Source organism: Carex rostrata, chromosome 14, assembly GCF_964058835.1.
Source record: "Carex rostrata chromosome 14, lpCarRost1.2, whole genome shotgun sequence".
NCBI classification, from domain to species: domain Eukaryota; kingdom Viridiplantae; phylum Streptophyta; class Magnoliopsida; order Poales; family Cyperaceae; genus Carex; species Carex rostrata.
The window spans coordinates 4,116,117-4,169,722 of NC_135931.1; the positions used below are offsets into that span (position 1 = coordinate 4,116,117).

At 31.6% G+C, this 53,606-nt stretch overlaps 3 protein-coding genes across 3 annotated transcripts; all 3 read right to left on the reverse strand.

Moving 5' to 3' along the window:
- Nucleotides 1–1,411: 1,411 nt before the first annotated feature.
- On the reverse strand, nucleotides 1,412–2,639 carry LOC144565314 (uncharacterized). Its single transcript, XM_078315036.1, has 2 exons — nucleotides 1,941–2,639; nucleotides 1,412–1,459 (listed from the first exon to the last, which is right to left on the reverse strand). Exons 1-2 carry the CDS (start codon nucleotides 2,578–2,580, stop codon nucleotides 1,449–1,451), a joined length of 651 nt encoding a protein of 216 aa, XP_078171162.1. The 5' UTR covers nucleotides 2,581–2,639; the 3' UTR covers nucleotides 1,412–1,448.
- Nucleotides 2,640–16,513: 13,874 nt separating this feature from the next.
- Nucleotides 16,514–19,793, reverse strand: LOC144565176 (uncharacterized). Its single transcript, XM_078314849.1, has 5 exons — nucleotides 19,017–19,793; nucleotides 18,253–18,367; nucleotides 17,534–17,886; nucleotides 16,662–16,692; nucleotides 16,514–16,592 (listed from the first exon to the last, which is right to left on the reverse strand). The coding sequence occupies exon 1, from the start codon at nucleotides 19,715–19,717 to the stop codon at nucleotides 19,070–19,072; it is 648 nt and encodes a 215-aa protein (XP_078170975.1). The 5' UTR covers nucleotides 19,718–19,793; the 3' UTR covers nucleotides 16,514–16,592; nucleotides 16,662–16,692; nucleotides 17,534–17,886; nucleotides 18,253–18,367; nucleotides 19,017–19,069.
- A 25,498-nt stretch (nucleotides 19,794–45,291) lies between these two features.
- On the reverse strand, nucleotides 45,292–49,427 carry LOC144565175 (Haloacid dehalogenase-like hydrolase (HAD) superfamily protein). Its single transcript, XM_078314848.1, has 6 exons — nucleotides 49,070–49,427; nucleotides 48,425–48,531; nucleotides 47,455–47,563; nucleotides 46,904–47,065; nucleotides 46,198–46,371; nucleotides 45,292–45,480 (listed from the first exon to the last, which is right to left on the reverse strand). The coding sequence occupies exons 1-6, from the start codon at nucleotides 49,349–49,351 to the stop codon at nucleotides 45,451–45,453; spliced, it is 864 nt and encodes a 287-aa protein (XP_078170974.1). The 5' UTR covers nucleotides 49,352–49,427; the 3' UTR covers nucleotides 45,292–45,450.
- Between the last annotated feature and the right edge of the window lie 4,179 nt (nucleotides 49,428–53,606).

A 53,606-nucleotide genomic window follows, 5' to 3' on the forward strand; every position in this document is an offset into this window, starting at 1 on the left:
AGTGATATGTGTTATAGATTTATATTTTGTTTATAAAGTTTAAACAGTTAATTTAAATTGTTAAATATGATTTCTGATAAAAAAAAAGTAATTGTTAACCAAAAAATTTCATCTTAAATTTATTTACTATTTGTTTAAAGGGCCGGAGTATAAAATCTAAATATTTGAACCGTATACAGTAGTGATATTATACCTATCTAACAATATAATTAAAAAAATATGAAAATTTGAGTTTGAAGTATATTTTCATATAAAAATTAATTTGTACTATATGACATATTTGGACCATATAAAGCAGTGATATTCTATCTATTGAAAATATATATATATATATATATATATATATATATATATATATATATATATATAATTTGAGTTTGAACTTTGAAGTATATTTTCATATGAAAATCATATTGAACGGTTCGATTAACCGCTTAGACTTTGAAAACAAAAATATGAATCCATATATAGCACATACCGATTTGTAATATGCTTCCCCATAATTAACCTCACTCAAAATTTTGTACCGTCATGCAAACTAAATATGAAACTATAAGTATCGATTACAACTTTTAATTTGTACTGTATGACTGTTATTTGTTGAACAAATAAAGCACGTGATTTTATGTCAATTTACTTTAGGCATAGTACAACTTTGATATGTCAAAATCATACCGTATACAAATAAGATATTTAAAGAAATCCAATGATTAACTAACTGTATATGATCAAAAGTAAAGTATAGAATGCAAAATTGATTAGCACCATATAGAATGCAAACAGAACACTTGGCTTTCTTTTGTAAAACAAGTGGAGATTTTAATTAAATCCCTTCTACTAATTATTAAGCGTCGAAATGATGACTAGAAGACATCGTCTACAGATCCTTCAAAATGGGTGCAAAAAATCTATCAAATTAATCTTCTAATATGAATTGCACCCGTTTAAACTATCTTTCTCAGATTATGTAGACAAAATTGGATAAAGAAATAAAAGCATGAAATCAAAATTGAGGTTGTGTCTCTCAAGAATTTCACAACACATGCAAGAAGGTATACGTACTTAATTAGTTTTGGTGTGAAATTATATGTACAAATTAATTAATTCATGCATGTCACTGGATTTTAAGAATGGGCATTTAGTCTAGCGACAAAGACACATATCTTTTATGTGAAAGATAATCGATTTGAAACCCACATAGTGTTGAACATTTTTCTGTAATATAAACAAAAATTTGAAGGAAACTGATAGACTAAACCTTCAACCTTTCATTTAATATATGTATGTGTATATATCACTAGATCTTGAACTGACCTCAAGGAAATTAATTAAACAGAAGTCCCAGTGTGTAAATACTTTTCTTATCTTAATATATTGTCAGCAGGCTTCTTGCCATCTGACCTTAAAAAAAAAACAGAAGTCCCAAATCATATATATTTCTAGCCAGGCTAGCTACTTCCTGTCCGGTCTAATTAAAGACATTTATCCAGTCCAATGATTAACTCTCTATATATATGCTCCCAAAATTAAGTAACTAACAAAAATAAAGTATCCAAATTAATGTAGATTGAGGAATTAATCTCAATAATTAGCACCAAAAAGATGCAAATAGAACACTTAGCTTTCTTTGTAAAACAAGTGGATATTATTAATTAAAGAGCAAAAAATCCATCAAATTAATCTTCTAATATGAATTGCACCCGTTTAAACTATCTTTCTCAGATTATGTAGACAAAATTGGATAAAGAAAATAAAAGCATGAAATCAAAATTAAGGTTGTGTCCCTCAAGAATTTCACAAGACATGCAAGAGGGTACTTGGTTAATTTTGGTGTGAAATTATATGTACAATTTAATTTCATGTTCCTAGATCTTGAACTGACCTCAAGGAAATTAACACAAGTTACATATCATATTTAGCCATGGATAGCTAGCTAATACTTCCTCTTGCTGGTGACCTAAAGACCTTCATCGGCGGCAACCGAGCCGGGCTAAGTTTTAACTTGTTCTTCTTGCTTTTCTCCTTGATGGTCTCAAGCCGAGGTGACCATGGCCTATCTCTGGAACCGACCAGCTGCGCGTAGTGCTTCTTCAGCTCTGGGGTGCTACATATCACCTCCTTTTCCCCGCAATTAACACTTGTCCTCTCGGTGTCTCGTGCCGTGATAAGATTTATGATGAACTCAGGTTGCACCTTAATAACCGCCCTTCCATCGGCGCCACCATTTATGTACACAAAAGCGCTGTTTTGACCCGACCCAGAAAACACCGGCCTTCTCGGGCTAGGGGAGAGAGAAGCGAAACAGGCAGCAGTTAGCGTGCTGTCCTGACAGGGTAGGCGATCAACCGGCAGAACAAAATAAGTATTGCCGGGAAGGAGTTGATCTTCTAGAGAGAGGATTGGTAGTGGCCGGCCAATGAAGAAAGAGTCGGCGTGGCAAATGACGCAATCCGGGAAGCTGAACATGATTTCTCCGGCAGGACGCTGAGCCGGTAGCAGCTGCATGGTGCCGCCCCAGAAGATGAGCTTGGCCGGGCCCGGCCTGGGGGGAAGAAAGCACTGGGAGGCTCCATTACCCATAGCTAAATTAGGTATCTGGAAGAAAAACCGGAGGAAGAGAGGGTAGTTAGGTTTGATTTTTGGATGATGGGTTTGGATGGTTTTGCTATATATAGGATGTACAGGGGGCTTTGACTTTGAATAGTCAACCCAAACAATTGAGATTTCAATGCTATTGGGTCGGATCCAAGAGGCATCGGAAAAAGGTTTGTAATTTCTAATAATGTATATTTAAAATAGAGGTTATCATTAATAGATATGTGTATGTGCCCATGCTTACATACACACATATATATAGGTTGGCTAAGATCAAAATGGTAGTTTCTAAAGTTTGGTGCTACCAATTCGTTTTTTAATTTTTAAAGTTCAAAATATCGATCCGAACCATTCAAGTTAATCTCTATATTAAAATGTGCCTGGAGACCAAATTTTACATTTTTCTGAATTTTTTTACTATTTATTAAGCCACTTTGAAAATCACCGATCTAACGGCGGCTTAACAAAACAGTAAAATCAGAAGCCACCGTTGGATCAGCGATTTTCAAAGTGACTTAATAAATAGTAAAAAAATTTAGAAAAATGTAAAATTTGATCTCCAAGCACATTTTAATATAGAGACCAACTTGAACGGTTTGGATCGACGTTTTAAACTTTGAAAATTGAAAAACGAATTGATAGCACCAAAGTTCAGGAACTACCACTTTGATCTTAGTCAACCTCTCTCTCTCTCTCTCTCTCTCTATATATATATAGAGTAAGGCTTGGGTGCTATGGATAGCATAGAGAGCTACGGCTCAATATTTGAGTTTTCAAAATTCTAACGGTCGATTCGAACCGTTCATCTTGTTCTCCATATTAATATGTGTTTGGAGACCAAATTTTACATTTTTTGAAAATTTTTTACTATTTTTTTAGATAGTTAGAAAATCAAATATCTGAATGGTGCAGAATTTTTTAGATCAAGTGATTTTCTACCTAGCTAAAAAAATAGTAAAAAAATTTTAAAAAAAATGTAAAATTTGGTCTCCAAACACATATTAATATGGAGAACAAGATGAACGGTTCAGATCGACCGTTAGAATTTTAAAAACTCGAATATTGAGCTGTAGCACCGTAGCCCTCTATGCTATCAATAGCACCCAAGCCCTACTACACACACACACACACACACACACACACACATATTTACATATACATATATCTATACATATTTATATCAAATTCGACTTCTACTATGGACTGCGAGCAGGGGCCAGGCACCCCCCATCAAACTATGAAGGTTGAAACCATATATACATGCATCAATCATTTATACACAGTTGTTTACAGATGGATACCGATTAGCATCCATCAAAAAATTTCGACCCCCCTCCCAATTCAAATCCTGGTTCCGCCCCTAGCTATGGATTTATATTTATATTTTTAAAGTTTAAACAGTTAATCCAAACAATAAAATATGATCTCTATATGAAAATATACTTGTAGACCAAATTATATATTTTTTCAAACTTTTTACTATTTGTTTAAATGAGTATAAATCATTTTTTTAATGATTCAAAATTTTCAAAGTAAGTGATTTTTTATATATCTAAAATTATAACAAAAGTATTAAAAAAATGTAAAATTTGATCAGTAAGTACATTTTCATATTGTGAGTGTTGGTTCGAGAATTCAAATTAACTGTTTAAACTTCAGAATAAGAAAATATAAGTCCATAGCGTGGGTCGTTGTGTAATATACATATTACCATAACCTCTACTTAATATAAAAATAATAATTGTACATATTTTTCACCGCAAATATTTAATATGTAGCGAACATGCACTAAAAATGATACTAATAAGTAATAATTGATCATGTAAAAATAATTCCGATCAAATCTAGCGGGTCAACCGGTCAAGTGTGGTTAACGGGTTTGGTATATTGATCTAATTTGAAATGGATCCAATAGGGTCGGTGGTCAAAGTCGTGGCGTTGGTGTATGTATGTATCTCTGGCGTTGGTGTATGCATGTATCTCTCAACTTTTAATTGGCCACGAGGAGAAAATTCCAAACTAAAACTTTCATTAAATTACAGCACAACAAATCGCCTATTTTCACACTTTTATGTATAATTCTTAAAATAGAATTACGGCGATACAAGTAATGTAAAATGTTAGATATGCATATGATTCGCTGTAGTTGAGATTTCCTTGCTGTAAACCATTCCCACTAGTAGAATTTTTCTTCTTTCATTTTTTTAAAAAATCTTTTAAATGAAAACAACGCAAAAATGTTGACCATGATTTACTTCCACTTGCACTATTTTATATGAGAAGGTTTTGTCATTTTGACTTTCATTGAGTCGGTCTTTAGATTATTAAAAAATCAACAATTCATTGTGTATTTGTTCACATATTTTTTTTTCCATTTTGATTTTGACATCGTCATTAGCTAGACTGCAAATGATATATGTCATTTTTTTTTGTCTCATCATATTTCTATTTTTAAAAATTTTAATAACTCAAAATCTAAATTTTAAAATAAAAATAAAACCATTAGATTTGACCTATTTTATTTTTTCTATGTACTCATAAAAAATTATCACATTTCAATTTTATTTAAATGTGAATAAATACGTTGAAAATCAACATTTAGAAATTATCCACATTAGTGTGTTTTTTACAAGCTCTTTATGACAACCAAAATAAAATTGAAATGTTATAATTTTTTACACATGCATAGATAAAATGATATATATCATATCCAGCGATTTTATTTTGACTTTTAAGTTTTGAATTTTGAGTTATTAATGTTTTTAAAAATAGAGACATGGTGGAGGTATTTGAACCCTCCTCATATTTTGAGTTATTAATGTTTTTGGAATTTTTTTAGATTTATTGAAAATCGTTGTTTTTTATGGTCCAAACAGTCAATTCAAACCGTCCAACATGATCTCTATAATAAAATGTACTTGGAGATCATATTTTACATTTTTTTTAATTTAGAAAATTTTTGTTTTTAGACAATTCTGGACCACTGAAAAACAACACTTTTGTAAAATACATAATAAATAGTAAAAATAATCCAAAAAAATGTAAAATTTGATCTCCGAATTATTGTAAGAAGTTGTAACTTAGAAATGTTGTAAGTATAATCCCTCCTCATACACACACCCACACTTATGCACACATACACATATACAAATATGTATACGTGTGTGTGGTTGGTTTATTGTGTTTCATGAAGTAAATGACATATTTTACTTTGCACTCGCATTTTATGATTTAAATATTCAAACAGTCAATCCAAACTGTTTAACATGATCTCCATATTAAATTGTTCTGGGAGAACAAATTTTACATTTTTTGGAATTTCTTTTTATAATTTGGAAAATAGCTATTTTCGATGGTCCAGATTCTCTAAAAACAACAATTTTAAAAAATTCTAAAATAATAGTAAAAAGTTTTTAAAAAAATGTAAAATTTTGTCTTTAAGCACATTTTACTATGGAGATCATGTTGAACGGTTTGGATCAAACTTTTGGACTTCAGAAAGTTAGATACAATCGAACGTGAAAACACGTCCTTTACTTCATAAAGCACGATAGTCCAACTCTCTCTTTATATATATATATATAGGCTGTGGTTAATTTGCTGCCGGCAGCATTTCTACCGGCTGTGCTGCCGCCTTTTTTTATTTTGTGATGTCCAAACAACAAATCCAGACTATTATATGTTTAATCTATATTATAATCTACTTGGAGACCAAATTTTACATTTTTTGAAATTTTTTTACTATTTATTAAGCTGGTTTGAAAACCGCCGATTTTAATGCTGCAAAAATTTACTGAAAACAGCGGTTTCAAACAAGCTTAATAAATAGTAAAAAAATTTCAAAAAATGTAAAATTTGGTCTCCAAGTAGATTATAATATAGATTAAACATCTAACGGTTTGGATTTGTTGTTTGGACATCACAAAATAAAAAAAAGGCGGCAACACCTCCGACTAAAATGTTGCCGGTAGCAAATTAGCCGGACCCTATATATATATAGAGTTGGGCTACGGTGAGTTGCGAAGTAAAGTGACTATTTTACTTCACGCTCATATTTTGCGATTTAAAGTTCAAAATGTCGATCCGAACCGCTCAACATGATCTTCATATTGAAATGTGCTTGGAGACCAAATTTTACATTTTTTGGAATTTTTTTACTATTTATTAAGCCACTTTGAAAATCGCCGATTCAGCGGTCCAGAAATTTTTACTGTTCATCCGGATTTTTAGATTTTCAAAGTGGCTTAATAAATAGTAAAAAAATTCCAAAAAATGTAAAATTTAGTTTCCAAGCATATTTTAATATAGATTAAACATCTAATGGTTTGGATCGGCCATTTTAACTTTGAGAATGAAGATATTGCGTGAAGTAAAAACGTGTTTTACTTCGCAACTCACCGTAGCCTTACTCTCTCTCTCTCTATATATATATATATATAAAGAGTAAGGCTTGGGTGCTATAGATAACATAATGTCATTCGTACTATGGTCTCAAAAACCTATCGCATAAACTTCAAATTTTGATTTAAGTAGCTCAGTAAATAGGCTATACGATGAACTTGCTGAATAGCAATTTTTACTATTTTTATAAATTTTTACTATTTTTATAAATTTTTACTATTTTTATAAATTTTTACTATTTTTTTATGATTTAAGAAAGATGGCCAAAATTGATCTAAAATATTGATAATTTTGTTTTATTTTTAAATATTAGAAGTTCATTATATAACTAATTTGAAGAATTATATGATAGATTATTGGGACCGTATCGCCTTTAATTATGTAGCACTCAAACCTTACTAATAAACAAATATATTATTTTTAATATAAAATCAAGAGATTTAGTATTCTCAAATCGCTACGCCCGTATTTCCTTTGGTAATTAAGTCAAATCGGATATTAGTCAAACATCCGCAAAAGATATTAATGTTTTATAGTCCCATAGGCAAGAAAGAGTATTTAAGAATAAGAGGGCTGGATTGGAACAAGTCAATGGTGTATATCCATCCATGACCATGCATGAATAATGAATTCATGACATAGACACTAAGGTCGGCTCTGGAAAAAAAAGAAGAAAAAAAAAAACGTGATTCTCGTAAATGCCCCTAAAATCAGGTAATTAAGAAGTTCAATCAAAACCGTGGAAGACAACTTTCAGTTCACCGACCCCCAGACAAAACAAAATTTCTAAAAAAACAATACTTGTCTTATACTTCATTAGTGTATCAAGTGGCGGAGCTAGTGAAGTCACATAAGTAGAGTAAAGGAAAAATTAGGTGGCTTCAAATTATTACCCAACCCACACGGAGCAGATAATATATCAAGTTGTATAAAAAAAATTAGTTATGGATATTTGATATTTGATATTTGAATGTTGATGCGGATATAAATATATACATAAAATTATTTTAAATTTTAGTTATTTTTATTTAAATAATATATATATATACACACTAGAGTAAAGCTAGAGTGTGATGTGCTCACCAAGAGGGTTTGGTGAGCACAACTCCAAAAGTATATCGGATCGACTTCAAATATCGAATCCAAACCGTTGAAATCCATGTACTTCATGAGTGATGCATGTACAAGCAAAATTTTGAAAGTTTCGAGTTTATTTGCTACAAGGTCAAGCGGTCAAAGGAATGAACATTTTATAAGTTAATTTATAAGTTGATTCAATTTTTATCATTTCTTTGACCGCTTGACCTTGTAGTAAATAAACTTGAAACTTTTAAAGTTTTGCATGTACATGCATCACTCATAAAGTACATGGATTTTAAAGGTTTGAATTCAGCATTTGAAGTTGATCCAATATATTTTTGAAGTTGTGCTCATCAAACTCTCTTGGTGAGCACATCACACCCTAGCTTTACTCTATACACTATATAGCTAAATATATATTATAAATTTTTTATATTATTCATCATTATAATTAAATAAATATTATGAACTTTAATAAAAAAATTATAAATATGTATATGTATATGTCTAACATCTTATCAGCATCATAATCCAAAAAATAAATATGGATGTACTTTTATTACTATTCGATCTGTTTTCACCCGTGTTCTAAATAACTAGTTATAGCTGAACCCTAAAAGTTATGGCGCTATGGGCGATATATAGCTAGCTATCGGCGTTATAACTAGCTATAGTTAGTTACTTAGTGCAATCATTTTTTTTTCTTAACCGTCCTACTATACCGCTATAATTACTATTTAAATCATTGGTTTTCACCCTTACGCCAGATCGAAATAAACAGTAAGGTCGGCTCAAATTATTGTACTTCATTAGTGAAGTGACATAATTAATAGAGTAAAAGAAAAATTATTGTCTTATACTTCATTAGTGCATCAAGTGGCGGAGCTAGTGAAGTGACATAATAGAGTAAAAGAAAAATTAGGTGGCTTCAAATTATTACCCAACCTACACGGAGCGGATATATTCGATATGTATTCAAATTGTATTGAAAAATTAGATAAAGATATTTGATATTTGAATATTCGTACGGATATAAATATATAAATATTTTTTAATTTTAATTATTTATATTTAAATAGTAGATATATATTTATAGAGTCCGGCTAGTATGATATTGGTGTTAAATAACACTAATTTCAAAACTGATTGAATAGACTTCAAACGACTAATTTAAATCGTTCAAACTGATTTACATTATGTGTAATGTATTTACATGCATTTTTTTTTTTATATTTTCGAGTTATTTTAGTATCAAATCAAGCGGTAAATAATGTTGAAAAATGAATGTATTAAAATTAATTTAAAAAGTCACACATTTGACTGCTTGACTTGATACTAAATAAATTCAAAAAATTATAATTTTTATGTAAAAGCACAACTAATGAAGTAGATCGGTTTGAACGATTTGAATTCACAATTTGAAGTCAATTCGATAGATTTTGAAGTTAGTATTATATGGGTTGAAATGACATTGATGTTATACTAGCGATGCATACTATATCTAAATTTTAATTATTTTGATATTAAATTTTTAATATCAAAACTAGTTTTGATATTTTTTTTATTAATATTTATATGTTTTTTTTAATAAATATCTAATTCGATATGTATATGCATCTATCTAACATCTTATCATCATTCGTATCTAAAAAAAAAGAGAAACAAATACGGATATGGTTTTACCACTATCTGATTCGATATGTATATGCATCTATCTAACATCTTATCATTATCCGTATCTAAAAAAAAAGAGAAACAAATACGGATATGGTTTTACCACTATTTGATTCGATATGTATATGCATTTATCTAACATCTTATCATCATCTGTATCTTAAAAAAAAAAAGAAACAAATACGGATATGGTTTTACCACTATCTGATTCGATATGTATATGCATCTATCTAACATCTTATCATTATCCGTATCTTTAAAAAAAAAGAGAAACAAATACGGATATGATTTTACCACTATCTGATTCGTTTTCAGGCTTTGCCCAAAATATGATTTGATTGGATGAAATAAAATTGAATGAATGAAAATATTTTCTATAGAGCTGTGTAGAGTATTGATTGTTCTTTGCTTTTCTTTTGTTTTGTTGTTGTCATGGAATAACCCAAGTTTATAAATTAATTTCCTTTCATTCGTGATTTTGCACGTGATGAAACTATGAACAAATTAGCTGTGCATGTTACACGTGATATAAATGTTAAGAATATAGAATCAAATGAGCACCTACTTTTATAGTTCATATTGTTTTATTTGGTAACTAGTTGGTTAACAGTTGGTAAAACACTTTCCCTCTCTTAAATTTAATTAGATAATATAACCATGCATTACACGCTTGGAATGATAAGAAAATTTATGTTTCTTGTTTTTTTTAGCATGAGATGAAACTTAAAACCCTTCTAATAGCATGAATTGAATTTTAAATATGTAATTTTTCATGAGTAGGGTTAAAATATATTATTGGTTTTGTACTATAATCATGCTCCATGTCCTTTTCTTCGTTTTTAAAGTTCGAACAATTGAAATTGACCGCTCAACGGGATCTTCATATTAAAATGTGTTTGGCGATTGAAGTCTATCTTTCTTGGAATTTTTTTTATTATATTTTTAGATAGGTACAAAATCATTGTTTTAGATGATCCATAATTTTTTGAAAATAGTGATTTTGTACCTATCTAAAAAAAATAGTAAGAAAAATTAAAAAAAAAAATTTGGTCTCCAAGCACATTTTAATACGAATATCATAGTAAATAGTTCAGATCGACTGTTCGAACCTTAAAAACAAAAATAAAAATGTAAAGTATGATTGGAGTGCATTTTAACTCTACTCATTTTTCATATAAAAATAATATCTTAGTTACTTTTCTTAGTGTTGCTTTTCTATGTTGACTATATACTGAATTTAAAACATGTAATTTTTCATATACAAAAATAATATCTTAGTCACTTTTGTTACTGTTGTTGCTTCTTTTTCTATATTGACTAAAGAAGTAATTAATCTCTAGTGTGTCTTGAAAATAGAATTTGGGTCTTTCTTTATACTATTATTTTGTCAAGAAAATACTTTTAACAGCAATTAGTCAATTACACATTAATTTTGTCAAAGTAAGCCTCCGGTGGCAATTACAGGAGCACTGCAAGGAAATCCATCTAGTTATATTGTGCTCATTTAAATAGTGACACATGAATAGTTCCAGTTCGATTCGGCAGGATTAAATATTCGTGATTCGAGAATAATTCAGAAATGATTTGGTGTCACAAATAAAAAATAAACCTCAAAATAAAAATTAAAAAAAAACTTTTTCGTGTTTTATTCGCGAATAATTCGTTATTCGTATTTTATTCATAAATAAAACATATTATACGTTTCTTTACATTTTATTCTATTCGGTATTTGATTCAAAAATGTTAAAAAAAAAAATGCAAATTATTTGCGAATTTATCACAGAGTTGTATCACTGCGTCGGTTAGGCATTTAGTTCTTGATAATTATTCTAGTAAAAAAATTTCCGAAACTTATTTAAAATATAGAAGTCCGCTTTATAATTCGTACAATTTAAATTGTAAAGTACAGATCTAATCTGATCTTATTAGAAAGTCCAAGGCACAAAAGTACATGCGTTATGTCACATGTTAGAAAAATTATAATTTTTTGTCAACGCAAGTCATATCATCTCAAGTCATTCAAGAAAACTGTAACATTACACGTCTACTTGAATTATTTCAAAGAACCTTCGTTTATTCATAATTTATTAATTTTATATTCAACTTCATGGAGAACATGAAATATTTTTTACGATAACTTATGAAAATGGTAGTTCTAATGTATATCCAACATTTATGCGGAAATTTTTATTAATATCCTAAATTTTTTTTTTACAAATCTACCCTTGATTTTTTTTTTTTTCAAAACTACCTCAACCACCCCCTAGTGGGGCGGTCTACTCTGAGGACCTGACCGCCCCCCAATGAGGCAGTCCACCCTTTATTTTATTTTATTTTAGAGATCTTAATATTTTCATTTAAATAATTTTGTAGAGTTTTAGTTTCCTTGTTTATGGTGTATGTCAAAAAATAAGGCATTTGATATATTGATAAGTGATGTTGTAACTCTTTATAACTTCGACTTAATTTGTCAGTTGGATATTACAGTATAAAGATAACACTAATTAAGGACTTGACCTTGATTCTTAATAATTTATTTTATTCAAATATACACAAGGAAATATGGTTATATTGCCTCAATGATGTCAATTTATTTTATTCAAATATACACAAGGAAATATAGTTTGAATCATAAATATAGCCATAATTCATGCTTTCGATGATTTTTGAATGATAAATATAACCATAATTCATGGAAAACATCAACAAAAAAGTTTAAAACGAGATTGTGAAATATAAGAGAAGACGATTTTGAATTTTGAAAATAAAATAATAATTACTGTGTAAATGACATATATTGAACATCATAGATAATTTCAATGAGATTTGAATAATAAATAAAACCGTAATTTATTAAAATACGCATCATCGATATAACAAAAAAATGAGAGAGCATGGGTGCATCATCGATGTTTTGACAATAACAGTTATGGTCGTTTAGAGAGCATGAGTGCGTCATCAATGTTTTGGCAATGAAACATCGATGCACTTCTGCCGTCGTTAAGCCGGCCATAAAGTATCGGTGTTTTTGCATAAAAGCATCGTTACTTTTCGAAAAAACTTTAAACAGCCATAACTTTGGCTAGGAAAGTTGGATTTGCATGTATGTCCACAATTCGGAAAGGGGGGACGAGACATATCCAGATTTTGTCCCAGGAGAAACCCCTGGGCATTCGAAGCATCATAATTGCAAAAAAACGTTGTTTAGTGCCTCAAAAATTCAATTTAAGTTTTCTATCAACGGTAGACATACAACGATCGGTATTTTGTTTAATCAAAAGCTAAGAGATTATTCAAGAATTATCCATATAATTATTTTAAAATGTATTTACTATTTATTGTGTGTGTTTGCTTATTCAAGCAAATGGTATATGTTGATAATAATCAAATAATTCAATTATTCTCTATCGCTCTCCAATTATTCTCTAAGAAAATAAATGAAGTTGGAGAAAATATATTTTGAGTTTATTAATTATATTAGCTTAAAATTTTCTGCATATCATTATCAGCTATATAATTTGAAAATAATTTTCAGGTTGAGCATGCCAAGTTTATGCCTTGGTGTTTAAAAATTAATTTTTCCTAAATCAATTTAAATTTTGATATATCAAATTAAAAATGGAGCTAAAATACGCAAAACAAAGACCAACTATTATTATTGCATCATTTGGAGACAATCTAATATATAAAACACAAAACACCGATCATGGTTGGATCTTAGAAATTGTTTTATCTCATTTTTTTTAAGAGTCAGACTACGGTGCTATGCATATATAGTGTTGTATTGTACTACGTTCTTTTCAGTTATCGGATTGACTTTGAGATTCGTGCAAGACTTGATTGCTTGATGGGACTAACAGAGACAGAAAACATTTAAAAACTTGCTCTCTGACTCTCCATAAACATCAAAACATGAACTATTTGTCCTAAAAAACCGATTAGATATAATACCAATATTTTTGTTAAACAACCATTTATTTTATACCTTTAATAAATAGTAAAATGAATATTTTATAAATTTAAAAGGAGTATTAATATAAATAACAATAAAATGGATAAATTTTTAAGCTTTTGAAGTTTAGAGTGATTAATACGTAATTTTGAAGTTTAGAGGAGAAATATGTAATTTTGAAGTTTTTGAGGGGTATACGTAAAATTCCCCAGAAAAAGAAAACAGAGAGAGAAAATAGCCTCTAACAAGTATTTTTCAAAAATTAAAAAAAAAATGAAAGAACGAACCTGCTCGTCTACCTTTTAGTAAGTCAAAATGTCAAAAGCATATAAAATTATATATAAATCATTGCAATAAAAAAACAGTGCTAAAATACTTTGTGACAATAAAGAGTTATCAAGTTAACTTACAATTCTACATACATTTATGCAAGTAACTATCATTCAACAATCCCTAGAAAGGGCATTTTTGACTTTTCACATATTGACGTTTCATGAAGTCGTATTCAGCAGATTCAGCTTACTGAAATTTCTACCTATGAAATTTTGGAAGAGATCAAAACTTAAAAAACCTCCAATGTCACATTCGGTAGTAACTAATTAATGATTAATTTAAATGTACATGTTAACAACCTGTTTGGCAATTAATGATTAATTAAATATTCTGAATATATCACAAAAATGTTATTAAATTATAACTCGAGATAATTTAATTAAAATATTACGTAAAAAAAATGAAAACAAAAATTGTAATAATAAAAAATGAATCTCTCGTTAAGATTAATGGCCATAACACTTTTTCATTCTTCTCCGAGTGAGCTTTTGGAACGAAAATTGAGTCTGAATTCATTTTCATTTTCCTAAAGGAATATATGCCATTAAAATATCATTCAGGGACAGAAATAGGTATTGGAAAAATTAATGGGGGCAAAGCGTTCGTATTAATTGAATTTTTTATTTTTATCCTTTTAAATTTTTACAAAAATATAAATGAAATTATATAATACTTATTCATCTAGTCTTTAATAGTGTTTAAATACTCGGTTCAGTTAAAATCAAATTTAAATAGTCAAACCAAAAAAATTTATTCGGTTTTCAAAAGTCTAACTGAACCAACCGACTAACAACCGAACAAAAAAAAAGCCGAAGAAAATTTCAGTTTGTTTGGTTGACCGAAATAAGAGATATTAAATTTTAAAATATCAAAAATACACAAATACATTTAATAATCATAAAAAAAATATATCAATTGAATTGAAATAAGATATTAACCTAAACCAAATATAAAAAAACTGAAATAATTTAAGTAAATATCAAGTAAATTTTGATGAAGTATATATACAACCAATGGAAGTTTTTAAACTTATTAGAGATGAAGAATGATTGGTGCAGCTCACTGATGTATTTTTTTTTCTCCTTTCTATTTTCTGTTTTTCTCATTTCTTTTTGTAAATACTAATAAATACTCATGTGGTTACTACTTAAAATTCACAAATTTTGTATTCAATTGCGGTTAATATAAAATAGAAGCACAATTTCTATTCTTCTTAATTTTTTTTTTAATTTGTTTGATTGAACTAAAATAAGAGATATTAAACTGAACTAAATATAAAAATATTCTAAAGTCAGTCAGAATTACAACCGAACCAAACCATTTAAACAAAAAATAATTGAACTATTTAATTCAAAATTTGTCGGTTTAATCGAACAACAAATATATAAACCGGACCCAATAAATACTCCAACCCGTTTTGACCATTTGAACAAAAAAAACATTAACCATGTACTTAATGTTTCCATGTCTTGACCATTACTCTTTTTTCCGCACCAGGTTTATCTTTTTGTTCGTTGCGTTGATGATTGAACGGTAGCATTTGTCATCGTCAAATTAAAAAAAGCAGCTTAAACGCTATTTGCTAATGTCATATATTATAATTCATAAACAAAGGAGAAACAAAAGAACTCTAGTACATAGATTTGCCTGCTAGGATGTAATGGAAGGCGCTATTTTTTTTTTTACTGGATTTATTTTACTTATTTTATTGTAGCATTTGTTGTTTGACTTTATAAGGTGTTTTCATTTCGGTCAACAATTATTAAGTGTTTATTTTGACTAAAAAAATGTATATTAAGGCGTGATATTCTGTATTGCTATTATCTAGAGTTGTTATCAAGATTGAAAAGATAAACCAACAAATATATATATATAATAAGTAATTTGGGTATTATAATTGAAATATAAGTGCTATAGCCTTTGAAAATCAGAAGAAGGCAGACCCATATATCAAAATCCAATATAAAAAAGTTCGTTTCTATTACAAGGTTGCTATTGTTGTTTATCGCATTGATTGCTTTAATTTGTTAATCATCTATAATTTTAATAATAATCCGTACAATATATATAAATTTAAATTTTATACAAAATCCATATTTTTAAAGGGGACCGGAGGCGGCGATACGCCGGCTTAAACGTACTCGCTGGCAATTCTCTGCAACTTGCAAGCGCTTTTTCTATCAGATCAGTTTGAAGAACAGATTTTGAGCCTAGCATTGCTAGTTTAATGCAGTACTTAGCTCGTTTTTGTTTTTAAATTTACTTGTTTGAACTGTTGTTTTTGTTGGGTATTAAATTGCCTATATTATGTGTTATATATATTGGCTGTTTTATCTTACGCATGTAATGGTGACAATGGATTGCTACCAACAAAGACCTTAATTGTAAGATGGTTTTCTTTAATGAAATCAGTGGGCATGATCCCACTTTATCTAAAAAAAAAAATGATGCAACTAAGTGGTTTAACTATAGTAAATAGTACTGGAAATCATTAACAATGATATTTTTAGTTGTTATGCATTATGGTCAGCTTAGACCTACAGATGCCTACTTGGTACTGGTACAAAGATGCACTTCAGACTCTTTCAAAAGAACACAAAAAAGGGCCCACATGCGCAAATAAAACGCAATTATTTCCACAAATATGTACAAACTGCCTGCCAACACGAAAAATCATTGCAAAGCTTACCAATATATACATGATTTGATGATTTCCATTTCAGAATTTTTCAAGGATGGTAAACTAAAAGACTAGCTCCCATCAGACCATAACCCCAATTCTCTCTGCAACCTACAGAAAGAAATATCATGAAAGATCCTCATAAATATATATCCCAGGTGCTAATACATGCGAAGTATGTGTTTGATCCCGTAATGTAACTCAAATTTTGAGTTTGGATCGAGATCATCCAATCAGAAGTTGCACGAGTATTAAAGGGGCCCTGTGAATTTCCAACTTGGTTTGGATTTGCCTGGGTTCTGATCGGACAGTGATCCAAACTCAAATACTTTGATACTTTAGGTGATCTGAACCTAGTGCATAATGGGGTTTCATTTTTTATTTTTTTGTCATCTTCTTACCTCCTTGCTAAACCGATTTACCTAAATTACAAATCCTGGAACTTCAAACTGTGGAAAAAATAATAATAACTTCAAGCTAGACAACAATCTGATTTTTTTTAATTACCATCTTTTAAAATAAATTAACTAAATAACTACTGTTTTGAAAATTTTCCATATTTATCGGGACCACAGTTTTAAACTAGGGACCCAGCAGGTCGGTGCCGCAATTTAAACTGCGGACCCAAATTAATGCACTTTTAATACCATATTAAATGCACTGCTGGGTCCGCAGTTTAAAACTGCGGTTCTGGTAAATATGGTAATTTTCCAAAACAGTGGTTATTTAGTTTTTTAAAGATGGTAAGTTTAAAAATTTCGGAAACAACAACATGGGTGGTACAAATATAAACTGCTTAAGTAATACTGTAATAGTACCTCCTTGAATGAGTACACATCACTGCCCCAGAGCCATGCATCACACCCAGCATCTCTTGCACCCCATATATCATTCCTTCTATCATCTCCTACATGTACTGCTTCATCTGGGGTTTTAAACAGCACCAACCTGATAATAATGATCTATATTTGCTGCTTTTATGGATAAAAGCAGGATCCTACTTTTTTCGATCCGCTCTATTAAATATAAAACGAACAGACTGGATGACTTGTATAAGGACTAGTAGATTCTGATCAGTTTGTTTCTGATTAGACAAACTGGAATTGGAAAAAGGAGGACCTGCTTATACATAATAACATAAAAGCACTGGAAACCAAAGCTCGTTTAAAACCTGGTAGAAAAAACAAGTTGGCTGGGGTTGGGCAGCTGATTGGAAGGTTTTAGTAAGTACTCTATATTTACTTCTGAATAAGTCAACTATCAAAACTTTCCTTGCGCATCTGAAAATACCTCAAATTAATTATCATGCATCACCTTATTAATTGTAATGCTTACTTTCCAAAGGTAGTTTGTACTTCAGAAATTAATATATGCAATGCAAACATGTAATATTTCCCATTATGCATGGTTACAGATGTTATCTCCTTCCTCTACATATATATAGTCCTTCATTAAATTTTAATCAAACACAAAAAATGTAAAATTACAATAATTATCTGTAGGACAAAGGTAAAACCTGAAAAGAAAAAAAGTGTACCTTAGGCATGATCTGCCCCAAGGCTGCTCATATGCCCATCGGTACCTGCTCAAGATCTCGTCCTCTGAGTAATTAAGATACACCGTACGTATTTCTCTCCTATTGTTCTATAAATCTACAATAAAAACAATTTGGAGAAAAAATAAGCATGGACAAACTAAATCCTAATTAACCATACTTCAATAATACAATTTATTACTAAAAATAGTGATGGAACAAAGCAGTTTTTAGCTGGATTTGATTCTTATGCACAATATATTCATAATTATCTATTTAAGGTATGTACAGAAATTGGTGGGTACATGTGTATTTATTACTAAAAATCAGACTGTATACAACCAGCAGAAAAAATTTCTCTGGTAAATTAATAAAAATATCGATATTTTTAAGATATATCGCTTGTCTTGATAATGGTCAGTATCAATCTTAAATCTCTTTACCAGACAAAATCGCACTAACCATAAGGTTAAAGAAATCCAGTGATTAACTAACTGTATGTGCTCAAAATGACTAGAAGATATCGTCTACAGATCCTTCAAAATGGGTGCAAAAAATCCATCAAATTAATCTTATAATATGAATTGCACCCATTTAAACTATCTTTCTCAGATTATGTAGACAAAATTGGATAAAGAAATAAAAGCATGAAATCAAAATTAAGGTTGTGTCCCTCAAGAATTTCACAACATGTACAAGAAGGTACTTGGTTTTGGTGTGAAATTATATGTACAAATTAATTTCATGTTACTAGATCTTGAACTGACCTCAAGGAAATCAACACAAGTTACATATCATATTTCTAGCTAGCCATGGATAGCTAGCTAATTCTTCCTCTCGGTGATCTAAAGACCTTCATCGGAGGTAACCGAGCCGGGCTAAGTTTTAACTTGTTCTTCTTTCTTCTCTCCTTGATGGTCTCAAGCCGAGGTGACCATGGCCTGTCTCTCGAACCGACCAGCTGCGCGTAGTGCTTCTTCAGCTCTGGGGTGCTACATATCACCTCTTTTTCCCCGCAATTAACACTCGTCCTCTCGGTGTCTTGTTCCGTAATAAGATTTATGATGAACTCGGGTTGCACCTTAATAACCGCCCTTCCATCGGCGCCACCATTTATATACACAAAAGCGCTGTTCTGACCCGACCCAGAAAACACCGGCCTTCTTGGGCTAGCAGATAGAGAAGCGAAATAGGCAGAAGTTAACGTGCTGTCCTGACAGGGTAGGCGATCTACCGGAAGAACAAAATAAGTATTGCCGGGAAGGAGTTGATCTTCTAGAGAGAGGATTGGTAGCGGCCGGCCAATGAAAAAAGAGTCCGCGTGGCATATGACCCAATCCGGAAAGCTGAACATAATTTCTCCGGCAGGACGCTGAGCCGGTAGCAGTTGCATGGTGCCGCCCCAGAAGATGAGCTTGACCGTGCCCAGCGTGGGGGGAAGAAAGCACTGCGAGACCCCATTACCCATAGCTAAATTAGGTATCTGGAAGAAAAACCGGAGGAAGAGAGGGTAGTTAGGTTTGATTTTTGGATGATGAGCTTGGATGGTTTTGCTATATATAGGATATATAGGGGGCTTTGACTTTGAATAGTCAACCCAAACAATTGAGATTTCAATGCTATTGGGTCGGATCCAAGAGGCATCCGAAAAAGGTTAGTAATTTCTAATTATGTATATTTAAGATAGAGGTTATCATTAATAGATATGTGTATGTGCGCATGCTTATATATATAGAGAGAGAGGAGGGTTCAAATACCTCCATTTTTTGTGCCTCTATCGTGTCTCTATTTTTTAAAACTTTAATAACTCAAAATTTAAAACTTAAAAGTCAAAATAAAACCGTTAGATGTGATATATATTATTTTCTCTATGTGCTCATAGAAAATTATCACATTTTAATTTTTCTTTTATGTGAATCAATAAGTTCAAAAACCAACGTCTAGAAATCATCCATATTAATGCAATTTTTACAAGCTCTTGATGACAATCAAAATAAAGTTGAAATGTCATAATTTTTTACACGTGCATAAATAAAATGACGTAGATCATATCCAACAGTTTTATTTTGACTTTTAAGTTTTAAATTTTGAGTTATTAAAGTTTAAAAAAATGGAGGCATCTGAACCCTCCTCATATATATATACACATATCTACATATACATATATGTATACATATTTATACTAAATTTGACTTCTACTGTGGAAGGGGTGGAATTGGGGGGGGGGGGGGGGGGGGGGGGGGGGGGGGGAGGGGGGGCGAGCGGGGGCAGGCCCCCCCCCCACATCAAATTATGAATGTTGAAATCATATATACATGTATCAACCATTTATACACAATTGTTTACAGATGCATACCGATTAACACCTCTAAAAAATTCCCCCCCCCCCCCCCCCCCCCCCCTCTCCAAAAATTCAAATCCTAGTTCTACACCTGACTATAGATTTATATTTTTATTTTTAAAATTTAAACAGTTGATCTGAACAATAAAACATGATCTCTATATGAAAAATATACTTGTAGATCAAATTATATATTTTTTCAAACTTTTTACTATTTGTTTAAATGAGTATAAATCATTTTTTTAATGGTTCAAAATTTTCAAACTAAGTGATTTTTTATATATCTAAAATTATAACAAAAGTATTAAAAAAATGTAAAATTTGATCAGTAGAGTACATTTTCATATTGTGAGTGTTGGTTCGACAATTTAAATTAATTGTTTAAACTCAAATAAAAAAAATATAAGTCCATAGCACGGTTCGCTGTGTAATATGCATATTACCATAACCTCTACTTAATATCAAAATAATAATTATACATATATTTCACCTCAAATATTTAATATGTAGAGAACACTAAAAATGATACTAATAAGTAATAATTGATCATGATAAAATAACTCCTATTAAATCTAGCATCAAATCTAGTGGGTCAACCGGTCAAGTGTGGTTAAAGGGTTTGGTATATTGATCTAATTTGAAATGGATCCAATACGGTCGGTGGTCAAAGTCGTGGCGTTGGTGTATATATGTATGTATCTCTGGCGTTGGTGTATGCATGTATCTCTCAACTTTAATTGCCACGAGGAGAAAATTCCAAACTAAAACTTTCATTAAATTACAGCACAACAAATCGCTAGCTGTAGTCTGAGATTTTCTCGCTGTATAATTAAACCATCCCCACCAGTAGAATTTTTCTTCTTTCATTTTTTTTGGGGGTCTTTTAAATGAAAACAACCGCAAAAATGTTGACCATGATTTACTTCCACTTGCACTATTTTATATGAGAAGGTTTTGTCATTTTGACTTTCATTGAGTTGGTCTTAGATTATTAAAATTCAACAATATTTTTTTTCCATTATGATTTTGACATCGTTATTAGCTAGACTGAAAACAATTTATATATATATATAGGAATATGCTAGCATGCTATGCATAGCATAGAGCCCCTCCATGCAACGTCTTGGATTTCGACTTTTCAAATTTTAACGGTCGATCTGAACCGTTCATCTTGTTCTCCATATTAATATGTGTTTGGGGACCAAATTTTACATTTTTTTGGAATTTATTTATTATTTCTTTAGTTTTATTGAAAATCGCTGTTTTCAGCAATCTGGACCATAAAAAAACAGTGATTTTCAATAAATCTAAAGAAATAGTAAAAAATTCCAAAAAAATGTAAAATTGGTCCCCAAACAAATATTAATATGGAGAACAAGACGAACGATTCAGATTGACCGTTAGGATTTTAAAAAGTCGAAATCCAAGGCGTTGCATGGAGGGGCTCTATGCTATGCATAGCATGCTAACATATTCCATATATATATATATAGAGATGGGCTACGGTGAGTTGCGAAGTAAAGCGACTATTTTACTTCACGCTCATATTTTGCGATTTTAAAGTTCGAAACGTCGATCCGAACCGTTCATCATGTTCTCCATATTGAAATGTACTTGGAGACCAAATTTTATATTTTTTGGAATTTTTTTACTATTTATTAAGCAATTTTGAAAGTCGCTGATCTGATGGTGCAGAAAATTTTACTGTTTTTCACTGTTCATAGCAAAACAGCAATTTTCAAAAATGCTTAATAAATAGTAAAAAAATTCCAAAAAATGTAAAATTTGGTCTCCAAGCACATTTCAATATGGATTAAACATCTAACGGTTCGGATCGGTCGTTTGGACTTTCAAAATAAAAATACGGCGTGAAGTAGAAACGCGTTTTACTTCGCAACTCACCGTAGCCCATCTCATATATATATATATATATATATATATATATATATAGAGTACGGCTAACGCGCTTCCTCTAGCATATGGGCCGAAATGCTTCCGGTGGAAATTTGAAATTTCAAAATCTAAAAAGTCGATCTGAACCGTTCATCTCCTTCTCCATATTAATATCTGCTTGGAGACCAAATTTTACATTTTTCTGAAATTTTTTACTATTTATTAAGCCACTTTGAAAATCGCTGATCCAACGGTGGCTTAACAAAACAGTAAAACCATTGAATCAGCGATTTTCAAAGTGGCTTAATAAATAGTAAAAAAATTCAGAAAAATGTAAAATTTGGTCTCCAAGTAGATATTAATATAGAGAAGAAGATGAACGGTTCAGATCGACTTTTTGGATTTTGAAATTTCAAATTTCCACCGGAAGCATTTCGGCCCATATGCTAGAGGAAGCGCGTTAGCCGTACTCTATATATATATATATATATATATATATATAGAGTAATGCTGGGGTGCTATGGATAGCATAGAGGCCTCTATGCTACGGCTCAATATTCAAGTTTTTAAAATCCAAACGGTCGATCCGAACCGTTCATCTTATTCTCCATATTAATATCTACGTGGAGACCAAATTTTACATTTTTCTGAATTTTTTTACTATTTATTAAGTATTTTACAAAATTGTTGATCCAACGGTGGCTGCACAAAACAGTAAAACCGTTGGATTAGCGATTTTCAAAGTGACTTAATAAATAGTAAAAAAATTCAGAAAATTATAAAATTTGGTCTCCAAGCAGATATTAATATGAAGAATAAGATGAACGGTTCGGATCGACCGTTTGGATTTTGAAAACTTGAATATTGAGCCGTAGCATAGAGGCCTCTATGCTATCCATAGCACCCCAGCATTACTCTATATATATATATATTTGTATTACGTTACATAATTTTAACAATTAAATTTCAAATGATTTAAAAGCAAGAATCCAAAATCGTGCTAACAAAATGGAAGTTTAAACCTTAATTAAGGTTCCTCTAAATAAGTAAGTTAAGTGTGAATCGAAACCGCGTCAAAATTTTGAAGTTCTGAACCTTTATAGGTCCAGTGCGTCTGCATTGGTGGTGAGTGCGGGTGACTGACCCGCACTGGATTCTGTTTTCCTTAAAATTTCTTTCGAAATTTCTGTGAGTGCGGATGGATTGACCCGCACTAGATCCCAGTGCGTCCGCACTCATGAATTTCTGTGTTGATCTCAAATTTCTAAAAATCAATTAAGTGCTGGGTGCGGATGAGCTGACCCGCACTAGGCTCGGACTTTTCCAAATTTTGCTGAAAAATAAAACTAAGTATTGAGTGTGTCCTCACTGATGGTGAGTGCGGATGGAGGACCCGCACCGACACCAGTTCTTTCCTCTGGAAAGTGCTGGAAAGATCAGCTAAGTGCTGAGTGCGTCCGCACTCAGATCCAGTGCGGGTGAGCGATCCGCACTGGATGATTCTGAGGGTTTATTTGCATAATTCTTCTGCTCTCTCTCTCTCTCCCACTTCATTTCTTTCCCATTTTCAAGTGAAATTCTGCCAAGAGAGAAGAAAAAGAAAGAAAGAGTTTTCGTTCCCTCTCAAACTCCCGATTGTTGCGAGAAATCGAAGTTAGAGCCGAGCAAGCGGCCATAGATCTCTCCTAGCTCTCCTATTCGGTATTCCTTTCTCTTCCCGTTTCTCTCTAAAAATCTCGAATTTCTCGATTGCTCGGGTTTTCATTTTAAACTCGAGATTTGTATTTGAATTTCTTGTAGACTAGCTCCTTGAGTTTCTTTGATTGTTTATTTGCCGATTCTTTCCCCGATTTCACCTCGGTTGTGGATTTTTATTTCTAGGGTTTTGTGCCAAAATCAAAATTGGGCATAATCGTGAATTGATTAGTTTAATCCAACTGATTAGACTTGTAATTGGTAGGGTTGCCTCTTGATCTTGTATTGCTAGAACGTTTAACGACTAATTTTAGGTTTTGACCAAATTAGGGTTAACCAATCGGTAAATTGAATATTTACGGGAACCAAAATTGTGAACTAGTAAATGAATTATTACCAAATTGAGATCGTGTAAGGTTTAGAAGACCCAAATGGAAATTGTGAGAAGTTAGAGATTCTTAAGCGAGAAAGAGGAATAGGAAAGTGTACGCCCTAATCTAACTCGAGTGAACATCTCGATCTTGAACCGAGGTTAAACCAAGTTTATGTGTAATATAGGCATAGGCTCGATCGAGCACGACTTTGCGGGACACTTCGAGACGTCTGATCCATAAGTACGCGACACGCTCGCCATGAACAGGTGCGGGATTCTTGGACTTGTTTGATATTTCATTTTCAGAAATTAAACTGTTTATTCGTTTGTCATGTTGAATGCCTGATTGTTGCATCATTGAATTGCAAAAATCATTTGCATAGTCCAATCAAATTAAACTCGAATTATTGTGAATGAAATGTTTTGCATGCTTGTATGGTTGTCATTTGTGTCGATCTATTATGATCTGATTTTGATTGAAAGTCACCACGGACTATGTATGTGAGCAGATTTACGAAGTTGAGCTGTATAGCTGACTTGGATCCGACAAATTTGCAAGGTTGAGCTGTATAGCTGACCTTGAGCCCTGGATCCTTCTAGCGCTTAAGGTGAACGGCCCTCAGTTTTCCTAGTATCGGTTGGGACGAGGGGTGAGTGATTGTAGTGATGTGTGATTTGGAGTCATGGGTGACATGTGTAACGTCTGTGGCTCGGTGGCATTCTCCTACATGTTAATGCATTTGGACAGTCAATTGAATGTTGCGAACATTGGAATGATTCCAAAGATGATTTTCTTTATATGACTTGAACCAGACCTTAGTAAACGGTTAAGCCAAGCGATTACAGATGGGTGTCAGATAAAGGGTCCAGCTCGGTGGAACGTCTGTAGGTGTCAGTAACCCTACAGACGAGGGTTTGATAAAGGGTCCAGCTCGAAAGAACATCTGTAGTTGCTACAAGCCCTAATGAGTCGAGTTAAGCCAAATATGTGTTGTGTTTGAAATTCATCTTCGAAATTCCGTTAATTGTGATTTAGCAGGTTGAATTGTTGTCGACCATTTACATTCTTTTTATTATGAATATGAACTGATTTGAATTGCTATGGTTTGGGTTTCATTTTTGAATATGGAATTTGATTGCAAGTCCAATAATCTAAACTGTGGTAAATTTCGCACTGAGAATTTTATTCTCATCCCCACCATTTGGGTTATTTTACAGGTACGGGTGCGACTGATTCCGGAGAGGCACGCGAGTAGTAGGCCTTAGTAGTTTACCATCACATGACCCTAAATATGTCTTGTTGTATAGTTTTAGGGTAGGCCTCATGGTTGGTATCCGGATGAGATACTTTTGATGTATTATATTTTGACCAGACTGTGTACTCTGATTATATTTATAAACTTGTTTTATATTACTTATTGTCTGAATTGAATTGTAATTGCCTTGTAAGCATACACGGTATTGTATGCTTACGGCGGGGGACTGTTACGACCCGTGGCCGCGAGGTGTGACAATTTGTATATGTATATATATATGTATATGTATGTGTGTGTGTGTGTGTAGGATTTGGCTAATATGCTATGGGTAGCTAAGAGGCCTCCCGTGCTACGGCTCAATATTCGGCTTTTCAAAATCCTAACGGTCGATCCGAACCATTCATCTTGTTATCCATATTAATATGTGTTTGGAGATCAAATTTTACAGTTTTTGGAAATTTTTTACTATTTTTTTAGATTTATTGAATATCGCTGTTTTTTATGGTCCAGATTTGTCTGAAAAACAGCGATTTTCAATAAATCTAAAAAAATAGTAAAAAATTTCCAAAAAATGTAAAATTTGATCTCCAAGCACATATTAATATGGAGAACAAGATGAACGGTTCGGATCGATCGTTAGAATTTTGAAAAGTCGAATATTGAGCCGTAGCACGGGAGGCCTCTTAGCTACCCATAGCACCGTAGCCAAGTCCTATATGTGTGTGTGTGTGTGTGTGTGTGTGTAGAGATGGGCTATGGTGCATTACAATGCATAAGCACCCTTGTGCATTGGATCATAAATCATTGATTCAAAGTCTAAATGACCGATCCAAACCGTTCATCTTGTTCTCCATATTAATATGTGCTTGGAGACCAAATTTTACATTTTTTTAAATTGTTTTACTATTTTTTTAGATTTATTGAAAATCTGCAAATCTGGGTGAACAGTAAAAACAGTAAAAATTTCTGGACCGCTGGATCAGCAATTTTCAAAGTGGCTTAATAAATAGTAAAAAAATTCAAAAAATGTAAAATTTGGTCTCCAAGTACATATTAATATGGAGAACAAGATGAACGGTTTGGATCAGTCATTTGAATTTTGAATTGGTGATTTATGGTCCGATACACAAGGGTGCCTATGCATTGCAATGCACCATAGCCCATCTCTATATTTGTATATGTATATGTATATGTATATGTATATGTATATGTATATGTATATGTATATGTATATGTATATGTATATGTATATGTATATGTATATGTATATGTATATGTATATGTATATGTATATGTATATGTATATGTATATGTATATGTATATGTATATGTATATGTATATGTATATGTATATGTATATGTATATGTATATGTATATGTATATGTATATGTATATGTATATGTATATGTATATGTATATGTATATGTATATGTATATGTATATGTATATGTATATGTATATGTATATGTATATGTATATGTATATGTATATGCTAGCATGCTATGCATAACATAGAGCCCCTCCATGCAACGCCTTGGATTTCGACTTTTCAAAATCCTAACGGTCGATCCGAACCGTTCATCTTGTTTTCCATATTAATATGTGTTTGGGGACCAAATTTTACATTTTTTGGAATTTTTTTACTATTTCTTTAGATTTATTGAAAATCGCTGTTTTCAGCAAATCTGGATCATAAAAAAAAAAGCGATTTTCAATAAATCTAAAGAAATAGTAAAAATTTTCCAAAAAATGTAAAATTTGGTCTCCAAACACATATTAATATGGAGAACAAGATGAACAGTTCGGATCGACCGTTAGGATTTTGAAAAGTCGAAATCCAAGGCGTTGCATGGAGGGACTCTATGCTATGCATAGCATGCTAGCATATTCCGTATAAGTATATGTGTGTGTATATATATATATATATATATATGAGATGGGCTATGGTGCATTGCAATGCATAGGCCATGATGTGCATTGGACCATAAATCACCGATTCAAAGTCCAAATGACCGATCCAAACCGTTCATCTTGTTCTCCATATTAATATGTGCTTGGAGACCAAATTTGCCATTTTTTGGAATTTGTTTACTATTTATTAAGCCACTTTGAAAATCGCTGATCCAACGGTGACTGTTTGGAACAGTAAAATCAGAAGCCACCGTTGGATCAGCGATTTTCAAAGTGGCTTAATAAATAGTAAAAAAATTCCAAAAAATATATAATTTGATCTCCAAGCACATATTAATATGGAGAACAAGATGAACGGTTTGGATCGGTCATTTGAACTTTGAATCGGTGATTTATGATCCAATGCACACCATGGCCTATGCATTGCAATGCACCATAGCCCATCTCATATATATATATATATATATATATATAGGAATATGCTAATATATATGCTATGCGTAGCATGCTAGCAAGTTCCTATATATATATATATATAGAGAGAGAGAGAGAGAGAGAGAGAGACTAACGTGCATTCGTATGCATATGGTCCAAATTTGAAATTTTAAAATTCAAAACGTCGATCCAACGGTGCCTTTTGATTTTACTGTTACCGTTGGATCAACGATTTTCAAAGTGGCTTAATAAATAGTAAAAAAAATTCAAAAAATATAAAATTTGGTCTCTAAATACATATTAATATGGAGAACAATATGAACGGTTTGGATCGGTCATTTGGACTTTGAATCCGGTGACTTATAGTCCAATACACAAAAATACATATGCATTGCAATGTAAGGTAGCCTTACTCTTTCTCTCTATATATATGTGTGTATTAATTTTTGGAAAACCGGCGGACATATCTTTTCATTGTATATTTATGGACAATCTCTGTAGATTTACTTTTATGTCGTATCTAGTTTGGTTGGTCGATCATAATTTATGCTGAAAATTTTCATTTTTAACATTGTATGTATAAAGTACTCAGTATGATTAAATTAACAATAATATATTTCTTAATGAGTAAATAGTTCATTTCCATGGAAAAAATTTCTGCATTAGTACCTGCACACATGACAATGTACAATTACTTCTTGCAACTTTTTCAAGAAAAACATAAACTTGTTTATCTTCATTCAACCATTAAATATTTTCAAAGGTTTATATTTTAAAGAGAAGAGAAAAGCATCAGATTTCATCTTCAAATCTAAACTGGTAAAAAGTATTTGAACAATTGAAATGAAGAAAAACATGTTCATATTTTTTGAAAGAAGAACAGCATATTTTGATTCGTTTTTCTACAAACAAAAGTATAACTAAATCTGACTAAGATTTTCTTCGTGCTAAATATATATTTTTAATATAAATTCAACAAATTTAGTGTTTCTCAAATCGCTACTCCATATTTCTGATTTTTTTTAAATAGAATCAAATTTAATATTTTTAACGAAACAAGCACCATTAATTTGGATTTTACAAAAAAACGACACATATATATAAAACTATTTTATGATCCATATATATATATATATATATAGAGAGAGAGAGAGAGAGAGAGAGAGATGGGCTATGGTGCATTGCAATGCATAGGCCATGGTGTGTATTGGACCATAAATCACCGATTCAAAGTCCAGATGACCGATCCAAACCGTTCATCTTGTTCTCTATATTAATATGTGCTTGGAGACCAAATTTTATATTTTTTGGAATTTGTTTACTATTTATTAAGTCACTTTGAAAATCGCTGATCCAACGGTGGTTTCTGATTTTACTGTTCCAAACAGTCACCGTTGGATCAGCGATTTTCAAAGTGGCTTAATAAATAGTAAAAAAATTTCAAAAAATATAAAATTTGGTGTCCAAGCACATATTAATATGGAGAACAAGATGAACGGTTTGGATCGGTCATCTGGACTTTGAATCGGTGATTTATGGTCTAATGCACACCATGGCCTATGCATTGCAATGCACCATAGCCCATCTCTCTCTCTCTCTCTATATATATATATATATATAATCTGATCATTGATTACCACATAAATCAATAGTAAATAGCTCCATGGATCAGAAATCAATGATACTTGTTCGGTTAAAATATTTAAAAGTGGTTATATTTTAAAAAAAATGCATATTTCCTTTGGTACATTAAGTCAAATGGGATATTAGTCAAACATCCGCAAAAGATATTAATGTTTTATAGTTCCACAGGCAAGAAAGAGTATTTAAGAGGTCTGGATTGGAAGTTAATTGGAACGAGTCAATGGTGTATATCCATCCATGACCATGCATGAATAATGAATTCATGACATAGACACTAAGGTCGGCTCTGGAAAAAAAGAAGAAAAAAAAAAACGTGATTCTCGTAAATGCCCCTAAAATCAGGTAATTAAGAAGTTCAATCAAAATCGTGCAGGACAAATTTCAGTTCACCGACCCCCAGACAAAACAAAATTTCTAAAGAAGCAATACTTGTCTTATACTTCATTAGTGTATCAAGTGGCGGAGCTAGTGAAGTCACATAATTAGAGTAAAGGAAAAATTAGGTAACATCAAATTATTACCCAACCCACACGGAGCGGATAATATATCAAATTGTATAAAAAAAAATTAGATACAAATATTTGATATTTGAATGTTGATGCGTAGGGTTGTACAAAAAGTTCGTAGTTTATGACTCGATTCGAAAAAATTCGTAAAAAGTTCGATTCGAAATACTTCGAAATTAATTCAATCCAAATTTAAACTGGACCTGATTCGTTCGAAATAGGTTCGAGAACTATTCTAGTTCGAAATTGAAAGTAACATGAACCGTTGATTTACGCTGATAACTTATGTTTGTTGATGACTTAAAAGTTAAAACATAAGACCACCCAACCATAAGTCATAACTCGTAAGTCGTAACCCTCGCTCTCAGTTCTAAAACTCTAGACGACTTTCACCTCTCGCTTTCGGCAACTACGATTACTCTTCCTTGTTGTAAAAAAGTTCGTAAAAGATTCAAAATTTAGTTCATAAAAGACTCAATTCAAAATTAATTCAAACCAAACTTAGTTCAAAATTAATTCAAACCAAACTCAAATTGAGGTAAGTTCGATTCGGTTCGATTCAATTGCAGCCCTATTCATGCGGATATAAATATATACATAAAATTATTTAAAATTTTAGTAATTCTTATAGAGTCCGGCTAGTATGATATAGGTGTCATATGACACTAATTTCAAAACTGATTGAATAGACTTCAAACGACTAATCTAAACTGTTCAAACCGATTTACTTTATGTGTGATGTGTTTACATGTAATTTTTTATATTTTCGAGTTATTTCAGTATCAAATCAAGCAGTAAAAAATGTTGAAAAATGAATATATTAAAATTAACTTAAAAACCCACACATTTGACCGCTTGACTTGATACTAAAAAATTCAAAAAATTATAAATTTTGCATGCGAATGCACAACTAATGAAGTAGATCGGTTTGAACAGTTTGGATTCACTATTTGAAGTCAATTCGATAGGTTTTGAAGTTAATGTTATATAAATTGAAATGACACTGATATTATACTAGCAAGACACTATACTATATTTAAATTTTAATATCAAAACTAGTTTTGATATTTTTTATTAATATTTATATATTTTTAATAAATATCTAATTCGATATGTCTAACATCTTATCAGCATCCGTATTTAAAAGAAAAGAAACAAATACGGATATAATTTTTAATAAATATCTGATCTATTTTCACGCTTTGCTCAAAATATGATTTGATTGGATGAAATAAAATTGAATGACTAAACACACATATATATATTATATATATGAGGAGGGTTCAAATGCACCCTATCTTTCAAATCATTTTTCTCCGTTTTCAAAGTCTAAATAGTCAATTCATGCAAACCGTTAGATGCGATCTATATATTAAGATGTGCTTGGAGACCAAATTTTTTATTATTTATTAAGCCACTTTGAAAATCGCTGATTTTACATTTTCTAGACCATTGGATCAACGATTTTCAAAATGGCTTAATAAATAGTAAAAAAATTTCAAAAAATGTAAAATTTGGTCTCCAAGCACATCTTAATATGTAGATCGCATCTAACGGTTCAGATTGACTATTCGGACTTTGAAAACAGAGAAAATGATAGGGTGCATTTGGGTGCACAAAAATTTAGGTGCATTTGAACCCTCCTCTATATATATATATATATATATATATATATATATATATATATATATATATATATATATATATAGAGATAGGCTACGGTGAGTTGCGAAGTAAAATGCGTTTCTACTTCACGCCATATTTTTATTTTGAAAGCCCAAACGACCGATCCGAACCGTTAGATGTTTAATCCATATTGAAATGTGCTTGGAGACCAAATTTTACATTTTTTGAAATTTTTTTACTATTTATTAAGCATTTTTGAAAACTGCTGTTTTGCTGTGAACAGTAAAAAACAGTAAAATTTTGTGAACCCTCAGATCAGCGGCATTCAAAATTGCTTAATAAATAGTAAAAAAATTCCAAAAAATGTAAAATTTGGTCTCCAAGCACATTTCAATATGGAGAACAAGATGAACGGTTCGGATCTACGTTTTGAACTTTAAAATCACAAAATATGAGCGTGAAGTAAAATAGTCGCTTTACTTCGCAACTCACCGCAGCCCAGCTCATATATATATATATATATTTGTTGCTGTTGTCATGGAATAACCCAAGTTTATAAATTAATTTTCTTTCATTCGTGATTTTGCACGTGATGAAACTATGAAGAAATTAGCTGTGCATGTTACACGTGATATAAATGTTAAGAATATAGAATCAAATGAGCACCTACTTTTATAGTTCATATTGTTTTATTTGGTAACTAGTTGGTTAACAGTTGGTAAAACACTTTCCCTCTCTTAAATTTAATTAGATAATATAACCATGCATTACACGCTTGGAATGATTGGAATTTTTTTTTTTTTTTTTTTTTTAGCATGAGATGAAACTTAAAACCCTTCTTATAACATGAATTGAATTTTAAATATGTAATTTTTCATGAGTAGGGTTAAAATACACTTGATTTTGTGCTATAATCATGCTGCACGTCTTTTTCTCCTTTTTCAAAGTTCGAATAATTGCTCCAGATCTGTCACACTCCGGAACAGGGGGTCGCGCAGTTTTGTTTTAACATGCGGTTTTGTTCATGTAGATTTATATATATATATAAATTGTTATGTTTATGTGTGTGGGCCCGCTTCTAGGAGTATGCGGGGGGTGGCAGGGGGGCGGCAGCCCCCTGCGAGCGTTGTCTGAGGTCACGAAATCCTTTAACCGACGGCCCAGATTAGTCAAATTATCATATGATTTGATTTAAAACAAGTTTGGTTCAAATCCGATTTAATTTGGCTAAGTTATACTCAAAACAGCATTTTTCAGAATCCCCATTGCGGCCCGCAATAGGGCTGTTGTGGCCCGCAACAAGTTCCAAAATTTCCAGCCTCTGCAAATTGTCTCTGCCTCCATTCATTGCGGCCCGCAATGAATTTATTGCGGCCCGCAATGACCTGGTTGGCCTCTGCCTCCATTCATTGCGGCCCGCAATGAATTTATTGCGGCCCGCAATGACCTGGTTGGCCTCTGCATCCATTCATTGCGGCCCGCAATGACCTGGTTGGATTTTACTCTGCGAATTTCCCTCTGTCTACTCTCATTGCGGCCCGCAATAGGGTTATTGCGGCCCGCAATAGGGTTATTGCGGCCCGCAATAAGGGTACTGTTTTCCATTCCTATGTCCATTTTCGTGAAATTTCACCCCGTTTTCAAACCCAATCAAATCCCCGTATAATTAAACAATTATTCCCCATTCACTAGCAATTTTAATGACATTTAATATGCAATTTCAACATTTAAGTCATAACAACAATTTAAAACATACCGTTAGGGTTTTATAACATAATACGGTTCGATAATAACCTATACATCAAAATAACCGACTACGGGTTCAACTACACATTCAAAATGGGCATAAAGGGTTTGGCATAACCTATTAGCTCGGCCTAAACTCACGCGTCGAGCCCGAGTCCCACTTCACTCGCGTTTACCTGCACATTTCAATTCAAAGGGAAAAATTCCCCGAGGGGAGGGGGTGAGAAAACCTGTCATCCGTTTTCTCAGTGCGGAATTTAAAGGGCTACTGGATTTGTGAGAAATCCATCACCAGAACTAAATACACTAGCAATAGGGCATCTATTTACTTATTCACCAATAATAATAAATGCACATGTACCGGGAATAGATTCAAACGGATTTCAATTCACAAAAATCAACATCAATCAACGAATTTCCAGAAAGATTTGGTTTCACAGATATAATATATATAAGTCTGGTTATGAGGGACAGATATCAACTATCGATCACCTCCGGCTTAACAGTTCTATTTTCTGGTTTCAAGTCATACAATCTCATCAATTCATCACTTAAAATATACACGGGCATATTCCGCGAATATGCAACAGAATATCACTTTTCTCAAAAAGAAATCACTGACACTTTCACTGAGTCACTGAACCACAGTTCTACCTAAAATTACACTGCACTTCCCTTACCCAACCGGTACTGGGTTCACTAGGGCCATTCTCCAGATGCGCATAAGGGTCCTGGATGAAAGTCTAGTAGCTAGCTAGACTTTCCACTATGATACACTGTTCACTTCACACAATCAATCCAAGTCATACTGTGGTTCCACTCACTTATTCAAAACGACATATCACAATCGATAAACCGTACCAACATGAGAATCATAACAGTTATACAATTCAATTTCACTAATATCACAATTAATGCAATGCGGCAACAAATGCTTTCAATCAGAGATTCAACATGCTATGCACAGTTTATTTAAATCAAGCAATCAACATAAATATAATAATATGCACCGTTATTTAGTTCTACGAATAAACCCAAAAACAGATCCCGTGAACCCCCGCACCTGGTTATGTAGGGCACGTAGAGGGTCCGCGATCTCGCGACTCGGTAAGCTCGTCAATCCCGCTAGCCGTGCTCGTTAGGATCTATCCATAGGTCAATTTATTAAGTTTCGGCACTTTTACAATTTAAACCCTAATCAATTTTTGGGAAAATTCCTAAATTGAAAATTTGGTCGCACTTTGGAACACGGAATCAGTCAATTTACACTATAGAAACAACAAAGGCACGGAATAATCAGTTTGGTACGATTCTACGGGTTTTCACCGAAACCCTAGAAACACGGAATCAAGAAATGAGAGAGAAATAGAAAGGGGAATTACCAATGGAACGGATGGATGTGCGAGGTTTGAGCTCCTCTTCCTAATTCTCCGTTTTCGGGCAATACGGTCACCGGGGGATCTCTCTCTCACTCTCTCGTTGTCTCTCTCTCTTGGCGGAAACAAAGGAAAAGAAAAGAGAAAGAGATGGGGGCGCAGGAAAAGAAAGGGAGGAGGGGAAGAAAAGAATGACAAGGGGCCCCACTTGTAAGTGGTATTTTTGCAAAATAAACCCTCCACTTATTCGATATTGATTAAATGATTTATATAACACCTATTGCTCCTCTTCCTTAACACAATTAATCGTATAATTATTGTTCACCATCCACGTCACTAATTTCGTATACACGTATATATATATTATTCGATTTAACCACTTATTATTTTAATTAAATCTGAATTTTAAAAGTTCACAGTGTTACAAGATCGCTTAACATGATCTTCGTATTAAAATGTGCTTAGAGACTAAAGTCTATATTTTTTGAAATTTTTTTACTAATTTTTTAGATAGGTACAAAATCATTACTTTAGATTGTCCATAATCTTTTGAAAATAGCGATTTTGTACCTATCTAAAAAATGTAAAATTTCGCCTCCAAGCACATTTTAATACGAATATCATGATGAGCAGTTCGAATCGACTGTTCGGACCTTAGAAACAAAAATAACGATATGAAGCATGATTGGAGCACCAAACCAATGATGCATTTTAACTCGACTCATTTTTCATATAAAAATAATATCTTAGTTACTTTTCTTAGTGTTGTTTTTCTATGTTGACTATATACTGAATTTAAAACATGTAATTTTTCATATAAAAAAATAATATCTTAGCCAATTTTGTTAGTGTTGTTCCTTCTGTTTCAATATTGACTAAAGAAGTAATTAATATCTAGTGTGTCTTGAAACAAAGTATAAATAATTAAATATAAATAGAATTTGGGTATTTCTTTATACTATTATTTTGTCAAGAAAATACTTTTAACAGCAATTAGTCAATTACACATTAATTTTGTCAAAGTAAGCCTCCGGTAGCAATTACAGGAGCACTGCAAGGAAATCCATCTAGTTATATTGTGCTCAGTTACATAGTGACACATGAATAGTTCCAGTTCGATTCAGCGGGATTAAATGTTCGTGATTCGAGAATAATTCAGATATGATTCGGAAATGATTTGGTGTCACAAATAAAAAATAAACCTCAAAATAAAAAAAATAAAAAAACTTTTTCGTGTTTTATTCGCGAATAATTCGTTATTCGTATTTTATTCATAAATAAAACATATTATACGTTTCTTTACGTTTTATTCTATTCGGTATTTGATTCGAAAACATCAAAAAAAAAACGCAAATTATTTGCGAATTTATCACAGAGTTGTATCACTGTGTCGTTTAGGCATTTATTTCATGATAATTATTCTAGTAAAAAATTTATCAATAAGACATTTGATATATTGATGAGTGATGTCGTAACTCTTTATATAACTTCGACTTAATTTGTCAGTTGGATATTACAGTATAAAGATAACACTAATTAAGGACTTGGCCTTGATTCTTAATAATTTATTTTATTCAAATATACACAAGGAAATATGGTTAGATTGCCTCAATGATGTCAATTTATTTTATTTAAATATACACAAGGAAATATAGTTTGAATCATAAATATAACCGTAATTCATGCTTTCGACGATTTTTGAATGATAAATATAACCATAATTCATGAAAAACATCAACAAAAAGTTTAAAATGAGATTGTGAAATATAAGAGGAGACGATTTTGAATTTTGAAAATAAAATAATAATTACTGTGTAAATGACATATATTGAACAATCATAGATAATTTCAATGATATTTGAATAACAAATAAAACTGTAATTTATTAAAAAAAGAAACAAACGCACACAATAAATAGTAATGCATTTTAAAGTTATGATAGTTGAGAGAGCATGGGTGCATCATCGATGTTTTGACAATAACAGTTATGGCCGTTTAGAGAGCATGAGTGCGTCATCGATGTTTTGGCAATGAAACATCGATGCACTTCTGCCGTCGTTAAGCCGGCCATAAAGTATCGGTGTTTTTGCATGAAAGCATCGTTATTTTTCAAAAAAACTTTAGACAACCATAATTTTAGCTAGGAAAATTAGATTTGCATGTATGTCCACAATTCGGAAAGGGGGGACGAGACAGATCCAGATTTTGTCCTAGGAGAAACCCCTGGGCATCCGAAGCATCAGAATTGCAAAAAAATGTCATTTAGTGCCTCCAAAATTCAGTTTAAGTTTTCTATCAACGGTAGACATACAACGATCGGTATTTTGTTGAATCAAAATCTAAGAGATTATTCAAGAATTATCCATATAATTATTTTAAAATGTATTTACTATTTATTGTGTGTGTTTGCTTATTCAATCAAATGGTATATGTTAACAATAATCAAATAATTCAATTATTCTCTCTCGCTCTCCAATTATTCTCTAAGAAAATAAAAGAAGTTGACATCATTGTGGCAATCTAACAATATTTCCTTGTGTATATTTGAATAAAATAAATTATTAAGAACTAATGCCAAGTCCTTAATTAGTGTTATCTTTAGACTTGTGATATCCAACTGACAAATCAAGTCAAAGTTATAAAGAGTTACGACATCACTCATCAATATATCAAATGTTTTTTTTTTGGCATACATCCTAAACAAGAAAACTAAAACTCCACAAAATTATTTAAATGGAAATATTAAGATATCTACAAAAAAAAGGTGGACCGCCCCACTGGGGGGCAGTCAGGTCCCACTTGGGGGCGGTTCAGACAGTTTTGAAAAAAAAAATCGGGGGTAGATTCCTAAAAAAAAAATTTAGGGTATTAATAAAAATTTCCAACATTTATGGAACATTTTCTTGATATCGAAAAAAATAACTGTTTGAATAAAAAAAATGGGGCAATTTCATGTATACCCCTCAAAAACTTCAAAATTATTTACCCCCCTCTGAAGTTCATAATAACATATTTACCCTTCTAAATTTCAAGAACTTCCAAATTTACCCATTCTATGTTTTTTTCTATTTATACTCATATATAATTCACAAAATATCTATTTTATCCTTTATTAAAAAAATTGCATCATGCTTAAAAAAAAATTCAGCCTTCTATTGGCCTCTTTCCGAGAGCAAATATATAATTTCTCTATTTTTGATGCTTAGATAAGTATATACCAAAATATCACTGTATAAACGTTAGAAGTAGAGAAAAAGTAAATATCACTATATAAGCGTTATAAATACATAAATTACACATTTGCCCTCGGATTCCGATAAATTTAGAAGATGGACATTTTTTTGAAACATGCTACATATTTTTCCAATTTTAATAAAGGATAAAATGAGTATTTTTTTAATTATAAATGAGTTTCAATAAATAAAAAAGACAATAGAATGGGTAAATTTGTGAGTTTCTGAAATTTAGAAGAGAAAATATGATATTAAGAACTTTAGAGGGGGGAATACATAATTTTGAAGTTTTTGAGGGGTATACACGAAATCCCCCCCAAAAAAAATTAATATTATTGATGGGTTGTTAATTATTTAGATACGTAGAACATATATTTTCTAAAACTTTTACCCGAAACCCCCAAAAAATAATTTGAGAGTCAATCTAAAATTTGATTAATCACTCAACATAAAATCATCCAAACTCTGTTAAATTTTAATAAAATTTATATTTGATGGAAAGCTAGATATCTTTTAAATTAATCTAAATTTAATGGACGAGCTACTTAAGAAATGAAAAACACATTATCATTCTATTTTTTTTAATGTGGTCAATTTTTTTTAAGATATCAAATGAATATACATAAAAGTTGGAGAAAATATATTTTGAGTTTATTAATTATATTAGCTTAAAATTTTCTGCATATCATTATCAGCTATATAATTTGAAAATAATTTTCAGATTGAGCATGCCAAGTTTATGCCCTTGGTGTTTAAAAAATAATTGTTCCCTAAATCAATTTAAATTTTGATATATCAAATTAAAAATGGAGCTAAAATACGCAAAACAAAGACCAACTATTATTATTGCATCATTTGGAGATCACAATCTAATATATAAAACAAAACACCGATCATGGTTGGATCTTAGAAATTGTTTTATCTCAATTTTTTTAAGAGTCAAACTACGGTGCTATGCATATATAGTGTTGTATTGTACTACGTTCTTTTCAGTTATCGGATTGACTTTGAGATTCATGCAAGACTTGATTGCTTGATGGGACTAACGGAGACAGAAAACATTTAAAAACTTGCTCTCTGACTCTCCATAAACATAAAAAAATGAACTATTTGTCCTAAAAAACCGATTAGATATAATACCAATATTTTTGTTAAACAACCATTTATTTTATACTTTTAATAAATAGTAAAATGAATATTTTATAAATTTAAAAGGAGTATTAATATAAATAACAATAAAATGGGTAAATTTTTAAGTTTTTGAAGTTTAGAGTGATTAATACGTAATTTTGAAGTTTAGAAGAGAAATATGTAATTTTGAAGTTTTTGAGGGGTATACGTAAAATTCCCCAGAAAAAGAAAACAGAGAGAGAAAATAGCCTCTAACAAGTATTTTTCAAAAACTAAAAAAAAAAAATGAAAGAACGAAAGAAAGAAAGAACGAACCTGCTCGTCCACCTTTTAGTAAGTCAAATTAAGATAACGCATATAAAATTATATATAAATCATTGCAATAAAAAACAGTGCTAAAGTACTTTGTGACAATAAAGAGTTATCAAGTTAACTTACAATTCTACATACATTTATGCAAGTAACTATCATTCAACAATCCCTAGAAAGGGCATTTTTGACTTTTCACATATTGATGTTTCATGAAGTCGTATTCAGCAGATTCAGTTTACTGAAATTTCTACCTATGAAATTTTGGAAGAGATCAAAACTTAAAAAACCTCCAATGTCACATTCTGTAGTAACTAATTAATGATTAATTTAAATGTACCTGTTAACAACCTGTTTGGCAATTAATGATTAATTAAAAATTCTGAATATATCACAAAAATGTTATTAAATTATAACTCGAGATAATTTAATTAAAATATTACGTAAAAAAAATGAATCTCTCCTTAAGATTAGCAAATACAATGAGCCCCCAAAACACTTTTTTATTCTTCTCTTGAGTGAGCTTTTGGAACGAAACTTGAGTCTGAATTCATTTTCATTTTCCTAAAGGAATGTCATTAAAATGAAATTATATAACACTTATTGATCTGATCCGGACCCGTATCGATACCCGTATTAATTGATTTTTTTTATTTTTATCTTTTTAAATTTTTACAAAAATATTACTATTAGTCAAATCATAAAATGAAATTATATAACACTTATTCATCTAGTCTTTAATAGTGTTTAAATAGTTGGTTCAGTTAAAATCAAATTTAAATAGTCAAACCAAAATTTTATTCGGTTTTCAAAAGTCTAACTGAATCAACCTACTAAGAGAGATTAAATTTTAAAAGAGAGATTAAATTTTAAAATATCAAAAATACACGAATACATTTAATAATCATAAAAAAATATCAATTGAATTGAAATAAGATATTAACCTGAACCAAATATATTAACCGGTATTATATTTTCTGAATTGTTACAACTTTTAGGTCTTTTCTCTTCTTATTTATTAAATTCATCATGTCCTGACAGATTATTATGGAGATGGAATTCGTCTGGTCTTTTTACTGTAAATTCTCTCTATAAATGGTTGTCATTTAGAGATGTTCCAACTAGTATTTACAATACTCTTTAGAAGGCAAAGATTCCACTTAAGATTAAGATTTTTGTTTGGTTACTTAGGCACGATAAAATACTTACTAAATGCAATTTACAATCAAGGGGTTGGCATGGTACTGTTGATTGTGTTTTCTGTGGTGCCCCAGAAACTGTAGATCACCTCTTTGTTACTTGTCCTTTTATTTCTTTTTTATGGTCTTGAATTGGTAACCATAACAACTTTCTTTTTAATTGTACTAAGGTGTCTGATCTTTGGTATTTTGATTATTGGATTCCATTAAAAGATTCACTACTAGTGGAACTGATTAGGGCTGCAACTCTTTGGATTGTATGGTTAACACGATATAAGATTTGTTTTCAAAATTCTCCTATACCTTCTATTAGGTCTGTAGCTGCTTCTATTATTGCTTTAACTTCATTTTGGTGTAAGTCGCGCTTAGATAATTCTTATTTCAAGTTATCTATGATTATGTCTTTTGATGTTTCTTCTTTGCCTCAGATAGGGCCTCTAATAGTATTATCCGACACGGATGCACAGGACCAGGACAGCTCCCCGCTGGATTTAGACGAGGACCCTGGTCTTGGTTTAGAAGGGTTGGACCTAGCTGATTATTTGAGTGACAGAGCCGTTATTGATGCTATTGATTGTGCTGTTGGCATTCTGCCAAGTATTTCATCTTCATCAGCTAGTGCCTCTTCTTCTAATGATATAGCCATTTCTGATTCCATTTAGTATTACTATTTCATGTTATGCTAGTATGCTTTTGTTGTTAGTTTGTTTTTTAAAAACTTTTTTGGTTATTAGATGTCGATGGATTGTATGCTAGCGCTTTATTTTGGACATGTTGTATAAACTTTTTGTTTCGTAATGAAACCGGTAGTAAAATACCACTTTTGTCAAAAAAATAAAAAAATAACCTGAACCAAATATAAAATACCACTTTTGATGATTGGTGCAGCTCACTGATGTATTTTTTTTATTTTTCTATTTTCTATTTTCTGTTTTTCTCATTTATTTTTGTAAATACTCATAAATACTCATGTGGTTACTACTTAAAATTCACAATTTTTGTATTCAATTGCAGTTAATATAAAATAGAAGCACAATTTCTATTCTTCTTTAAAAAAAATAATTTGTTTGATTGAACTAAAATAAGAGAGATTAAACCGAACTAAATATAAAAATTCTAATAATTCAGAATTACAACCGAACCAAACCATTTAAACAAAAAATAATTGAACTATTTAATTCAAAATTTGTCGGTTTAATCGAACAACAAATATATAAACCGGATCCAATAAATACTCCAACCCGTTTTGACCATTTAAACAAAAAAAAGCATTAACCATGTACTTAATGTTTCCATGTCTTGACCATTACTCCTTTTCCGCACCAGGTTTATCTTTTTGTTCGTTGCGTTGATGATTGAACGGTAGCATTTGTCATCGTCAAATTAAAAAAAGCAGCTTAAACGATATTTGCTAATGTCATAAATTATAATTCATAAACAAAGGAGAAACAAAAAGAGCTCTATTACATAGATTTGCCGGCCACGATGTAATAGAAGCAGGGGGGTGAAAACGGAGATATCTGGTAAAATTATATCCATATTTTTTTTTTTTTTTTTCTGGATACGGATACGGAGTAGATATATATTGATACGGATTCGGATCAGATCGGATATTTATTAAAATAATATAAAAATAAATAAAATTCATAATATTTATCTAATTATAATGGTGAATAACATAATTTTTTTATAATATATATTAAAATATATGGTATATATCTATTATTCGGATACGAATAATTAATACATAAAGTCATATCAGTATCCTTATTCACACAGATATATTCAGATATCAAATATCATTATCTGATATTATCCGTATCGTTTTCACCGCTAAATAGAAGGCGTTATTTTATTTTTTTTTACTGGATTTATTTTACTTATTTTGTTGTACCATTTGTTCTTTGACTTTAAGGTGTTTTCATTTCGGTCAAAGTACGTAACAATTGTTAAGTGTTTATTTTGACTAAAAAATGTATTTTGAAGTGAATACATGGAGTGTATTATATATTGAGGCGTGATATTCTGTATTGCTATTATCTAGAGTCGTTATCAAGATTGAAAAGATAAACCAACAAAAAATATATATAATAAGTAATTTGGGTATTATAATTGAAATATGAGTAATGATTTCATCCCCATTCTAGTCCTCTAAAGTTTCCTGGCCATTAACTACCTCTGATAACTGTTTCTCCCGTTCTAGTTATTCTTTCTAATTGTCTTGACCCCTCTCTCTCTCTCGATCAACAAAAAAAATAAAATTTGCGCTCTTCAAGGCCTTCACAGCCTCTGCCTCTTCTCTTTCTCGGCGTGGTGCACCGTCAAGATCTGGCGAGGAAAGCGTGGTGCACCGTCGAGATTCGGCGAGGAGAGCGTGGTGCACCATCGAGATCCAACGAGGAGAGCGTGGTGCACCGTCGAGATCCAACAAGGAGAGCGTGGTGCACCGTCAAGATCCAACGAGGAGAGCGTGGTGCACCGTCGAGATCTGGCAGAGAGAGCATGGTGCACCATCGGAGGGGGTCCATGCTAGCCCAGCGAAGGTTGTCAGAGTGCAAGATATGAATACTTCATTAGTTAGATATGAATATTTCATTAGTTGGCTGTGCATACTTCATGTTGTTAGATATAACTACTTCATATCTACATTTAGTTATAAATACTTCATTATTTGTTAGATATGAATACTTCACGCCTTCAAGTATAAATAGTGTTAGTGTCAAGTGTAAATAATTACTATAGAAAAAAGACTTTAAGTGAATTGAAGAGGTCTTGAAAGAGATGTCTTGGAAGAAATGTTCCAGAAGAGATATCTGATTTTAAATTGTATAAATTATTTCGTACATGTATGAATATTTCGTTAGTTAGATATGAATACTTCATGTTATCAACATATGAATATTTCATTTGTTAGATATGAATACTTCATTATTTAGATTTGAATACTTCATTAGTTAGATATTAATATTTAATTGTATAGATTCGCTGTAGTGGTCCCCAATATATCAAAATCCAATATAAAAAAGTTCGTTTCTATTACAAGGTTGCTATTGTTGTTTATCGCGTTGATTGGTTTTGTTAATCATGTATAATTTTAATAATAGTCTGTACAGTATATATAAATTTAAATTTTATACAAAAATCATATTTTTAAAGGGGAGGTGATACGCCGGCTTAAACTCGCTGTCAATTCTTTGCAAGCGCTTTTTGTATAATATAAATATTGAGAGTCTATGCCAATTATTATTATTTTTTGGAAGAGGGTTCAAATGCCTTTATATTTTTTTCCCTCCATCATGGTTCTATATTTAAGAATTTTAATAGCTCAAAACTTAAAATTTAAAAGTCAAAATAAAACCGTTAGATATGATTTGTTTTGTTATGACCTGCGAGGGTCCTTAAAGTGTATGTTTTATAATGAGTTAGAATCAGTGGATCATTTGTTTTAAGATTGCATACTTGCTAACAGTATTTGGAAGTGAATTGCAGCTTATAATGGTTTTGATTTTCAAATTCATTCAATTCAGGAACATTGGTATGTAGATGCAACGGTACCTCTTTAAGGACAAATTATTAGTGGAATCAATTAGATGTGTACTAATGTGGTGTATATGGTTAGAACGTAATAGGCTAATATTTAAAGGGGGTGCAAAAACCAGAAAAATGATAATTATTTTTAAACTAACTTTATTATTGCTCTGTGATACAAGGGATTTGGTAGGATCCCGTATCGTGGACGCGGAGGAAGAGGAGATGGACAGTTCTACAGTCCCATTACTTAGTACAGGGGATGAAGAACTCCATCAGATCAATTTGAAGAACAGATTTTTGAGCTTGGCATTGATAGTTTAATGCATTACTTAGCTCGATTTTGTTTTTAAACTCACTTGTTTGAACTGTTGTTTTTGTTGGATATTAAATAGCCTGTATTATGTGTTATATTGGCTGTTTTTTCTTACGCATGTAATGGTACCAATTGATTGGTACCAACAAAGACTTTGTAAGATGGTTTTCTTTAATGCAAATCAGTGGGCATGATCCCACTTATCTAAATAAAAAAAATTATGCAACTTAGTGGTTTAACTATAGTAAATAGTACTGGAAATCATTAACAATGGTATTTTTAGTTGTTATGCATTATGGTAGCTTAGACCTACAGATGCCTACTTGGTACCAAGATGCACGCTTAGGGCCCGTTCAGCAGCCCAGTAGGGAATAAGAATGGGTATGGGTTTTGAAAAGTTTGAACTGAATTTTACTTTTCACCATGGGTATAAAAACTTCAGTCTGAGCAAAAAAAAATTTCCCACGGTGGACAGTAATCTGCCGAACGGGCCCTAAGGCTCTTGAAAAAGAACACAAAAAAGGGTCCACATGCGCAAACAAGACGCAATTATTTCCACAAATATGTACAAACTGCCTGCCAACACGAAAAATCATTGCAAACCTGGATTATTTCCACCAATATATACATGATGATTTCCATTTCAGAATTATTCAAGGATGGCAAACAAAAAGATTCCCCATCAGACCTTAACCCCAATTCTCTCTGCAACCTACAGAAAGAAAAATCATGAAAGATCCTCATAAATATCTCAGGTGCTAACACATGCTAAGTATGAGTTTGATCCCCTAATGTAACTCAAATTTTGAGTTTGGATCCAGATCGTCCAATCAGAATTTGCATGAGTATTAAAGGGGCCCTGTGAATTTCCAACTTGTTTGGATTTGCCTGGGTTCTGATCGGACAGTGATCCAAACTCAAATACTTTGATACTTTAGGTGATCTGGACCTAGTGCATAATGGGGTTTCATTTTTATTTTTTTTTGTCATCTTCTTACCTCCTTGCTACAACCGATTTACCTAAATTACAAATCCTGGAACTTAAACTGTGAAAAAAAAAACTAATAACCTCAAGCTAAACAACAATCCGATTTTCTTTAATTACCATCTTCAAAAAAAAAAAATTAACTAAATAACCAGTGTTTTGAAAATTTCCATATTTACCATGACCACAGTTTTAAACTAGGGACCCAGCAGGTCGGTACCGCAATTTAAAACTGCGGACCCAAATTAATACACTTTTGATACCATATTAAATGCACTGCTGGGTCCGCAGTTTAAAACTGTGGTTCTGGTAAATATGGTAATTTTTCAAAACAGTGGTTATTTAGTTTTTTTTTTTTTTTAAAGGATGGTAAGTTTAGAAATTTCGGAAACAACAACATGGGTGGTACAAATATAAACTGCTTAAGTAATACTGTAATAGTACCTCCTTGAATGAGTACACGTCACTGCCCCAGAGCCATGCATCACACCCAGCATCTCTTGCACCCCATATATCATTCCTTCTATCATCTCCTACATGTACTGCTTCATCTGGTTTTACCCCAAGAAGGTCACATGCCTTCAGAAATATCATGGGGTTTGGTTTTTCAGCAGCCACCTGATCACAGAAATGAAAATGCACCCACCTTAAAATTGGCAATTCAGGGGAAAATCCCTACCGCTTCCATTTTCTTCATTTAATTTTTGACTGTTTTTGTTTTTAAGGAAATTACTCATCAGACCTGAGTAAACCACATTACTAATATAAAAACCTAAAGAAAGCAAAACATCAAAGAGAAGAAAACAATACGATCTTACTGGTACAATAACACGAGCAATTACTGCTCAGTATGACTGAGCACATTATCAGTTCTTCTTAAGACTTCTCATACTCATTTTTCATTTTATTTAATAAAAAGTACCAACTAAAAGAAAAAAGAAATTTTACTTCTTGGGTTTCAACACTACCAATACAACTAAAGCATGATACCAGCCTACCAAAGAAATATGCATTTCAGTTTATTCTCAACTTTTCCAACTTCTATTGAATTCAGTTTTGGTAAAGATAAATAAAGGTAAACATCACTCAACATCCGCATGATTCTACTGGTATACTAATCAAAAGGACCAAAGGAAGAAGTTGGTACTACCTCAGCAGAGACTGCCATGGCGTCGAACCAGTGGTCACAATTCAGGGCTTGTAAAACAGGTCTAAGCCGGGTGTCAAAATTAGACACGACAGCAATCTTCACACCAGCTTTCCTCAGAGCACTAAAAACTTTCTCTGCTTCTGGGTCACATAGCCGCCATGCCTAATTGAACATGAAAAGAATTGTCATTTACGTTGCTTGATATTGGGTTATAACCAGATGTGTAACTGAAATTTCAGGAAACAATTTCCAGCAAAGAAAAGTGTATCAACTGTTGCTATGTTACTCGCTAACAGAGGTATAGCTGAAAGTTGGCATTGGATGTATGCTAATATTGCCTCAAGCAAAAAGTACATCTATAAACGGTATAGTTTGTGCAATTAACCCTCAATTTTATTCCAATTCTGTCTCACTCTGACCTCAACTGTTATGAACCAGTAAACAGAACAGAAGTAAACTTTCAATAAAGAAAACGTTGAGAAGGCATTTACAATAAAAGAAACATTCACAGAAAAAAAATATAATATCAATGAAATAACTCATAAGCTAACCTTTTCTGTAGTGTAATAGTGATAAAGCTCCTCAAAGTACTTTGTATCAGAGCATCCTGTCGAAGAGCTGACGATGTATTGCCAAAATGGCCTACCATCATCTACATACCTGGAATCAGTATTAGAAGTTTACAGTGTGTAACTTATTTCCATGTGAAAATGAAAAAAAAATACAATTTTGCATTCGACTAGACAAAATGACATGACATTGTGGTACTTCGTAAAGGATCTACCTACAGGTATTGCTCTTAGTTCCTAAACATCCAAGTTATAGATACTTCAATTGAGACATAAATCCGGCATAACTGCAGTTAGGGCAATTTGGTAATATGTTAATTTAAGGGATACATTTTGGAAGGTAACATGAACATAGCCACATAGACAGACATGAAAATGTTCACCAAAGTTTTGATGTGCAAATATAAAGAAATTTTACAAGTGTATCAACTTTGAATACTCTCAATGTTTTCCTGTATTAACAACGAGCAAAGCTAGTGTGTGCTATGTTCACCAAAGGACTTGGTGAGCACTACTCAAAAATCTATCGGACTGACTTCAAAGGACAAATCCAAACTGTTGAAAAAACCTGGTAGAAAAAACAAGTTGGCTGGGTTGGGCAGATTGGAAAGTTTTCGTAACTTTATATTTACTTCTGAATAAGTCAACTATCAAAACTTTCCTTGCGCATCTCAAAATACCTCAAATTATCATGCATCACCTTATTAATTTTAATGCTTACTTTCCAAAGGTAGTTTGTACTTCAGAAATTAATATGCAATGCAAATATGTAATATCATTGTTGTGTTTCAACAAGCATATAATATTTCCCATTATGCATGGTTACAGATGTTATCTCCTTCCTCTACATATATAAAGTCCTTCATGAAATTTTAATTAAACACAAAAAAATGTAAAATTACAATAATTATCTGTAGGAGAAAGGTAAAACCTGAAAAGAAAAAAAGTGTACCTTAGGCGTGATCTGCCCCAAGGCTGCTCATATGCCCATCGGTACCTGCTCAATATCTCGTCCTCTGAGTAAGATACACCGTATTTCTCTCCTATTGTTCTATAAATCTACAACAAAAACAATTTGGAGAAAAAATAAACACAAACTAAATCCTAATTAACCATACTTCAATAATACAATTTATTACTAAAAATAGTGATGGAACGAAGCAGTTTTTAGCAGGATATGATTCTTATGCACAATATATTCATAATTATCTATTTAAGGTATGTACAGAAAAAAAGTTGGCAAATGTGTAATTATTTTTTTAGCGGTTAATTTGATGAATTAGTCCAAGTTGAGATGTACACGGTTTGCATAGAACAGACACTTGTGGAAACAATTCACCATTAAAATTGGAGTAAGGGTCACGGTTCAGTAACTCACTACACATGCTAAAACAAAATCCTTCTATTTTGCCTAGGAATACAATCTGATAAGAAAGGAATGGTGATTTTCTTGTCGAATCCATAACATGCACGCAGACTCAAATCAAAGAAGAACACCAGATCAAAGGACTGTGTATTCGCATTGCAATCCAAAAGAAACACGAATGCACTCACACCAGATGCACACTGATCAACGGAAAAACAGATCAAAACCAACCTGAGCCATTGGCTGTGCTGGTTCTACTAGTGTGCCAACCGCATCAACCAGTAATGCGCGGTGCGTGATCTCGCCATAGATAGACCGCCTATACTGCTCGTACTCCCTCATCGCTTTCAGATCCCACCGCCCCCCTTCACCGTTGACCTCCGCCTCCTCCGCGGCAGCTCCGGCCGCTGTTGCAAACCTCCTTTCGCCCAGCACAGCCATCGGGACTGATGGAGGCGTTTGTATTGCTCTCAACCTATATCGAAGGAGCCTGGCTACAGCCCTAGTCGACATTGCTAGTGAAATCAGTGGAGTAAACGACGCGCGCGCTTTCTCTCTTTTCAGTTTCCAGAATCGATGGCCATGTGCTTCTCTTGTGTTTAGAAACGGCTTTAAGACTAGAGGGCTTCGGCTCTTCTGTCTCGGTTTCAGTGTACCTTTATGTGTAGCGAGTTTGCAAGATGCTAAACAGTATAACAGTGTCTTTTTCGGAGCACTGGCGCCACGTATTTGATGAAACAGAAACCGTTTTTTGGAGAATTGAACAAATCAAAGAAAAAGAGAAGTTTTCCGTATCTAATTATGTTGTATTGTTTCGTGTGCAGATGATATTTGCCCAATACGAGACACATTTGGTTGGTACACCAAATTGCTCTGTAAAGTAGCATGTAGAAGATCCAAATACATCCCTTGGTACAGAAAGCGTGCGCATAGGAAGAACAGTCGTGCATTTATCATTAAAACTAGTATTACCAAACTTTGTTGGAATTCAGGTGAAGTGATGGCGTGACGCCATGGACCTGTAATTATCAGAGCATTTACGCTCTTGAAATTATTATTAGAATTGTTAATTTGATGTGACGATTTTTAATTCAGTTTTAAAAAGATAAAAGAGTTTCTTATTTAGAAATTATACAGTAAAAATACTTATTAAGAAACTGTTTAGAAATATAAAGACTTTTATTAAGAAACTGTTTACAAATTCTAAGCTGATTAAATGATTGGCTCAAATTATTTCTTCTTTTTAATTTGTTGCTGATGTAGTTTAATAAAAACTCTAAAATTAATTTGAGGATGTAAGAGTTAGAAATTTTAGAGACCTTAATTTCTGAAAAATAGTTAGCAGTTATTTAGAAACTCAGTTGAGTTTCAGAAATGTAGATGCTCTTATAAAATTACTATCAAAAGAAAATTATTCTTAATTTTTTATTTACATGTAATTATAAAAATTATTTATATCATAATCAAACTGTGTTAATATTTAATATTTAAATTATTTATCGCAATTTTTAACGATTGTAAGAATGAAACAATGTTTTTTTGTTAAATAAATAAAAAATTACAGTTTTTTTTTTATTTGAATCTTACAAATAATGGAGAGCATGAAAGTTGGCCCCAAAACAAAAAGTAAGATATAAACACCTTTATCAATTAATATAAACATTTTTTAGAAAAACATAAATAATATGAAATACAAGTAAGATGTGAAATTATCACTTCTCAAATTAAGTTCTTTTTGTAATTGCGTGGCGCTTACATGCTAGACGCATGAAATTTCTATAAATATATATATATATATATACATATATATGGTGCATAATAACGTGACATTGCAACTGGTTTAGACAACTTTTTCTGTTAATTAGAGAACAACGGGTTATTTATTCGTAACCAATCACTTTCATGGAATGTTGTTTGGGATGCCGAAATTTTTATTTATACCATATAAAAGAAAATAAACCAAAAAAATATGGAGATTCCGAAAAATATCAGGGTTTTTAAATCAATCTGCGGCTCTATTTTTAGAAGGGTGCATATTGGCTTGACGATCCTCTAAAACTCAAATAATGACGGTAATAATAAATATATTTAGGTTTTTGAGAGATCTCTAAATCAATCTGCGGTCTTTCAAAATAAAACTGCAAATTGATTTGGCGACTCTGGTATTTTTCGAATTCCTAAAAAGGAAAAATCAGTTTGGGATGAGATGGAGAGAAATAGAGATATTGATGCTAACGTGTACTCGATCAGAAAGACGATTGGTACCGCCACACGAACCGAAGCAAATTCAAATCCTCTGAGGTAACTGAATATTTCTGTTTATATTTCAATTGTCCGATCCGATTTCTAACCAATCTGGACTGAGGTGAAATGCACTAGATCTCTTTAATATTCGTGTAGATTCCAATTGGATGGTCTAGATCCAAACATAAATATTATGTTACCTTAGGTGATACACATTCAACCGAAGCACTACCTTTTATGGGTCTGGATTCTAAAGTAATCTGATCTTTAAGTTTTGAATCGAGACCATCTAATTCGAATTTGTTGTTCAAGATTACTTTGCAATTCAAATTCGTCGCTCGAAATTACTTCGCAATTCTAATTTATCTCTCATAATTTATGCATATTACAGATTCATATCGAACGGTCCCCATTTAAAAGTCAAAGATTGAATTGCTTCAGTGGATCTGAGCTCACCCTTCCGATTTTTTTTATTTTTTTCCAAAATATAAATTGAATTTTAAAAATTAACCGAACCGGTTGTCAAATTTTAAATCTACCCAAACCGGTTAACCGTTAACCGGATTCGTTGGTTCGCTTAACCGTTAACCGAACCCGATTTTTTTTTATTATTATTATTTTTAAAACAGAAAATTTTAAATGTTTTTTTTCTATTGAAAATATACATGAAAATTCGTATTTAGATTTATCAAATTTACACAAAAAAAATTTGTAAATCAAATATGAAATTTAAAATTATAGAAAAATATACATACACATACACATATACATATACATATACATAAATAATATACGGTTACCAATTTTTTTTTTTTTTTACTTTTTTTTTAAAACAGAAAATTTTAAATTTTTTTATTTTTCTATTGAAAATATACATGAAAATTCGTATTTAGATTTATCAAATTTACACCAAAAAATTTTGTAAATCAAATATGAAATTTACAATTATAGAAAAATACACATATACATATACATAAATAATATACGGTTACCAATTTTATTTTATTTTACTTTTTTTACTTTTTTTTAAAACAGAAAATTTAAAATTTTTTTATTTTTCTATTGAAAATATACATAAAAATTCATATTTAGATTTATCAAATTTACACCAAAAAAATTTGTAAATCAAATATGATACATACACATACACATACACATACACATACACACACACATACACACACACATACACATACACATACACATACACATACACATACACATACACATACACATATACATATACATATTATTTTAAATTTCATATATAATATGTATATGTATGTGTATGTGTATGTGTATGTGTATTTTTCTATACTTTTAAATTTCATATTTGATTTACAAATTTTTTTGGTGTAAATTTGATAAATCTAAATACGAATTTTCATGTATATTTTCAATAGAAAAAAAACATTTAAAATTTTCTGTTTAAAAAAAAAAAAAAAAAAAAATCGGGTTCGGTTAACGGTTAAGCGAACCAACGAATCCGGTTAACGGTTAAGCGAACCCAAACCAAACTTCCGGTTAACCGTTAACCGGAAATTTGGTCCGGTTAACCGTTAACCCGAAATTTGGTCCGGTTAACGGTTAACCGGTTTGGGTAGATTTAAAATTTGACAACCGGTTCGGTTAATTTTTAAAATTCAATTTATATTTTGGATAAAAATAAAAAAAATCGGCTCACCCTTTGTGGGGTTTCTGAACTTGAAATAAATTTACTGTGATTCTCAAAAAAATTACAGGACCCTGCTTTTCCAAATTCATCCCTCTATTTGTTCAAATACATAAATCTCAAAATCTATTATTTTATATACACAAATTTCAAAACAAATTAATGGATAGTTTTGAAAAAGCAGGTACTGTGATTCTCAAGAATCACAGCAGATTTGTTTCCTTCTGAACTTCTTTGGATAAAGATAAATCTATGGCTTTCAATTTAGTCTGCTGTGTAATATCACTTTGTAGTCATCCGTGTGGTTAAGTAATCAATAATCATACAAGAAAATTCCTAATTTTTATTTATGCCATATTTAAAAAAAAAACCCAAAAAACCATATTTTAGAGAGATTTCGAAAAAAATACAAGGGCCTCTAAGTCAATTTGCGGCTTCATTTTTTAGGAGCTGCATATTGGCTTGGCGGCCCCTGAAAAACTCAAAAATGGAGCTGTAGATTGACTTGGAGGACCTGATATTTTTTGAAATCCTCATAATTGAAAGTGTTTTGGTTTATTTTTTTAGTATGATATAAATAAAAATTTCGAAAGAAAATTTCATGGTTCGTCTGCATATAACTCTGTGCTTTAAAACGTTTAAAATTTAAATCTATAGATAAAATCACAATTATTTTTTCTCATTTTTCATTGTTTATCTATATATGCATGTCCTGATGAAATCAAAATACATAGTGTTTTCTCCGAAAAAAATAATATAAATTATATCCGTTGATAATTTATTTTATTATTTGTCTCAAAATTCTTTATTAGTGAAGATATCAAATCAAGACATAAAAGAAAACGAAAAATG

Bases quoted from the DNA above. Each gene is read 5' to 3' on its own strand.
- LOC144565175 (XM_078314848.1), bottom strand. From the start codon at position 49,351: ATGTCGACTAGGGCTGTAGCCAGGCTCCTTCGATATAGGTTGAGAGCA. The intron at 47,066-47,454 runs GTTAGCTTATGA...ATGTTCAATTAG, and splicing joins ACTATTACACTACAGAAAAG to GCATGGCGGCTATGTGACCC. The intron at 46,372-46,903 runs GTAGTACCAACT...TTCTGTGATCAG, and splicing joins CCATGGCAGTCTCTGCTGAG to GTGGCTGCTGAAAAACCAAA.
- LOC144565314 (XM_078315036.1), bottom strand. From the start codon at position 2,580: ATGGGTAATGGAGCCTCCCAGTGCTTTCTTCCCCCCAGGCCGGGCCCG.
- LOC144565176 (XM_078314849.1), bottom strand. From the start codon at position 19,717: ATGGGTAATGGGGTCTCGCAGTGCTTTCTTCCCCCCACGCTGGGCACG.